This window comes from Lactuca virosa, chromosome 1 (genome assembly GCF_052849685.1).
Source record: "Lactuca virosa cultivar CGN04683 chromosome 1, Lactuca_virosa_CGN04683_v6, whole genome shotgun sequence".
NCBI classification, from domain to species: Eukaryota; Viridiplantae; Streptophyta; class Magnoliopsida; order Asterales; family Asteraceae; genus Lactuca; species Lactuca virosa.
This window is the reverse complement of record NC_136426.1, coordinates 101,492,190-101,564,278: the sequence shown is the minus strand read 5'-3', so window position 1 is coordinate 101,564,278 and position 72,089 is coordinate 101,492,190. Positions and strand designations below refer to the sequence as shown.

The 72,089-nt window shown below is 36.2% G+C and overlaps 1 protein-coding gene, 2 long non-coding RNA genes and 2 pseudogenes across 4 annotated transcripts; 2 read left to right on the top strand and 3 right to left on the bottom strand.

The window, feature by feature from the left end:
• Positions 1-16,007: 16,007 nt before the first annotated feature.
• Positions 16,008-37,093, top strand: LOC145118379 (UDP-glucose 4-epimerase-like; annotated as a pseudogene).
• Positions 37,094-38,449: 1,356 nt separating this feature from the next.
• Positions 38,450-38,992, bottom strand: LOC145105913 (uncharacterized). The gene is made up of 2 exons (XR_013707438.1): positions 38,807-38,992; positions 38,450-38,728 (listed from the first exon to the last, which is right to left on the bottom strand). It is a non-coding gene; the product is annotated as an uncharacterized LOC145105913 (long non-coding RNA).
• A 102-nt stretch (positions 38,993-39,094) lies between these two features.
• Positions 39,095-41,562, bottom strand: LOC145118363 (UDP-glucose 4-epimerase-like; annotated as a pseudogene). Its single transcript, XR_013713313.1, has 10 exons — positions 41,378-41,562; positions 40,814-40,949; positions 40,518-40,740; positions 40,354-40,435; positions 40,208-40,290; positions 40,028-40,119; positions 39,854-39,920; positions 39,581-39,769; positions 39,426-39,509; positions 39,095-39,232 (listed from the first exon to the last, which is right to left on the bottom strand). The product of XR_013713313.1 is annotated as a UDP-glucose 4-epimerase-like (transcript).
• A 1,559-nt stretch (positions 41,563-43,121) lies between these two features.
• On the bottom strand, positions 43,122-47,700 carry LOC145153682 (putative pectate lyase 4). Its single transcript, XM_079075489.1, has 6 exons — positions 47,507-47,700; positions 46,782-47,133; positions 46,470-46,680; positions 46,301-46,372; positions 45,994-46,230; positions 43,122-43,371 (listed from the first exon to the last, which is right to left on the bottom strand). Exons 1-5 carry the CDS (start codon positions 47,637-47,639, stop codon positions 46,015-46,017), a joined length of 984 nt encoding a protein of 327 aa, XP_078931615.1. The 5' UTR covers positions 47,640-47,700; the 3' UTR covers positions 43,122-43,371; positions 45,994-46,014.
• Positions 47,701-58,223: 10,523 nt separating this feature from the next.
• LOC145105910 (uncharacterized) lies at positions 58,224-58,888 on the top strand. Its single transcript, XR_013707434.1, has 3 exons — positions 58,224-58,291; positions 58,475-58,659; positions 58,738-58,888. It is a non-coding gene; the product is annotated as an uncharacterized LOC145105910 (long non-coding RNA).
• The last annotated feature ends 13,201 nt before the right edge of the window (positions 58,889-72,089 follow it).

Below are 72,089 nucleotides of genomic sequence, written 5' to 3'. Positions count from 1 at the left end.
TTCAGACACACCCGAGAGTGTGCCCGAATCCCTCAAACCAAGGCTCTGATACCAACTTGAAACACCCCAAAAATACGGTCCAAAATTTTCGTTTTTAAAACAGTAATAATACCATAAGTATCATCAACGTCATATAAAATCATAAATCATGTATCTCAAAATATAGTAATATATGTCAACACATCAAAATCCCATATCAAATATCAGAGTAAATCTCCCAAGCTAGAAAACTATGGTGTGTGCCATGCGATCATCCCGAGCCCTTCCCCTTGCTAGTGGAAGTACCTGAAACCAAAACTGAAAATTGTAAGCACGAAGCTTAGTGAGTCTCCCCAAACTACTACATACCATACACATAACATGCAACTAGGAGATACGGGCTCCACGGTCTAGGAGATTCGGGCCCTGCCCACACTCTGCTGTCTAGGAGATTCGGGCCCCTCCCACACTCCGCTGTCTAGGAGATTCGGGCCCCGCCCACACTCCGCTGTCCGACATGCATACAAGTATCACACAAACAACAAGTATATCTACTCCTATAAATCAATCACATAACTATACTCAAATAATACTATGAGTTTTGGGCCTCGCCCACACTCGGCTGATATGAGATTCGGGCCCCGCCCACACTCAGCTACTATCATATCATATATACGGACCGGCCTTGATGTCGTAGACCCGTTCCTACTGAAGGAAACTCACCTCGTAAGACTGACTGCTGAAAACTCGAGTGAGGAATCTCTGACTGATACTCCGGCGACTCCTCGACTATCAAATTCATAATAACACTTAATCAAAAACTGATAATCCTTCCTAGGGTAAAATGACCATTTTACCCCTGGTCAAAGTCAACATCCTGGTCAAAGTCAAAGTCAAAGTCAAGGTCAACTCCCAGTCGACCCCAACTCATCGAGTTATCTCCCAACTCGGCGAGTTCATGCACTACTCAGCCTCGTGGTCAACTAAGTCAACTCATCGAGTCCATTCCCAGACTCGTTGAGTTCTTCCTGTCATAACATCGAGACATTTTGACTTTAACTCGTCGAGTCCCTCCTTGTACTCGTCGAGTTCTTTAACTTCTGAGTCCTAATCCTATCCAACTCACTGAGTCATATCCTAGACTCAATGCTTGCACTCACAACCAGAAAAGGGGGTTAGGGTTCACGACCCAACTCGCTGAGTCCAAGAACAACTCGTCGAGTTCTCCATGTGACATATCCATTCAGTCGATTCTAATCCATTCCAATGCTTCTAACTCATAGATTTGGACTCCTTAGACTAGCATTACACGTAAAGTTGCTAACTTTACGTGCATGCATGGTGTTATGAAGCTAAAACACCCAATACAAACCAAAATGAAGGTCTAAGTCATAGGATAGGACCATGGCTGAATAAAGGTGGCAACTTTGAGCTTCTAAAGCTCAAGAGTGCCCAGATCTGAAGTCCTTTCATCCCGAAGAGTTAAAATCTCGGAATGACCTTGGAAGTGGCCCAAAAATGACAACATACAAGCTAAGAAGGAGATCTAAGTGAATAGCAGCCAAGGTGTGACAACCCGATATTTCGAATCAATGTAATGACCTGAAAAGTCAAGAATTGTAATCTCTTTTGATATAATGAAATTAGCATCAAAAATAAAATGTTCAAAAGTCTCTATTGGGTTGCCTAAAATGATAGTTATCATGTCAAGGTTTTCAGAAATATAAAGAACACTAGAATCCGAGTTATAACGAAGAAGTTATGACCAACCTAAGATTCACAACAAAACGTTACATGCGAAGTTTTAATAAAATACTTTTTAACCTTAAGTATCTAAACGAAAGTCGTAGATATCATTAAACCGTGAACATACATAAAAAGAACGCCCAAATCTGACTTTGTATGAGGAAGTTATGAGTTTTCGAAGTTTCGGATATAGCAGTAGACAGCTAAAAACTCGAAATAGAGATCGAGGGATTTTTGGCCGAAACAATCTAAATGAGAATCGAAGATCTCAACAATAGTAGCGCAACGGTAAAAAGTCTGACGAAAACGGGCATCGGACGAAGAAGTTATGGATTTATGACGGAGTTTTCGTGTCCCGGCCTGTTAAAAATAATTAATTAAAAATAAAGACAAAATTAGCCGACGAAATCTAAACGAGAGTTGTAGAGAATATTCTCACCTACGTGTGCATTTATAGAACGTCGAAAACGGAGCTCGTATGCAGAAGTTACGGATTTTACAAGTTCGAGACACAAAATCCGAGGCTGTCAGGCTGGCCACGACGTGGCACATATGGCCACGACGTGGGGCCCCTGATTGATGGGTTTTCAGGCTTGGCAGCAGACGTCTCGTCCATGGAAGATGATAGGATCGACTCCACGATGTGGCAACCTTATGGCCACGACGTGGGACCCAAAAATTGAGCTATAAATAGAGCTCAAGGGGTTCCGGGTTTCATTGCTCAATTCCCTTCTTTCTCGTGCCGAAGCTCTGCAATTTAACCCCCGAAGCCATCCCAAAGCCCCGGTCTACGCATCCAAGTTCCGAAGGAAGGTCTTACACTCTCTAGAATTCCCGAGAATCCCGAGAAAAACCGCTTTCTCCTGTCGAAGTTCTGCTCGGTTTTCATCTCACCATCTTCACTCTATCAGGTGAGTTCATACCCCTATAACTACGTTTTCAAATTCTTTGTAAATGCTTTTATACAATTTTAAGGGGGGGGGGGGGGGAATACAAGTAAACACACGATTATCCTCGTGTGAAAAACATCAATCTTTTGCTATGCTTTTTGTTATGAAATCAATCATATGTGATTTATAACTATCGTACGAAAACGTTCTCATACAACATATCACGATAACACTTGTCTTTTTTGGAATGAAACATGTTGTTATGTAAATATCAAACACTTTATTTATATTTTGAGTATAAATATTCAATAATGTTATTACAAATGTTATACTTTACATACAAAGTCGACAGTACACTAGGGTTTATCATACAAACGAATTACACTTTTAGAAAAACTATAATAGGTATAGCTTACTAGATATTCATGAGATTTTGCATACTATAAATACTATATCAAGGAAATACTTTCTTATACAAGAACAAATGGACTTTTCATACGTAAATCTATTTGATACTAAGTTTTGTGAGACATTCAACTTCACGTACTTTCAAGTATGCAGTTAAAGTCCTGTATTATATACCACAATCTCTTATAGGGAGAGCGTGATACTTGTGTATAGATCTATACGGGATTGACAATCCCGCACCTAAACTGTTAGCTACAATTAGACCGGCAAGTCTGGGGTGACAAATGTCATAACATTTCCAACGCCTGAAGAACGTTGTTACAGGCAGTCTGGGTCAATAGAATGGTTATAAAACTCACATGGAGTATTAAAAACACGTTGATTTACGGGGTTATCAAATGCCTTAGTGATTTTATACATACATAAATCTACTATTCTAGGCATGAAAAACACTACTGCATTACAGTTTTGGAACTTTTAAACTACCACACACTTATGGAAAAACATTGGATTTCTAGCAGCAAACATTCAAAACAGTCGGATCTTGGTAGAAAACTACTTTTATACTAGTAGGAAATATGGGATTTTCTAGGAGTTTTCAAACATCTACAAATAATTTCTTTCAGATTTATAAAAACTTTAACATTAAATACTTATGAACTCACCAGCTTAAATGCTGATCTACTCTTTCAAATCTACTTGTATTTCTCAGGGATTCAGTAATACAGGTAAACTTCAGCTTTTGGAGAAGTGACGCTAAGGCGTCAGTTTAAAACTCATTTTGTCATCATATTGTAATTTGTTTTGAAACAAGTATCATTCAACAATGTAACTTTTAAATTATATATATGATGGTTAGTTTACTTTCTTTACTATGTATTCAACTGTTACGATACTACATGAAGTCATCCGCCCTCGAACGATTCCGCCGTTCTGGTTTGGGGGTGTGACAGATTGTTATCAGAGCATTGTTTATAGTAAACTAAGTATATCGAACCACATAGGATATACAAACTATAAATGCATAGGGACTAAAACCCTCTGACAAAACGTTTTTACACCTAAACCACGTTTCATTCAACTTAAAATATTTTGAGTAGTAAAAGCACAAATACATGTCATTTCATAGTTAGAACTATACAAGAAGTATTAAGACAAGTTGGACACTACGACTAGGCCTCGGAATATGTAATCGGATTTGGGACGAATATAGCCTGATCAACTATATTTATCCGAGATCGGACTAATGTATGTCGAGGAATGGTCGTAGTGAGCAACAAGTCAAAACTTACCAAAATGACACTAGTATCAAACATACAAACTTAAGTACTATAGGAGTATTTGGTAAGTACAATAGTTTAACTTACATGTTTAGAGTCACATGTTTTTAATTTCTAGACAATTCTCATACCTCTATTCTCGTACAGACACAATGGCTGGATTCTATCTATACGGGGATCCCTACTACCCGAATCAGGGCAATGGAGGATGGATAGAGGAGGACCCCGAAGAGGATGAGGAACCTATAGAGTTGGAGGAAGGGAATGACTCTGGGACAGACTCAGAACCAGAAGTAATCAACCCACCAGTCGCTCAACCTCCCACATTTAAGGGAAACTTTCAGGGACCAACTCCCATTTGGGGAAGCCACATTCACCATTGGAGCCGACAGCAAGGATTACGTCCTCCCTACGGTATGTGTCGGGACTTCTACGACGTCAGGGGTGGAGGTTCAGCCGACCGAGCACTCCCAGTCATGGTGGGAAAACTAACCAACCAGTCCTATCAATCCGGGGTTCAAGCAAACCAGATTCGTGAAGTCAACCTGGAAGTACAAGTTCACACTTCCGACATCCGTCGACTGGACAGGTTGCAGGAAAATGCCCAACTCCGCACCGACACATTCCAAGATCAACTGATTGCAGCCCTCTCTGAAATAAGGGAAATGAGGGAACAGCAAGCCGCTTTTGATAGGCGTCTTATGGGATGTGACAACCCGAAATTTCTATTCTGTACAACCATTCACTTCAATAGAAGTCAGGACAGTTTCTACAAACTTTCAAACTTTTTGGAATAAGTTTGAGTGTTTTAAGATTAGTACTTCGGGAGATATTAGGAGAGAGGATGCCCTAGGGTTTATTGTACAACAATAAAGTCCCAAAACTCCAAGAGTTTGGAATTTACAGCCTAAACTTGGTGTTTATGGCCGTAAACCCCAAGAGTATATATATGGCACTTAGCCATTTTAATCACTTTTTCACTTTTCAAGAGCAAAACTCAAATCCTCTCAAGTAGCATCCGAATTTTCCTTCTTGATCTTCAACTTGTAAGTGTTTCTAGCCCTAATAAGTTGATATATTACTTAATCTAGTGATCTAACATGATTCCATCCGTGAAATCATTCCAAAAGTGTAGATCTTCAAGTTTCACCAAGAACACACACTAGTGTTCTTGGACTTTTAGCACCTTTTCAAGCTTCTATCTAGTAAGTACTCCTACCCTAATGTATTGTAAGCCTAGTTACACTTCTAAACATCAAGAAAACACCCAAGAAACAAAGGATCAAGGGTGTTTACGGTCCAAGGTGTTCTTGGACCGTAAACCCTAAAAAGGGTGCCAAAGTGTGCCCTAGTCCCTTCTAAGCCTTGGAAACTAGCCTAGATCCCTTCCTTGATGATCTTAGTACTTGAAAACATCAAAAGACCATAAACCATAGGGGTTTACGGCCGTAAACACATGGAGAAGTGGTCCATGGGCCGTAAACTCCATTTAGGAGTGAAATGATGCCACAAACACTTCCTAAGGCTTATACTTGAAGTTAGATGCTTCCTTATGACTTGAAAAGCTTCAAAACACAAAATGGTCAAGGGACCATGAGTTTACGGCCATAAACTCATGGGTTTACGACCGTAAACTCATTGAGTGATGGTCACAAAACCGTAAACTCAAAAGGAGTTTACCCTTGAACCCTAAACTCAATAGCAATGTCCTACAACACTTAGATGCAATCCTTAGCACTTATAACACTTATAGAAGGTGTTTAACATGTCCTAGGATGTCTTAACTTTGTTAATTAGTTGTTTCAAGACTAATTGGATACATATATGTGTTATTATATGTTAACTAGGATCATTGTGTGTGTACAAGTCTTCACTTGACACCTAGCAATTCGATATCATCAGTTCATCCAAACCACTCACTACAGGTGAGTTCATACCCCTTAATTAACCTTTTAAATGTTTTTAAATGCTTTTATGGGGGGAATACAAGTTGAACAATTATAGTTATTATATCAATCACATGTGATTAATAACTACCAAACAAGTGGATTTTTTTACTTCAAACTGTCTTACAAACTCTTTTACCTACCAAATGCTTTTATCAAACTCTTTTACATGTTAAATACTTTTACTTAAACTCTTTTAACTTATATTCTGTGTATCTATATAGATATAGTTATATAAGTAGGATTGAAAGGACTTAGGACTGATAGCTCACCTTACTTCCTGTTCCTTGTTTGGTTGTGGACTTAGGGTATTCGGGTTGTTTGTCCGAAGGTCGTTTGAATCCTAGTTATATATCATGTATATGTGTATAGATATAAAAGGTTACTTCTTTCATTCAGTTCAATGCCTTTGGGTAGCAAAGGTATACAAACATGTTCATATACACAAACAACATTACTAGTAAACTATAATAGGTATGGTTTAGGAAGATACTATTACTAGAACAATGAAACATTTAATGAGTCAGTTCATTCATGAGTAATACATAGTGATGAGAAACAAACATAATACATAGTAATGAGAAACAAACATAATACATAGTGATGAGAAACCAACATGATACATAGTAATGAGAAACAAACATAATACATAGTGATGAGAAACAAACATAATACATAGTGATGAGAAACAAACATAATACATAGTGATAAGAAACAAACATAATACATAGTGATGAGAAACAAACATAATACACAGTGATGAGAAACAAAACATACAGGCTAGACAGAGAGAGAACACACAACACAGCTAGCACATACATATACATATACATATACATTACTTACAGTTATGTGAGCCACTTAACGGGGGACATGGCACTACCTGTCATGACTCGTTTTGTATCCAGAATCTCCTTAATTGGAGAGCGTATGAGTTTGTGTATAGATCTATACTGGATTGACTATCCTACACCTTGCTGCTCGCTACAGTGGGACTTGCAAGTCTACGGGTGCCAAACGTCATTTCTTACGACGTCTTACATCGTCGTTTTTCTATAGATTCGGTAGCAGGATACAGGCCGATCACATGGTACTTTAAATAACAATTAGTTTAAAGTATTTAGTACAGCAGTAGTTACTTAATACAATACTACAATACTATTTTATTTTCCCTTTACATTTACTTTGTGATATTCACACAATAAACAATAATGTAAGAACTATATTTTTGGTTAATGATAGTCAGATTTGGGAAAATACACACTCTTACAAGAGACACACACACAGACACTGGATGCCTTGGTAGAAGGCTACTTTTAGTAGGAAACATAGGGTTTTCTAGGAGAGTTCAAACAATTACAAACCTTTACAAAACTTTTACATTACCGACTTACAAATACTTTCATACAAACACAGACACTAATATACTTATGATCTCACCAGCTTTAAAGCTGATAAACTCTTTCAAAATAACTTGTATTCTCAGGTCACCAGTAGACAGGTACCGGTGCCAGGTTCTGAGAAGATGGAGCTCGTTCAAGACTCATCTTTTATTTTTGATGTATATTTTTGGTGTCTATATAACTTGACAGAACACACTTGTATGAAATTATATTATTAATGCAATGGATGATGTTGTTGCTTGTTTACTACTTTGCATTGTTGTGATACTGAACATGACGTCCTCCACCCCCGAACGTTTCCGCCGTTCCGGTTTTGGGGTGTGACAGACTGGTATCAGAGCATTGTTTATAGTGAATCGAGTGTATCAACCCATAAAAGATATACGAACTATAAACACAGCAGGATTAAAATACTCTGATAAAGAGTTTATACTTTTAAATAATAAAATATTTAACCAAGTATACATACCTGCATTCATACTAAAATCAGTGTCACTAGGACAGAACAAAAGTATTACGATTGTTGGACAGCACAAGTAGACTTAGAGACATATGGTCAATCCTGGGAAGATGTAGCCTGATCAACTACATTATCCGAGGAGTGATTAGCATGTGCCTAAGTATGGTTGTGAGGTTGCAACAAGTCTAAAAACTTACCAACACTACTACAACGAGAACAGTAGAACAGAACATAAACTTAAAATACTATAGGAGTATTTTGTGTGACTATTAATTTCTTATCTGAGAACTAAAAAGGTCTTTATTAGTATGTTAATAGTTGCGGGGTGGATACATTAAGGTTATAGGTAACTAGGATGGCGTAGACTTAGAATCTGTGATCTTTGCTCTACTTCCTGTTCCTTGTTTGGTTGTAGGCTTAGAGTTAGGGTCACTTATTCGAAGGTCTATCCTGTCTAGGTTACATATGACTGGTATGCACTACGTAAATGTTGGAGTAACTGATAAAGATCATCTTATAATTATCTAGTTAGTTCGTCTATTAATTATTTCCTTATCCTTTTTCTCGCGTAGATATAATGGCTGGATTCCATTTTCGCGGAGACCCGTACTATCCCAACAACGGCAATGCAGGAGGGCTGGGAGAAGAGCCAGAAGATGATCACCCAATCCCTTTGGATGATCACGAAGTTGAAGGCTTTTCTGATGGTTCTGACTCCGAGCCAGAAGTTGAGAACCTACCCCCGATGGCTCTTGTTCCAAATCCTAACCCTCGTCCGGCTTTTCAAGGCCCGACGCCTCCGTGGGTGGAAAGCTTGGAAACATGAAGCCAAGGACAGGATCAGCCCATGTCATTCAATAGAGACCGAAACTTTTATGACCTGAGCGAAGGGGGCTCAGCAGACAGAGTCTTGCCAATCCTGGTCCGCAGAGTGACCCGAAATGAGATTCAAGGCAGGACAACTCTCCATCAAATCACGGAAGTTGTCACCAATGCAAGAATGCATACCCTCCGCACCATTCGTCTGGAAGATGCTCGTGACAGGTCCAGAGTAGACCATGAGACCCTGCAGGAAGAGCTAGCCGAAACTCGAGCTGAAGTCATAGAGCTCCGAGTACGCCAAAGGGTGTACGAAAGGCACCTAATTGATATGGAGCGCCAACTGGCTGAACTAAGGGTTCACCCAAGGGATAACCGTCCCCAGTAGGAGACATTCTACCTTTCTTTCCCTAGTTGAAAGAATAGTCTTCTTAGCTATGCTCTAAGTACTACCTTTCTAAGTAACTAACTTTGTACTGTAAGTACCTTCTAGTTAGGCCAGTATGCCGTCAAAACTTTTGTTACCTCGTATAAGATGTAAGACCTACTCCAAGGTCATTTTTCCCAAGCGTATTACATCTTAAATATCAATGATTTTGACAGTCGGCTAATTTCCGTGTCACGCTTTGTTCAAAAACTTTCATCATACTATAGTTGCAGTCTATCTAAAACCCACTCTAGTCAAGTTATTGGACTAGGGTAATTTAACTCGGGGATCATTCCCAATTCTCTTTCGAAGGTTGGATCATATTATCCACCAACCAATGGAACCCCGGTTTGAACGACAAACGTCTTGTACCCATTCTATGAACTTACTCCTACCCTGTACTATGACTACATCATAGGGGTGTAGGTCAAACCCTCGAGAACATACTTCTACTCTTTTCATGAGCGATCGAAATACATCTAGGTTCAACCATAATCGCTCACGAACTCATTTTCTTTTCATGTAACAGAATCATGTCGCCAAAGAAAAGTAATCAACCCATCAGCCAAACACCAACCCTTCAGATTGATGCAGCCACCTTTCAAGCTGCAGTCACAGCTGTCGTGACAGCTGTCATGACTCACCTAAACGCTAACAATGCAAATGTTAGCGGGATGGGTATCAATAATTCCAATCAAAGTAACAACCAAATACATCAGCGAGTATCAAACTACCACGACACTCCAAATCCCAAACCCAAGAGTAATAAACGAAAATTTCGGGATGGATTTAAAGGCAAATCACCCCAAGGGACGAACAAGAGACAACAACCTGTGGCAGCCTTCGTGGCCACGACGTCGGTAACTCCTACTACCATCCCTACTAGTATCCCGGTTATTCCTAACCCCGCCAGACAGTATGCTGGAAACCTACCGAAGTGCAATAAGTGCAGCTTCCATCATTTACGTAGTTGTCGTATGTTGCACTGCAATAACTGCAACAAAGATGGACACGCTACCCGCTTCTGCAGGACATGGATCCAACACCTTACTTCAACCACCAATGTCGAAATTTCTCGGATATGCCATCTATGTGGCGTAATGGGACATTTCAAAAGGGATTGCCCAACAGAGAGGGGTGATGGGGGAAAAGGAGAAATTTGACCCCAGAACAACAGAAGACAGCTAAGGACCCTACTATAGTGTAGGAACGCTTCCAATCGGCAGTATTTTGTATGCTTTCAAACTGTTTAAAACTAGTGCAACTCGAGTCGTATCTTTTGTGAGATCTCGTCAGTAAAGGGATCCTCGTGCTGCGTATAATTGTCTTTTGTAGTATACCTTGTTCGCAGCAGTAGTCTAGTAGTTAATCTAAAGTACTGTAACTCTGTTAAAAATTGCACTTTCGTGTTTTGTCTGTAACGCCGTTATGATCAAATCTAGTGCCTTTATTTCCGAGTGATTCCTATATTATCATACAACTTGAGTCAATTCGATCCACACAATACCAGTTTCGTGCGCACATCTCTTTCTCGAAATCGCCTTTCTAGCGAAGCAGTCATTCTAGAACTCCGCAGTACTCATGCATAGAGTGCCTCATATTTTGTAACTTTCCGAATAAACCTCAGAAAAACCTCCTAGGAGTACCACTCGTACAGTACGTCAAGTTCAGTACAAGGACCCTTACGGTTGATCTATCCCTGAAGAATGTATACGCAAGGGTAGTATATAATCAAGGTTCTACAGGTTTAGAATTGATGATTCCACTTTAACTTCTTTTCCTTGTTTGGATGTGAGCTTAAAGGAGAATCATTTATTCGACTACCTTTTCAATCTTAATTATATACGACTCGTATACACGAGACTGTGATTGATGAACCATGTATGACTTCTAATATGAACTTCAGGACGGAGACTACTCAAGACAATGAGTGATCGTGCCGTTATGCGAACAAACCTAGAACCCAACACGACTCCTGTAACCAGATCTCCCTACAGTCTAACACCTACGGAGATACAAGAACCGTCCGGACAACTTAACGACTACTCAGCAATAGAATTGGAAGACCAAGCTCCTCACCATGGAGAACTCCGGTCTTATTCTTCAAGAAGGTAGACATATTGTATCGTAAGTACATCGACTATCGGAGACCTCACCAAGATTTCCATTAGAAATCATTATCTCTGCCTCGCATAGATGAGTTGGTTGACCAACCGCAAGGAACGATGTACCTTTCAAAAATGGACCTGAGATCCGAATATCACCAGTTGCGAGTATTAGAGAAGGATGCCCCGAGGACAATCTTTCGAACTCGATGCGGACGCTACAAGTCCGTAGTGATACCCCTCGGATAGGACCAATACGCTCGTAGTATTCATGAACTTAATGAATAGGGTACGCCATTCTTACTTGGATCAGTTCATCATTGTCCTTGTAAATGACTTACTTATCTACTCTCGAAGTAAGAAGGAAATCATAAAGAGCATCTACAACAAACCATGGAAACAATACGATCAGAGAAGCTTGACGCGAAGTTCTCTATATACGAGTTTTGGAATTTAAGAGTCAAATTCCTAAGACACACCATTAGTGATGTGGGAATTCTTGAGGACCCTTTCAATTAATCAAAACCGTTGAGAATTTGTCAGCACCGACGACGCCGACGGGAATTTGCCAAATTCTAGGTCTCGCTGACCTACTGTCGTAGTTCATTTAGAACTCCTCGCAAATTACGGAACCTCTTACGACTTTGACCCAGAAGGGAGCGGCCCTTGACTGGGAAAAGAATCAAGAGGAAGAAACCTTTGGAACTCCAGGTGAGAGACCAAATTCTTTTGGAAGTCTCACTCTGGGAAGGCTTGATACGCTTCGGAAAGCGTGGAAGGCTAAAATCCAAGATAGTTAGGACCTCCGAGATTCTTGCCAGAATCGGCCCTGTAACTCACAAATTCAACCTACTCGCGAACTCAGTAACGTACATTTTACCCTCCACGTCTCGAACTTGAAAAAGTACCTTTCCGTCAGGACTCTTGTAATCCCACTCGACGAGATCAAGATCAACGAGAGCCTCACCTTCGTGGAAGAACCGTAGTGACCATAGACCGAGAGGTCAGACGAACGATTCAGAGCCGCTTCCCATTTGCGAAGGTTTGCTGGAATGCCAACCGAGGACCTGAATTCACTTGGGAGCACGAGAAGAAATCAATTAGCAAGTATCCCCACTTCTTGTCTCGATTATTCATGCCTACTCCTTTACCTAAATTCTAATTTCGGGACGAAATTCCTTCTAACGGGGGGCTGATGTGACAACCCAAAATTTCTATTTTGTACAACCATTCACTTCAATAGAAGTCAGAACAGTTTCTGCAAACTTTCAAACTTTTTGGAATAAGTTTGAGTGTTTTAACTCGGGAGATATTAGGAGAGAGGATGCCCTAGGGTTTATTGTACAACAATAAAGTCCCAAAACTCCAAGAGTTTGGAATTTACGGCCTAAACTTGGTGTTTACGGCCGCAAACCCCAAGAGTATATATATGGCACTTAGCCATTTTAATCACTTTTTCACTTTTCAAGAGCAAAACTCAAATCCTCTCAAGTAGCATCCGAATTTTCCTTCTTGATCTTCAACTTGTAAGTGTTTCTAGCCCTAATAAGTTGATATATTACTTAATCTAGTGATCTAACATGATTCCATCCGTGAAATCATTCCAAAAGTGTAGATCTTCAAGTTTCACCAAGAACACCAAGAACACACACTAGTGTTCTTGGACTTTTAGCACCTTTTCAAGCTTCTATCTAGTAAGTACTCCTACCCTAATGTATTGTAAGCCTAGTTACACTTCTAAACATCAAGAAAACACCCAAGAAACAAAGGATCAAGGGTGTTTACGGTCCAAGGTGTTCTTGGACCGTAAACCCTAAAAAGGGTGCCAAAGTGTGCCCTAGTCCCTTCTAAGCCTTGGAAACTAGCCTAGATCCCTTCCTTGATGAGCTTAGTACTTGAAAACATCAAAAGACCATAAACCATAGGGGTTTACGGCCGTAAACAAATGGAGAAGTGGTCCATGGGCCGTAAACTCCATTTAGGAGTGAAATGATGCCACAAACACTTCCTAAGGCTTATACTTGAAGTTAGATGCTTCCTTATGACTTGAAAAGCTTCAAAACACAAAATGGTCAAGGGACCATGAGTTTACGGTCGTAAACTCATGGGTTTACGACCGTAAACTCATTGAGTGATGGTCACAAAACCGTAAACTCAAAAGGAGTTTACCCTTGAACCCTAAACTCAATAGCAATGTCCTACAACACTTAGATGCAATCCTTAGCACTTATAACACTTATAGAAGGTGTTTAACATGTCCTAGGATGTCTTAACTTTGTTAATTAGTTGTTTCAAGACTAATTGGATACATATATGTGTTATTATATGTTAACTAGGATCATTATGTGTGTACAAGTCTTCACTTGACACCTAGCAATCCGATATCATCAGTTCATCCAAACCACTCACTACAGGTGGGTTCATACCCCTTAATTAACCTTTTAAATGTTTTTAAATGCTTTTATGGGGGGGGGGGGGGAATACAAGTTGAACAATTATAGTTATTATATCAATCACATGTGATTAATAACTACCAAACAAGTGGATTTTTTTACTTCAAACTGTCTTACAAACTCTTTTACCTACCAAATGCTTTTATCAAACTCTTTTACATGTTAAATACTTTTACTTAAACTCTTTTAACTTATATTCTGTGTATCTATATAGATATAGTTATATAAGTAGGATTGAAAGGACTTAGGACTGATAGCTCACCTTACTTCCTGTTCCTTGTTTGGTTGTGGACTTAGGGTATTCGGGTTGTTTGTCCGAAGGTCGTTTGAATCCTAGTTATATATCATGTATATGTGTATAGATATAAAAGGTTACTTCTTTCATTCAGTTCAATGCCTTTGGGTAGCAAAGGTATACAAACATGTTCATATACACAAACAACATTACTAGTAAACTATAATAGGTATGGTTTAGGAAGATACTATTACTAGAACAATGAAACATTTAATGAGTCAGTTCATTCATGAGTAATACATAGTGATGAGAAACAAACATAATACATAGTAATGAGAAACAAACATAATACCTAGTGATGTGAAACCAACATGATACATAGTAATGAGAAACAAACATAATACATAGTGATGAGAAACAAACATAATACATAGTGATGAGAAACAAACATAATACATAGTGATGAGAAACAAACATAATACACAGTGATGAGAAACAAAACATACAGGCTAGACAGAGAGAGAACACACAACACAGCTAGCACATACATATACATTACTTACAGTTATGTGAGCCACTTAACGGGGGACATGGCACTACCTGTCATGACCCGTTTTGTATCCAGAATCTCCTTAATTGGGGAGCGTATGAGTTTGTGTATAGATCTATACTGGATTGACTATCCTACACCTTGCTGCTCGCTACAGTGGAACTTGCAAGTCTACGGGTGCCAAACGTCATTTCTTACGACGTCTTACATCGTCGTTTTTCTATAGAGTCGGTAGCAGGATACAGGCCGATCACATGGTACTTTAAATAACAATTAGTTTAAAGTATTTAGTACAGCAGTAGTTACTTAATACAACACTACAATACTATTTTATTTTCCCTTTACATTTACTTTGTGATATTCACACAATAAACAATAATGTAAGAACTATATTTTTGGTTAATGATAGTCAGATTTGGGAAAATACACACTCTTACAAGAGACACACACACAGACACTAGATGCCTTGGTAGAAGGCTACTTTTAGTAGGAAACATAGGGTTTTCCAGGAGAGTTCAAACAATTACAAACTTTTACAAAACTTTTACATTACCGACTTACAAATACTTTCATACAAACACAGACACTAATATACTTATGATCTCACCAGCTTTAAAGCTGATAAACTCTTTCAAAATAACTTGTATTCTCAGGTCACCAGTAGACAGGTACCGGTGCCAGGTTCTGAGAAGATGGAGCTCGTTCAAGACTCATCTTTTATTTTTGATGTATATTTTTGGTGTCTATATAACTTGACAGAACACACTTGTATGAAATTATATTATTAATGCAATGGATGATGTTGTTGCTTGTTTACTACTTTGCATTGTTGTGATACTGAACATGACGTCCTCCACCCCCGAACGTTTCCGCCGTTCTGGTTTTGGGGTGTGACAGGAGCCAAGCAATCAGACACGGAGTCGAGCTCCAGGCGCAACCTACGTCGCAAGTAGTACTTGCTCGGATCTCAAAGATTTTGTTATAGAATAGGAACTCGGCTAAAAGTCTTACTTTTCTTTAACTTCTGTATCGGAGACCCATAGAAGGGTCGAAATTTTCTTAACTTCAAAATGTAACTCAACGTATGTTAAATATATATGAAGAAATTTCTTTATGTGTTAATTCCTTGAATACCACTCAGATTCATAAGTCTATCTATCATTATACAAACTTATATTATGAATCAAACTCTAAACCTTGGGTAGGTCAGTCAAATTCATAAATTGATGAAAATAACAAATTTATTAACACACGACTTCCAATCATTAAAGACTTAAGATCTTCATTCTATTTCTTTAGCAGTACGATGCCGCCCCGCAGATCTACACGCCGTGTCAACAACGCACCACCACCACCTCCACCAACGGATACCGCCGCCTTGATAGCTGCTGTAACAACTGCAGTGACAGCAGCAATGGCACAGATGAGTAATAATGGGTCCGGAGGGGGAGTAAATAGCTCTACGAATGGCCAACGTCAGGGTCGTTAAGGGGATTTCACCTTCAAGGACTTCACCAATAGCAAGCCCATATCTTTTAATGGATCCGGAGGTATAATGGCTCTATCACAATGGATAGAGAAAACAAAAGCGGTTTTCGAGATCTGTACATGTCTGGAAGTGAGCAAGGTAAAATTTGCTGCTTGTACATTCTCCGAGAGAGCTCTGACATGGTGGAATGGCCATGTCAAGTCACTAACTCTGGTAGTGGCTAACTCTATGGACTGGGAGAATCTAAAGCAAATGTTAATGCAAGAGTACTGTCCAAGGGGCGAAGTACAAAAGCTAGAGCAGGAACTTTGGGGCCTTACTATGGCAGGCTCGGACATCACAACCTATACCAATAGGTTTAGTGATTTGGCAATCCTTTGCCCAGGGATGGTTGCTCTAGAGAGCAAGAAGATCGAAAGATACATCTGGGGACTGTCACCCCAGATTCGAGGAAGTGTACTAGCTTCCAAACCAGTCACTTTCGATAGCGCCAAACAGTTGGCACAAGCTCTCGTTGACCATGGAATCTGTCAAGGCTTCGCAACTGCTGTCCCTGAGAAAACCATAGGAAACAACAACAACAACATCAGTACCAACAACAACAACATGAAGAAGTTTTGGAACAAGAGGAAGAGTCAGTATTCACAGGAACCTTCCAAGAAGCAACAAATAGTGGCAGTCCATGTCGCTACTACCCCCACTGCTGCTCCTGTTACCTCTGGACCAGGAAAGCAATATGCTGGGAACCTACCGAAGTGCAGCAAATGCAATTTCCATCACAACGGAAATTGTCGGGAGATGCACTGCAACAAGAAAGGGCACACTGCCCGTTTCTGTAAGGCACCGGCACGAACAATCACCCAAGTCCCTGGAGTCGGTGTGGGCCAGGCGTGTTATGGGTGTGGTAAGGCTGGACACTACAAGAGAGACTGCCCTAAGGCAAGGAATGCTGGCGGCATAGGAAGAGTGCTGGCAATAGGGCAGAACGAAGCAATACTGATCCCACGGTGGTTACGGGTACGTTTCTCCTCAATAGCGTTTATGCATGCATACTTTTTTATTGTGGTGCGGAGAGGAGTTTCGTGAGTCATAAATTCAAACACATACTAAAACAGAACCCTAAATCACTCAATAAGATATTTACAGTAGAAATGGCAAACGGTAGAACAGAAAGCACAAACGATATGTACATAGGCTGCACACTAACTCTAAACGAACATTCATTTCCAATCGATCTAATGCCGATCACTATAAAGAGCTTTGATGTCATCATCGGTATGGATTGGTTAAGCCTGCACCATGCCGATATACTTTGTCACGAAAGGGCCGTTCGCCTAAATCTACCAAACGGCGAAACTCTTGTCATTTATGGTGACAAACCCGGTACCAATTTACAAATCATCTCTTGCATCAAAGCCCAAAAATACCTGCGTAAGGAGTAACATGCCTTCTTAGCCCACGTAGTAGATAAGGAAAAAGAAGCGCAAGACCTCAAGGATATTCCAGAAGTCTGCGATTTTCCCGATATCTTCCCTGAAGATCTTCCAGGAGTCCCACCAAAACGACAAGTCGAGTTCAGAATCGATTTAATCCCCGGAGCTACCCCAGTAGCTAAGTCGCCATATCGTCTAGCGCCAGCTGAGATGCAAGAATTATCCAGCCAATTAAACGAACTACTCAACAAAGGATTCATCAGAACGAGCTTCTCACCTTGGAGAGCACCAGTCATGTTTGTAAAGAAGAAGGATGGATCTTTCCGCATGTGCATCGATTACCGGGAACTCAACAAGCTCACTATAAAGAACCGATATCCCCTACCACGCATTGACGACTTGTTTGACCAACTCCAAGGAGCGAGTTATTTCTCAAAGATCGATTTGAGATCCGGGTATCATCAGCTACGAGTCTTGGAAGGAGATGTTCCCAAAACAGCCTTTCGAACTCGTTATGGTCACTACGAGTTTGTAGTGATGCCCTTTGGATTAACAAATGCACCGACGGTGTTCATGGACTTAATGAACCGAGTGTGTCATTCATTCCTAGACAAATTTGTGATCGTGTTCATAGACGATATACTCATTTATTCAAAGAGTAAAGAGGAACATGGTCAACACCTCCGACAAATCTTGGAAACTCTAAGAAAAGAGAAACTATACGCAAAATTCTCAAAGTGCGAATTTTGGATTCGGAAAGTAGATTTCCTAGGTCACGTGGTTAGCAAAGACGGGATACACATGGACCCTTCGAAAATCAAGGCAATAGAAAACTGGTCAGCACCAAGAACCCCAACGGAAATCCGACAATTCTTGGGCCTTGCTGGCTATTACCGAAGATTTATACAAAACTTCTCGAAGATTGCTAAACCACTTACCACCTTGACCTAGAAGGGTGTAACTTTCGATTGGGAAGAAAGACAAGACGCTGCATTCCAAACACTAAAGAAAGCACTATGCAGTGCACCTATATTGTCCTTGCCAGAAGGAACAGAAGACTTCGTGGTCTACTGTGATGCATCTAATCAAGGTCTTGGATGTTTTCTAATGCAACGAGGAAAGGTCATCGCCTACGCCTCGAGACAACTCAAGACGAACGAGGTCAACTACACTACACACGACCTCGAACTGGGAGCAGTCGTTTTTGCCTTAAAGATTTGGAGACACTGTCTCTACGGCACAAAATGCACAATCTTTACCGATCACAAGAGCCTTCAACACATCCTCAATCAAAAGGAACTCAACATGAGGCAAAGACGATGGGTTGAACTGTTGAATGACTACGAATGTGAAATTCGTTATCATCCAGGAAAAGTGAATGTTGTAGCTGATGCTCTTAGTCGAAAGGAATACTCGGGCCGCCGAGTGAAATCCTTACCCATGACGATCCATTCACACCTGTCCACACAAATCAAGGAAGCTCAGAGGGAAGCCTTGAAAACAGAGAATGTGACGGGTGAAGCCTTAAGGGGAATGGATAAGAATCTTGAGCTCAAGGGCGACGGAGTTCGCTACTTCATGGATCGGATCTGGACACCGAGGTTTGGTGGATTCAGAGACGTGGTCATGAATGAGGCTCATAAGACTCGATACTCCGTGCATCCAGGTTCGGACAAGATGTATCAGGACCTCAATAAACTGTATTGGTGGCCGAACATGAAAGCAGAGATCGCTACCTATGTGGGCAAGTGTCTGACTTGCGCCAAAGTCAAGGTAGAATACCAAAAGCCATCAGGATTACTACAACAACCCGAAATACCCGAGTGGAAGTGGGAACGGATAACCATGGATTTCATAACCAAATTACCCAAGATAGCAGGTGAGCTAGACACCATCTGGGTAACCGTCGATAGATTAACAAAATCCGCACACTTCCTACCCATAAAGGAAACCGACAAGATGGAGAAGCTAGCTCGAACATACATCCGAGAGATTGTATGACTGCATGGTGTACCAATATCCATTATCTCTGACAGAGATAGTAGGTTCACCTCGCGATTCTGGCAGTCGCTGCAAAAGTCTCTAAGAATGAGGCTAGACATGAGTACCGCTTACCATCCACAAACTGACGGTCAAAGTGAGAGAACCATACAAACCTTGGAAGATATGCTAAGAGCTTGTATAATCGGTTTTGGTAAAGCATGGGATACCCGTTTACCACTAGTCGAATTCTCATACAACAATAGTTATCACTCCAGCATTAAAGTTGCTCCATTCGAAGCCCTCTATGGCCGGAAGTGCAGATCACCACTGTGCTGGGCTGAAGTGGGTGACACGCAACTAGCCAAGGGACAAGTACCCGACAGCGCTCTCACAGGCCCGGAAATCATAAGAGAAACAACTGAGAAGATTGTTCAGATTCGGGAACGACTAAAGGCTTCAAGAGACAGGCAAAAGAGTTATGCGGACAAAAGACGGAAGCCCTTGGAATTTCAGGTCGGGGACCGAGTACTATTAAAGGTCTCGCCCTGGAAAGGATTAATACGTTTCGGAAAACATGGTAAACTAAACCCAAGGTATATCGGACCATTCGAGATCCTTGCAAGGATCGGTCTGGTAGCATACAAACTTCGACTACCGCAGGAACTCAATAACGTACATCCTACCTTTCATGTGTCAAACTTGAAGAAATGTTTGTCCGATGAGACCCTCGTCGTCCCTCTAGACGAAATCGAAACCAACGAGAGTCTCCACTTTATAGAGGAACCAATTGAGGTCATGGATAGGGAAATTAAACGAACAAAATAAAGTCGCATACCCATTGTGAAGGTCCGCTGGAATGCAAAACGGGGACCTGAATACACTTGGGAGCGCGAAGATCAAATGAAACAAAAGTATCTGCATCTCTTTCCCTAATCCATAAATATTTATCTTACATTAAATTTCGGGACGAAATTCCCTCTAACGGGGGGATCATGTGACGACCCGATATTTCGAATCAATGTAATGACATGAAAGTCAAGAATTGTAATCTCTTTTGATATAATGAAATTATCGTCAAAAATAAAATGTTCAAAAGTCTCTATTGGGTTGCCTAAAATGATAGTTATCATGTCAAGGTTTTCAGAAATATAAAGAACACTAGAATCCGAGTTATAACGAAGAAGTTATGACCAACCTAAGATTCACAACAAAACCGTCAATACGATTAAACGTTAAACGCGAAGTTTTAATAAAATACTTTTTAACCTTAAGCATCTAAGCAAAAGTTGTAGATATCATTAAACCGTGAACATACATAAAAAGAACGCCCAAATCTGACTTTGTATGAGGAAGTTATGATTTTTCGAAGTTTCGGATATAGCAGTAGACAGCTAAAAACTCGAAATAGATATCGAGGGATTTTTGGCCAAAACAATCTAAATGAGAATCGAAGATCTCAACAATAGTAGCGCAACGGTAAAAAGTCTGACGAAAACGGGCATCAGACGAAGAAGTTATGGATTTATGACGGAGTTTTCGTGTCCCGGCCTGTTAAAAATAATTAATTAAAAATAAATTCAAAATTAGCCAACGAAATCTAAACGAGAGTTGTAGAGCATATTCTCACCTACGCGTGCATATATAGAACGTCAAAAACGAAGCTCGTATGCAGAAGTTACGGATTTTACAAGTTCGAGACACAAAATCCGAAGCTGTCAGGCTGGCCACGACGTGGCACAGATAGCCACGACGTGGGGCCCCTGATTGATGGGTTTTCAGGCTTTGCAGCAGACGTCTCGTCCATGGAAGATGATAGGATCGACTCCACGACGTGGCAACCTTATGGCCACGACGTGGGACCCAAAAAATTGAGCTATAAATAGAGCTCAAGGGGTTCCGGGTTTCATTGCTCAATTCCCTTCTTTCTCGTGTCGAAGCTCTGCAATTTAACCCCCGAAGCCATCCCAAAGCCCCGGTCTTCGCATCCAAGTTCCGAAGGAAGGTCTTACACTCTCTAGAATTCCCGAGAATCCCGAGAAAAACCGCTTTCTCCTGTCGAAGTTCTGCTCGGTTTTCATCTCACCATCTTCACTCTATCAGGTGAGTTCATACCCCTATAACTACGTTTTCAAATTCTTTGTAAATGCTTTTATACACTTTTAAGGGGGGGGGGGGAATACAAGTAAACACACGATTATCCTCGTGTGAAAAACATCAATCTTTTGCTATGCTTTTTGTTATGAAATCAATCATATGTGATTTATAACTATCGTACGAAAACGTTCTCATACAACATATCACGATAACACTTGTCTTTTTGGAATGAAACATGTTGTTATGTAAATATCAAACACTTTATTTATATTTTGAGTATAAATATTCAATAATGTTATTACAAATGTTATACTTTACATACAAAGTCGACACTACACTAGGGTTTATCATACAAACGAATTACACTTTTAGAAAAACTATAATAGGTATAGCTTACTAGATATTCATGAGATTTTGCATACTATAAATACTATATCAAGGAAATACTTTCTTATACAAGAACAAATGGACTTTTCATACGTAAATCTATTTGATACTAAGTTTTGTGAGACATTCAACTTCACGTACTTTCAAGTATGCAGTTAAAGTCTTGTATTATATACCATAATCTATGGTAAGGAGAGCGTGATACTTGTGTATAGATCTATACGGGATTGACAATCCCACACCTAAACTGTTAGCTACAATTAGACCGGCAAGTCTGGGGTGACAAATGTCATAACATATCCAACGCCTGAAGAACGTTGTTACAGGCAGTCTGGGTCAATAGAATGGTTATAAAACTCACATGGAGTATTAAAAACACGTTGATTTACGGGGTTATCAAATGCCTTAGTGATTTTATACATACATAAATCTACTATTCTAGGCATGAAAAACACTACTGCATTACAGTTTTGGAACTTTTAAACTACCACACACTTATGGAAAAACATTGGATTTCTAGAAGCAAACATTCAAAACAGTCGAGTCTTGGTAGAAAACTACTTTTATACTAGTAGGAAATATGGGATTTTCTAGGAGTTTTCAAACATCTACAAATAATTTCTTTCAGATTTATAAAAACTTTAACATTAAATACTTATGAACTCACCAGCTTAAATGCTGATCTACTCTTTCAAATCTACTTGTATTTCTCAGGGATTCAGTAATACAGGTAAACTTCAGCTTTTGGAGAAGTGACGCTAAGGCGTCAGTTTAAAACTCATTTTGTCATCATATTGTAATTTGTTTTGAAACAAGTATCATTCAACAATGTAACTTTTAAATTATATATATGATGGTTGGTTTACTTTCTTTACTATGTATTCAACTGTTACGATACTACATGAAGTCATCCGCCCTCGAACGATTCCGCCGTTCTGGTTTGGGGGTGTGACACAAGGTATAAGCTTTATACCTCTATGAAGACAGAAGTGAGTCCTTAGCTCTGGATCTTCGACCTTCCTTCTGCAACTCCAAGCCTTTGCTTCCTTCTTCTAGCTTTAAATCATAAAAATGGCAAGAAATAGCTCAAGATCACTCAAGGTTGATTAGGGTTTCGAGATTAGGGTTTGGAGGTGATGGAGGCTGGGGTGGAGGCCAGATATGATGCTTAAATAGGGTGCAAGCCATAAAGATTAGGGTTTCATCCAGACTGTCCTACTCGTCGAGTCAGGACTTCGACTCGTCGAGTAGCTCACTTAAAACCCGCGCATATTCTGCCTTCTACTCGACGAGTTAGGGCCACCAAATCGTCGAGTAGCCCTTCCAAAATGAATAAAATAATAAAGTTAAATGCATACTAGGAACCAGGCATTACAACAAGGCTCTTAATACTTGTCTTAGCATACTAAGAGCTTGATGACTCCCTTTGTCAAAATACTACTTAATGGATCAATATTCTGTCTTTTCATTTTCTGCTTCTAAATCCAACCAAACCAATTAATTAAGCATCTCATACTACCTAATTCATTATAATATAATATGATGCATCAATTCACCTATCATTATTTAGGGTTTCAAATCCTATCTTCACATATATGGATTTCACCATGGAATCACATACAAAGCTTGTTCAAAGCTTCTAGACACTCTCAATAACATCTTAGACAAGCTATAGGTTGATCAATTTAACTAATTCATCCAAACTAAAAATTTCACCAAAATGGATAAATCTTACCTTATTGTGGAGATGATGAAAATCCTTACAATCCACCATCTCTAGCTTGTCTTAGCACCATTTGGGCAGCAAAATCGCCACCTATAGCTCTCCAATTGATTCCCCTATGAGAATGATTGAAACGAGCTCTTAGCAGGTTATAACCCGTGTTTTGAGTGCATGACCATGTCGTGGTGAAGTCTCCACTACGTCGTGCTATCCACCACGACGTGGTGGATAAGCAACGAGCTATATTTTTGATTCTATTCTAGCTTTGGGGACAACTTTTCCTCCAACTTCTAACACGCATAACTTCTTCATTTCTAACTCGTTTTCTATGAATTTTATATTCACGCGAAGGTGGAAATACACTCTAAAACTCTATCAAGTCATTTATAACTAACTTACTATCGGTCTTAATCTATTAAGTTACAAAGTTGGCCCAGAAAAAATAAAATTTCTCATTTTACCCTTTTGAACAAAATACATCTTCTCATGCATTCCTTCTCTTGAACCCACTCATCTAATTTCATCTTAGTGACTTAAACTCATCTTGGCCATTTTCATGAAGTCACAACTTCATAAACTTACTAAATTCTCATTAATGAACATTTTGCCCTTTTGGTCAATATTTGACTAAAAACGAGATCTCTCTAATTTCAGGTTCTTACAACAAGTGTTTACATGGATGCGAAATTTACGCAACTTCATCAACATGCACATGATGGTGCATTATTGATTTTGGAGCCTAGGCTTAATCCAAACATTTTGGGCCCGTTATAAAGTGCGTGATACATCATATAAATTTAAGGAATATAACTTTACAAGGCTAAGATTCCAAATTCACATCATGTAGACAGACACAAAATAGAAAGAAAATAAGACAAACTCTTATTCTGACTCTTGTCCGATGTTAAAGTTATAACATTTAAACCACAACTCCAATTCACATGATTCGTTATAACATGCCTGATACGTCATATAAATCCTACCAATATTGTCTCTGACTGTTTTCCCTAATTTGGCTTTAATTTTCCTTTATAACCCACACAAGTTAGGGGAAATTCGTGACCTCGATTTGTAAGAGTTCCAGGACACTTTCACGTATCTAAAGGGCTATCGGAGTTTCATGTTATTTCTACAAGGTTCCTACTATTTCTAGGAAGGTTAGGAGAAGAAAATCATACTTCAAATTCGAGCTAAAACGTAACAAATAGTCAACTCTCAGCCTCTCATTCCTTTATCTCTCGTTTACTCTCTCTCTTGTTTTTTTCCTCCTCTTTAGCCGTTGAACATAATAATGGTTAGGAGAACGGATTAGAGTTTGATTGGGGTTGCACGGATATAAGGAAAAAGACGGGTATGGATGAAGAATTAAAGAAGTGTAAGTGTGGTTCTTCTTTCCATTATGACACCTTTTATCCCTAGGGTTTAGTCCTTTATCAAAATCTACCACAACCCAACTTTTCTTGATAAAAAGGTTTCTTGATATACAACTTTAGTCCTTTAACTAGCCTTACATCCATGTAAAACAATAATTTAATTTATTCTCTCTTTCTACTCTTTCTAATTTATTTATTTATTTATCTATTAGATGGAAATTAACTCTTATAAATTCCCTTTCATTTTTACTATTGTATTATTATTATGACTTTAATCGGGAAAATAAAAATGAGGCAATACAGACAAGTCAACATGGAATTTTCAGAAACCAAAAGCGGTTAAGCTTACTTATCATAACTACTATCTTTAGAACTTACAACAACATTTAGGCAATAGGTTTGATCCAAGAAACCTGAGCTTATGAAGAAATTCAAGGACGTGTGTGTGTATACTATATATATATATATATATATATATATATATATATATATATATATATACATATAGGGCTAGGTTATTTTGTTTCTTACATTTATTGTGTGCTAGAATGCACCAATAGGAATTTAGTAAATTAAATAATTATTTAATTAAATAAATATAGATATTAAATGATTTCCATAATTATATGTATATTAAATGATATCCATAATTATAATTCTCTTTTTATGGAAACTAATTAAATCCGTCATTAATGTCAGCAATAACATTCTTTCAGAATGAATTCGCATCTAGGTTTTTATATATGAATTCGTATTTTGTTTCAGGACTCACACACTTAAAAGACAATAAAGTTGCATGGAATATGAAGAATGAGAGTGTATTCTACTAGAATACACTCTCATTCCGCTGTAATACACTCTCATTCTTCTAGATATGAATTCATTCTGAAAGATTATTATTGTTGACATTAATGACGAATTTAATTAGTTTCCATAAAAATGAGTTATAAGTATGGATAGCATTTAATATACATATAATTAATACTAAATTCCTATTGGTGCATTCTAGCACACAATAGATGTGAGAAATATTTGAACCTACCTATATATATATATATATATATATATATATATATATATATATATATATATATATATATATATTACAAACCTACAAACCATTTTTCATCCTTTGAAAACCAAACCTAAGGAAGAGTCGTATAGAATTCTTCTTTAATAGTTTTATATAAAAATTCATTATTAACCTCTATTCCATATAACTTCTAATTATAATTCCTATATGTAGCAATGATAGACCTCAAAGGACCAACTTTGCAAGTGGTGAGAAGGTATCCTCGAAATCAAGACCCTCTTTTTGATTAAAATCAATTGCAACAAGCCATGCTTTAAAATATTTCAATTTCAACATATTTACAAATCCTTTTATGCTAAGTGGGTTTTCTACCTAAGTCTCAAATCAATTTAAATCTTTATTTCTTTATACACCTCTCTAACCTAGTAACTCACATTTATATATTCATAGAAATTAAATAGGTTTAACTTATTTATAAAGATTCAAGACCATCTATTTGATTAAAATCCTTTGCAACAAGCATTGCTTTAAATATTTTAGTTTCACCATATTTATATATTATCGTATAAACTCCTTTATACTCAGTGGGTTTTCTACCATTGAGTAACTCAATTACAATACAAGTCTCATTCTTATTTAAACCTTCCATTTCTTCATACATATCATTAACCTAGTTATGAGCATTTATATATTCATAGAAATTAAATAGGTTTAACTTATTTATAAATATTGGAGACAGAACACAGTTGGAGTGTTTAAGTTTTCATAACCTACAACTTTTTGAATTTCGAATTTATGTTTACCTTTTATTACTAAGACACTAAAGTTGGTTCATAATTACTTCTCATAATATGACCTTCTAAGTCCATCATCAGGGATACCTCTAAGACTATCACTATCGAAAGAGTCAAAATTAACTGGCTGTTGATTGCCCTTAGTAAATTTTTATGTAACAAGTACAATTCACTAGCCTACAGTCTTTGTCATGGGTTGACATATTTATTATAAAAATGTAGGTTGTCATCATTAGGACCAGTCTTAACTTAGCTATTTTGATAAGGGTTATAATATATATATATATATATATATATATATATATATATATATATATATAAAGAGAGAGAGAGAGAGAGAGAGAGAGAGAGAGAGTGAGATGAATGATCATTTGAGAACTCATAGTTTCCCGAGAACCCGAGAACTAAAAGTGAAACGTTGGATCAATTGTTTGGATGGCTGAGATGATCAATTGCATAATTTGTAAATATTACTCAATTCAGTGGCATAACAGGTTTCTTTAAAATGATCATGGGGGTATATTTGGTAGAAAAAAAAATTATGCTAAAGATCAATCAAACAATATATTTCCCCTCAAACCCTTCGTCTTTTTCACCACCGAACCTTTTCTCTCATGCTTTTCTTGATCGATTGTTTCCCCAAAATCTAGCATTTTCGTTTAGAATCAACGATTTGACCTCGGAATCCATGGCTTCCTCCGCCATTGTCGATTATGAAGCTATTGCTTCTGATTCCCGGTGATTTTTTTATATGAGAAAAAATAAATTATATGTCAACAATCGGTAATCTGATTTAAAAGAGGTTGGTAATTGTTGATTATGAAGCTATTGCTCTCGTGTTCTTCAACGACTCTCTCCTCTATGCTCGTCTCCATCCGCCCGTCAACAATCTGAAAAAAAAATTATATTGATTTTGTACCGGTCTCCACAATATGAAATTGATCCTAAATCATGTTTTGTTGTCTTTTAGCGGATTTCTTGCACTCAATTTTGAACACAATTAGTTGTAATCGATTGGATTTTCCTGATTTTGCTTATATTGAATTTCATGGAAAGTTTAATGATCTGCTCCAGAAAGGTTGTAATTTTCTTGGTATGGCTGTTAATTTTATTTGAAGAATTAACAATAATTTCATTATGCATGTTATCTTATTCTGAACTACTTGAATTTTTGTATCCTTGTTGATATATACTGCAAGTACTTATAAGAATCCCCCTAATTTGAGTTGACAATGATTGATTAAATTTTTGTAAGTTTTGATATCTAAGAACTATTATGGAAAACTATATCATAAGAGTATAATAATGTCTTCCATATATAAAGTATTCACTTAAAATCATTATGATGAACAATTTCTATATTGTTTTACTTTAAATAGATATATAGTTGAAGCTACATTCATCATTTCACCTGTATGTTAAATTACATAACTATCAATTTGAACTGATCAATACAATACCTTTTAAACATTCCATTATGGTGTTTCATTCTACAAGAAATGATGCATTTGAACTTTAAAGTATTATTTTTTTTCCTTTTCCGAGTCCTAATTGTGTTTTTTCGTGTGCAAAAGAGCATAGAGTGCTGCCAAAACAAGGATTCACGTGTTGCCTTGCAATGAATGGAGTAAATATACTGGCATCTGGCTTTCAAATAAAGCGAAAGGTTCTATTCATGTGGTTATTACTAATCTTTACAAGTATTGTTGATGTTTCATTTGTGTATATATAGTTTCTTGACTAATCCTATTTTAACTTTTTTTTATGTAAATACATCTTTTTAAAAACTTCTATTCTTACCCAGCTAACTATAATTTTTTTTCTTCCTAAAATGTCTTGTAAGATGAGATTAACAAGTTAGTGACTTCTATGGGAGGTTCGTTACAAACTAAAGCATCATCAGGCATTAACTTTGTCTTTGTGAAGAACATACTTTTACCATCCATATTTAAACACCCATGTTCAAAATAATATGGTCAATATTTTGTACACAGTTAGTAAAACCTTTGTCTACTCACTGTTAAAATGGTCAACAAAGTTAACCATCATAGGGTAACTTTAATAATATAAATGAATAGATAGGTCATCGAGTTCCATTATAATACTTTTACCATCCATATTTAAACATCCAATACGTTAAACTTGACAAGTTCTTTACCGAGGGTAATTTCTTTGATTCAAAAGTTGCTTCAAATGCAAACCTCCAAAAGTACTAAAAAAAATAAAAAGCAGATCAAAAAGTATGTTACCATTCTATATCAATATATAGTCATCTTGATGAATTCAATTATGCATATCTCATTATAGCCTGAACAACACAGGTGGCCTCTTATGCTTGGTTTTAAAAAGCGCCGCTTTAGACCATTGCTTAGGTGAAAAGGTAACCTTTTATTTGTGCAACAGAAGCTATTGAGTTTTAGTACATCTATTCCTTTGGTGATAAGTTTAGTACATCATAAATCTCTCTCATTCACATGATATTCTGTGGACACATGGATGGCCGAGAAGAGCACGACGTTCATAAGTGAATCACATGTGAATTATATGTGATTCACATGTATTTCACATATGAATCACATGTAATTAACATATGAATCACATGTAATTCACATGTAAATCACAAGTAAATCACATATGAATTAAATATGATTCACTTGTAATTCACATATGAATCACATGTAAATCACAAGTGATTCACATATGAATTACATGTGATTAATATGTAAATCACAAGTGAATCACATATGAATTACGTCTATATGCACACATGCATTTTTGTGATTGTTCTTACATTAATCAATTTATTTTATATTTTTTTATAGATTTGGAAGAATTTGTGGAAAATATTGAAGATATGAAAAGTGATAAATTGAAGAAAATATAGAAATCTTGACACGAAGACATGCAAACGCTTTAAATTTTTGTAGCATTTTTTGTTTTCTATATTTTATGTTATAGCGAATAAAATAATTGTACTATTGTGTTTATAGATTATTAATATAAATGAGTTTTTTTAATGATTTACTTACAAATATTATAGTATAAAAAATATGTGTATATTCATTTAAAAAATATACATATATGCACGTAAAACATTGATTTTTTTTTGTTTAAAATAATTATATATATTTTAAATATTTCAGTTTTTTTTAATTTTACTAATATTTAAAAATTTATTATTTTTACAAAAAACTTGCAATTTAAAAAAAAATATTTTATTTTCATTTTTTTTTAAAATTCATCTTTTTTTTAAAAATTTAAAAAATCTGCATTTTTTTAAAATAAAAATTTATTATTTAAAAAAAATTCGAAATTTTGATTTATTATGTTAATTTTAGATATTTTTCTTAATATTTCCAATAACACAAAAAACTAAACATTAAATGAGATTGGTAAGATGACGATAATGCCCTTAATGAGTTTATTTTGATCTAACGTTCCACCTTTAGTTTTTGAGTTTTCGGAAAACTGTAAGTTCTTAACGGATCTCACCTATATATATATATATATATATATATATATATATATATATATATATATATATATATATATATATATATATATATATATATAGGCTTAGGTTATTTTGTTTTTACTAAGTATTGTGTGCCAGAATGTACAGATCTGGACCAACGGATAAAATTAATCAATGGACATGATTTGAGAGTGTATGATATTACAATGGGGTAACATGTACCATATAATCACACAACTTTTAGCAAAAGGGTATTTTCGACAATTAACTACATTTATAAAAGGAAATTTTCAGATTTTTAGGGATGATTAATTCTCCTAATTTAAAAAAATCTGAATTTTTTAATTAATTCTATTTCAATTTTTATCGATTATATTCTGTCAGAATATTTTTTGTTAGAATGATGCTCTTTCAGAATTTTATTCTAATAGAATATTATTTTGTTAGAATGATGCTCTTTCAGAATTTTATTCTAATAGAATATCATTGAAGAAAACCAAAATTCTTGCATCAGATGTTGAAAAATAACAAACATTCTAATATATTCTTATACATCCGAACTTAAATACAAATTCATATATATTCTTACAGACTAAAATCCTTATACATTTTAATATAATTATACATATTCTAAAAGAATGTCAAGGTCTTCAACGCCTTCTTCCAGCCATTCCTATCACAAATACAACAAAAACTAATAATTGTTAAAAACATGTTACTTGCAATTAACTATCACTTAATATATTCTGGTAGAATACATAGAATATGACAGAATACATATAATACATTCTGGCAGAATACATCGATTTTATTCTGGTAGAATACATTCTGATAGAATACATAGAATACATTCAAAAGTATTGTATTTACTGCTAATATAATTTTAGATTTCAAATATACAATAACGAGGGACAATAGAAATTGTAATTCAAAATCACAAATTGAACCAAAATAATACACAGACAAATTAATTATCTTTTTAAACAACTACATAAAACATGTGTTGCTAGTAATTCTGACAGAATGCATACCACAAGGTTAAATTCTTTAAATTCTCTTTCAGGCATTTCAACAAACACTTGTTAGACATTATCATCAAACAAGCCAAAAACCATATTTGATTTACTTGCAATAGTTTACCTATAAACATAATTTCCAGCAACATATTTGATTTAGAATGCATACCACAAGGTTCAAAGAGTAAATTAATTTGTGTTGATGAAAAATAAAAAGGCACAAACAACCTAGAATTGTATTCCATAACCGAAAGAAAAAAAATATATGTCAGACCCAATAAAGCATTGAAACGTGGTTTTCATATAAGATTTGAAAACATTATTTTGTAAGAAAGAAGAGCATCCACATAAGAGAAATTGAAACTCATCAACTTGAACAAATGAATAAAGAATGTTACTTACATTATAAGGCCCTGATACAAGAGCTGGAACCATACGAACTTACAACTTTTTCTATGCTTCCTTCTAACTGAAAGTGACTCATTAAGCAAGACAGAACCAATTTTGGAATAAGTAACTGAAGTTCACTGAGACATATTAACAAACAGTTGGTGTGCAAATCGGAATATATTTTCAATTCCACCAACAGGGATGCCATTGTTTATGATATTCTTCTATATCTTCGAACCTAAAATCAAGAACTGGGAATTTAGAGGAAAATCGAACCATATAAAAATCTCAGCTGATTGGAATCGAGAATTGACAATTTATGGGGCTATCCTTGTCACTCTACTTTCTTCCAAATACCCACAATAAACATGATACCTGAATAAAGAAGATAACATGATACCTGAGATGCCGTTTACGGTTCGTGGAGGGAAAACGAAGCAGAAGAGCTGTTACAAAAAAGGAGTGGACCTCTCTTCTCGTTGGTTGTCTTCTAGAACTCCGACAGGTAGAAGACAGAATAAGAAACAGGGACATACTAGACTTACCAAAGGAGTAATCTTCCTTAGACCTTCCAGCCTTTCTTCTCTCCGGTTGTCTTCTAGAACTCCAACAGGTAGCTCCGGCGAGTTTCCCGATCTCGCCCTCTCTTCTCGCTGGTTGCTAAAGAAGGCCGCAAAAAAGAAATAGATGTGCTAGGGTTGGAACGGAACAATATGAACGCCTATAAACGAGAACACAAATGACTAGGTCAAATATATTACTTTATTTCCTTAATTGCAAGATTTAAATTAAATGATTTCCTTAATTAAAAGTACAAAATGTCCAAAATACCCTTTAATGATTTATTTAATGATTTATTATTTCTTGAATTCTCATTGGTGCATTTAGGCACACAATACTTGCTAAAAACATTTGAACCTAGCTCTATATATATATATATATATATATATATATATATATATATATATATATATATATATATATATATATATATAAGTTCTCGAGTTCTCGGAAAACTATAAGTTTTTAACGGATCTCACCCATATATATATATATATATATATATATATATATATATATATATATATATATATATATATATATATATATATATATTACAAACCTACAAACCATTTTTCATCCTTTGAAAACCAACCCTACGGAAGAGTCGTATAGACTTCTTCTTCAATAGTTTCATATAAAAATTCATTATTAACTTCTATTCCCTATAACTTCTAATTATAATTCATATCTATAGCAACGATAGACCTAAGAGGACCAACTTTGCAAGTGGTGAGAAGGTATCCCCGAAATCAAGACCCTCTTTTTTATTAAAATCAATTGCAACAAGCCATGCTTTAAAATATTTTAATTTCAACATATTTATAAATCCTTTTACGCTAAGTGGGTTTTCTACCATTGAGTAACTCGGTTACAATCGAAGTCTCAAATCTATTTAAATCTTCATTTATTTGTATACCTCTCTAACCTAGTAACTCACAGTTATATATTCATAGAAATTAAATAGGTTTAACTTATTTATAAAGATTCTAGATCATCTATTTGATTAAAACCCTTTGCAACAAGCATTGCTTTAAATATTTCAGTTTCACCATATTTATATTTTATCGTATAAACTCCTTTATACTTAGTGGGTGTTCTACCATTAAGTAATTCAATCACATAAGTTTAATTCTTATTTAAACCTTCCATTTCTTCATACATATCTCTAACCAAGTGATGAGCATTTATATATTCATAGAAATTAAATAGGTTTAACTTATTTATAAATATTGGAGACAAAACACAGTTGGAGTGTTTGAGTATTCATAACCAAAAACTTTTTGAATTTCGAATTTATGAATTTCGAATTTATGTTTACCTTTTATTACTAATACACTAAAGTTGGTTCATAATTACTTCTCATAGCTTGACCTTCTAAGTCCATCATCAGAGGTACGTCTAAGACTAGCGTTAACGAAAGAGTCAAAATTAACTAACCGTTGATTGCCCTTATTAATTTTTTATGTAACAAGTACAATTCACTAGCCTATAGTCTTTGTCATGGGTCGACATATTCATTGTAAAAATGTAGGTTGTCATCATTAGGACCAGTCTTAACTTAGCAATTTTGATAAGGGTTAATATATATATATATATATATATATATATATATATATATATATATATATATGGGAAAAGTGAATATACCCTTAAGGGTATATAAGCTTAGGTACCCAAATTCACCATACTACATCATTTTGTATCATATATATATATATATATATATATATATATATATATATATATATATATATATATATATATATATATATACACATTGCAATTGTCCAATATTCTTATAATTCAACTTCTAACTTGATTTAATTCCAAGATTTTTATAAATTTCATATTTATCTTCCTCTTACATAATTTTAACTTTCAACTATAATATTTATAGCCTAATAGGTGTTCGGCGAAAAGATGTGATGTAAGAGTAAGATAATAGTGAAAATTTTAAAATATTGAAACTAAATCAAGTTAGAGATTGAAGTTTAAGAACATTATAATGAATATATTAAACAAAACGACTTATTATGGTGGGTTTGGGTACCTAAGCTTATATACCCTTAAGGGTATATTCACTTTTCCCTATATATATATATATATATATATATATATATATATATATATATATATATATCACTACTAAAAAACAGCCCTTTAATGACGCGCAAACAATGACGCGGTGATTTACGATACGCAAAAGCGTGTGCCCTAAAAATAATGTCATCTCTTCTAAAATTTGAAGGATAGAGGACACGTTTTTGTGTGTGCCCTAAAATTAATGTCCAACAAAAAAAATTAAAAACACGGAGGGCACTTATTTAAAAATGGGTGTCGTCTAGAAATGTCGCTTTATATTTTTTTAATGAAAGGCGCGTTCTCTTCTTTTGGAGCTGGGGGGAAACGAAAATCCCAAAAGTTTGAAAGGCTGCCATTGTTATTCTCTACCTTATTTCCATCGTTCTTTTCTATCTCTCTCTCTCTCTCTCTCTCTCTCTCTCTCTAATACCCAAAAAAACCCTAATATCATCACCAATCCTATAATTTCTGTTGATTTTATTTAGTTCTGCTATTGATGGGTTGTACATTCGCCGAAAGCGGGCCGCCGCTATCTTGTCTAATGGTTTCAAACACCTACCTGAGATACTATTGTGTAATTAACGTAATTTTGTTCGGATTAAGAGGTTTCACAGCTACTCAAGTGTTACAAATCAATTGAGGAGTTTCTTTTTCCTTATAAGCCCCCAATTTCTGCTTGATTTATAGAATGTAATTATTGTAATCTACTCGGATGTTGATAAAACCCTAATTCTAGTTTTTTGGGTTGTTTAGCTTTAATTATTAACCGACGTTTTTAGCTGCGAAGTAGCCGCCATACGTTTTGTGAAAAAGAAAAAAGATAAAAGAAAATTTGATTGCGGCCCTGATCTACTTTCCTTGGATTTGAAGATCCAAATCAGCTGCCATTTTCTTCCGTGCTGGAGTGATGGCCTGCCTTCATGTTAAATTCAGAGTTCCCCAATATGATCGTGTTTATGCCCCAATCGATCAAAGCTTTTTGGTTTACAGTGCTCCCCTTCAATTATTTCGGTGTTAGCCAGTCTCCCAGTGGAACACGATATTCGGCTTCGAGGTATGCTTATCGGTTGCAATTACATCGATTACCCAGTGTAAGGTTTTTCTGTTTTTGTCTATGTGTGAAGATTTCTTACCTGATTTCTCCTTCTGGGGTACAATTACACTGGGGGGGTCCTGATGATCTTATGATTATAAGCCTTAATCTTTAGCTTACATATGCATACTTTACGACCTTAAAATTACACAATTCTTGGGGGTTTTTTGTTCCTTTGGTCAAATTTTACAGTATAATTGATGTTCTTGATTGGTGTATATAATAATTTTGTGATAGATTTCTATGTATATTTTATCTATAATTTAAAAAGCATCATTTACAATGCTTTGATAGTACATTCATGAATATAAACAACAAACACGTCAAAACCCCTAACTAATTACATCAAATATGTTTTCAGGGAGTTGTGTTGGCCACTTAAGATATTTGCAAATATAAAGTAGTAAATGGATGGTGTTGTAATTATAGGTTTGATGCTGTGGTACACTTTGTTGGGCTGAAAGCTGTGGGTGAAAGCGTGTCCCATCCATTCCGTTACTTTGATAATAATTTGATCGGGTCCATCACTATGTACAAAGTCATGGCCAAATACAATTGTAAGAAGGTATGTACCCTGTCTTGTCTTTCACACTGATCTTGGATTCAAGATATATTCACCTAATTTTAAATGTTGGCAGTTGGTATTCTCTTCATCTGCAACTGTTTATGGACAGCCGAAGAAAATTCCATGTGTTGAGAACTTTGAACTCAAGGCAATGAACCCATGAGAGTGGGAAACTTGGTGAAGATCCGATTGGGATCCCAAATAATCTGATGCCTTACATACAACAAGTAGCTGTTGGAAGATTACCAGAGTTGAATGTTTATGGTCATGATTATCCCACAAAGGATGGCAGTGTTGTATGTATCTATTTATCGTTGTTAATTGTTAATTGCTATAGCTTACTACTTCCATTCCATTGATTTTTCTTAATCTTTACAGATCCGGGATTACATCCATGTGATGGATTTGGCTGATGGCCATGTTGCAACACTTAAAAAGCTTTTCACAAAACAGGATATATGTGAGAGAAAACAGTCACTAGTTATATTTCATTTATTGTTTTGCTGACGTGGATTGTTGTTTAGGTTGTTTTGCCTGCAACCTGGGGACCGGTAGGGGGACCTCTGTGCTTGAAATGGTGACTGCGTTTGAGAAAGCATCTGGAAAGGTTGTTCCGGTTTTTATATATAAATACATTTGTACATGTCTAGGAAGGAATATTAATTTGTACAATTATTATGAAATCACATTTTTAGAAAATCCCCATTAAACCGTGTCCAAGAAGGGCTGGAGATGTTACAGAAGTTTATGCGTCGACTGATAAAGCTGCAAAAGAGCTTAATTGGAAGTAATTTCTTTTCTCTAAATTGTGCCACATTGCATACATGAAAGTGATAGAATCAGATAATTGCTTAAGAGATTGAGAATGTGTTTGTTTTTTTTATACTATTACAGGTGACACACGGTACTTCTAGGACCGAACAACCAGTATCTCCCTAAAATTGTTTCTGTATTTGCTGAGGTTAGTTGTTTTGTTTTTTTTTGGAAAGTTAATAGAGGGCAAAGTTGTCATTTCAGATGCTTACTAATGTTGATTTTTTTTGGAAGGAATGAAATCTATGATTGGAGTTGAACTCCAGGGGAATTGGAATCTGAAGAAATTGTATTTTGTCATGTCTTTGGTTTGGCAAGAAATGGAATAGAATTCATAAAAGTCTCAATTGACTTTAAATGGAATGGAATTCAATAATTAAAAACTGAATAATTTTCAGGAAATGGAATAGAATCCATCAAAGGTACTTAGACACTCAGCTCTTTTTTTTCTAGGGACAAAGTCGTCTTATTTATACTTTTCCTTTCCATGTAGGCTGTTGCAAGAGTCTGGAGAGATGGGCAGAAGAAAAGAGTATACATCTATAGGTTTTTTAGCACTGGAACTATTGAAGAAAAGGTAACAGATAAATTACAAATATTTCTACTGTTTTTGCTTTTTATATTATCAGTTTAGTTAAGCAAAGGGAAAAATTTATTCAACAAACACCAGCTAAGTAACATTCAGGTATTTCAGTATTTGTTACTTCTTTTTGAACATATGCAAATGCTTCTTGATGAATAATAATAAATATCACACCTCATGAATTCAGTGGACAAATCTCTCTACTGGGGATCTACGGGATCTATTTACATTTCATGAGAATGCAAGGCAAGTTTACTTTTTATAAACTGTATTCTTCATGCATTGGAGGTGTGTGTGGCATTTGATTCAGGTAAAGATATATAAAAAATATATAGTCGGCTTATATTTTAACAAGACATTAACAATAATGGTAATATTGGTTTTATAATGTTGTCATAGAATGATTTGGTGCACGGACGGGGTTTGGATTTTGCACTTCGACGATGTGTAAAGGTCAGTCAATCAATTATATTTTCTTCTGACTTCTAAAATTAACTTCAAATTAAAATCTCAAAAAAAAATTGTTTTAATGTGACTGCCTACACACGAGAAAATCGGGGTAGTTGATTCACAGTCGATCATTCATCAAGTGGTCCCCTCACTCGGGAGCCAGGTGAGACCAACCCCACCCCATGTTATATTAAAATGAAAATAGAATGGTATAATTAAGAGTAGAATGTTGTTGATTCAGGGTAAGTCTGAGAATGGTGAGGCTCCATGGAAGGGGGTAAGAGATAGATGCAGAAGTGAGTGGGCATTGTTCCAAGATTGACTTACAAATGCAGATAAAGCTTACTTCAAACAGATTTAATGTCTCATAATAGAAATAAAATACCATATACTTTACGGGCTAACACATAAAGGCAATGCACTTTGCATCAAAATTCCAACGACAACACTACAGATACAGCTAAAGTGATAACTACAACAATTTAAATTGAATAAAAAAAATAGCAACATTGAGTTTCAAGAAAAAAAACCAATGACGTACGTATGTGTGTGTGTATTTTAGTCCCTTCCAATCTGTTTGAAGTAAGCTTTATCTGCATTTGCAAGTCGATCTTGGAACAATGCCCACTCACTTCTGCATCTATCTCTTACCCCCTTCCATGGAGCTTCACCATTCTCAGACTTACCCTGAATCAACAACATTCTACTTTTAATTATACCATTCTATTTTCATTTTAATATAACATGGGGTGGGGTTGGTCTCACCTGGCTCCCGAGTGAGGGGACCACTTGATGAATGATCGACTGTGAATCAACTACCCCGATTTTCTCGTGTGTAGGCAGTCACATCAAAACAAATTTTTTTTGAGATTTTAATTTGAAGTTAATTTTAGAAGTCAAAAGAAAATATAATTGATTGACTAACCTTTACACATCGTCGAAGTGCAAAATCCAAACCCCGTCCGTGCACCAAATCATTCTATAACAACATTATAAAACCAATATTACCATTATTGTTAATGTCTTGTTAAAATATAAGCCGGATATATATTTTTTATATATCTTTACCTGAATCAAATGCCACACACACCTCCAATGCATGAAGAATACAGTTTATAAAAAGTAAACTTGCCTTGCATTCTCATGAAATGTAAATAGATCCCGTAGATCCCCAGTAGAGAGATTTGTCCACTGAATTCATGAGGTGTGATATTTATTATTATTCATCAAGAAGCATTTGTATATGTTCAAAAAGAAGTAACAAATACTGAAATACCTGAATGTTACTTAGCTGGTGTTTTTTGAATAAATTTTTCCCTTTGCTTAACTAAACTGATAATATAAAAAGCAAAAACAGTAGAAATATTTGTAATTTATCCGTTACCTTTTCTTCAATAGTTCCAGTGCTAAAAAACCTATAGATGTATACTCTCTTCTTCTGCCCATCTCTCCAGACTCTTGCAACAGCCTACATGGAAAGGAAAAGTATAAAAAATACGACTTTGTCCCTAGAAAAAAAAGAGTTGAGTGTCTAAGTACCTTTGATGGATTCTATTCCATTTCCTGAAAAATTATTCAGTTTTTAATTATTGAATTCCATTCCATTTAAAGTCAATTGAGACTTTTATGAATTCTATTCCATTTCTTGCCAAACCAAAGACATGACAAAATACAATTTCTTCAGATTCCAATTCCCCTGGAGTTCAACTCCAATCATAGATTTCATTCCTTCCAAAAAAATCAACATTAGTAAGCATCTGAAATGACAACTTTGCCCTCTATTAACTTTCCAAAAAAAACAAAACAACTAACCTCAGCAAATACAGAAACAATTTTAGGGAGATACTGGTTGTTCGGTCCTAGAAGTACCCTGTGTCACCTGTAATAGTATAAAAAAAACAAACACATTCTCAATCTCTTAAGCAATTATCTGATTCTATCACTTTCATTTATGCAATGTGGCACAATTTAGAGAAAAGAAATTACTTCCAATTAAGCTCTTTTGCAACTTTATCAGTCGACGCATAAACTTCTGTAGCATCTCCAGCCCTTCTTGGACACGGTTTAATGGGGATTTTCTAAAAATGTGATTTCATAATAATTGTACAAATTAATATTCCTTCCTAGTCATGTACAAATGTATTTATATATAAAAACCGGAACAACCTTTCCAGATGCTTTCTCAAACGCAGTCACCATTTCAAGCACAGAGGTCCCCCTACCGGTCCCCAGGTTGCAGGCAAAACAACCTAAACAACAATCCACGTCAGCAAAACAATAAATGAAATATAACTAGTGACTTTTTCTCTCACCTATATCCTGTTTTGTGAAAAGCTTTTTAAGTGCTGCAACATGGCCATCAGCCAAATCCATCACATGGATGTAATCCCAGATCTGTAAAGATTAAGAAAAATCAATGGAATGGAAGTAGTAAGCTATAGCAATTAACAATTACCAACGATAAATAGATACATACAGCACTGCCATCCTTTGTGGGGTAATCATGACCATAAACATTCAACTCTGGTAATCTTCCAATAGCTACTTGTTGTATGTAAGGCATCAGATTATTTGGGATCCCAATCGGATCTTCACCAAGTTTCCCACTCTCATGGGTTCATTGCCTTGAGTTCAAAGTCCTCAACACATGGAATTTTCTTCGGCTGTCCATAAACAGTTGCAGATGAAGAGAATACCAACTGCCAACATTTAAAATTAGGTAAATATATCTTGAATCCAAGATCAGTGTGAAAGACAAGACAGGGTACATACCTTCTTACAATTGTATTTGGCCATGACTTTGTACATAGTGATGGACCCGATCAAATTATTATCAAAGTAACGGAATGGATGGGACACGCTTTCACCCACAGCTTTCAGCCCAACAAAGTGTACCACAACATCAAACCTATAATTACAACACAATCCGTTTACTACTCTATATTTGCAAATATCTTAAGTGGCCAACACAACTCCCTGAAAACATATTTGATGTAATTAGTTAGGGGTTTTGACGTGTTTGTTGTTTATATTCATGAATGTACTATCAAAGCATTGTAAATGATGCTTTTTAAATTATAGATAAAATATGCATAGAATCTATCACAAAATTATTATATACACCAATCAAGAACATCAATTATACTGTAAAATTTGACCAAAGGAACAAAAAACCCCAAGAATTGTGTAATTTAAAGGTCGTAAAGTATGCATATGTAAGCTAAAGATTAAGGCTTATAATCATAAGATCATCAGGACCCCCCAGTGTAATTGTACCCCAGAAGGAGAAATCATGTAAGAAATCTTCACACATAGACAAAAACAGAAAAACCTTACACTGGGTAATCGATGTAATTGCAACCGATAAGCATACCTCGAAGTCGAATATCGTGTTCCACTGGGAGACTGGCTAACACCGAAATAATTGAAGAGGAGCACTGTAAAACCAAAAAGCTTTGATCGATTGGGGCATAAACACGATCATATTGGGGAACTCTGAATTTAACATGAAGGCAGGCCATCACTCCAGCACGGAAGAAAATGGCAGCTGATTTGGATCTTCAAATCCAAGGAAAGTAGATCAGGGCCGCAATCAATTTTTCTTTTATCTTTTTTCTTTTTCACAAAACGTATGGCAGCTACTTCGCAGCTAAAAACGTCGGTTAATAATTAAAGCTAACCAACCCAAAAAAAAAGTAGAAGTAGGGTTTTATCAACATCCGAGTAGATTACAATAATTACATTCTATAAATCAAGCAGAAATTGGGGGCTTATAAGGAAAAAGAAACTCCTCAATTGAGTTGTAACACTCGAGTAGCTGTGAAACCTCTTAATCCGAACAAAATTACGTTAATTACACAATAGTATCTCAGGTAGGTGTTTGAAACCATTAGACAAGATATCGTCGGCCCGCTTTCGGTGACTGTACAACCCATCAATAGCAGAACTAAATAAAATCAACAGAAATTATAGGATTGGTGATGATATTAGGGTTTTTTTGGGTATTAGAGAGAGAGAGAGAGAGAGAGAGAGAGAGAGAGAGAGAGAGATAGAGATAGAAAAGAACGATGGAAATAAGGTAGAGGATAACAATGGCGGCCTTTCAAACTTTTGGGATTTTCGTTTCCCCCCAGCTCCAAAAGAAGAGAACGTGCCTTTCATTAAAAAAATATAAAGCGACATTTCTAGACGACACCCATTTTTAAATAAGTGTCCTCCGTGTTTTTAATTTTTTTTGTTGGACATTAATTTTAGGGCACACACAAAAACGTGTCCTCTATCCTTCAAATTTTAGAAGAGATGACATTACTTTTAGGGCACACGCTTTTGCGTATCGTAAATCATCGTGTGTCATTGTTTGCGCGTCATTAAAGGGCTGTTTTCTAGTAGTGATTGAAGGCCCTATCTTGAGTTAGGTATGAGCTTGGATTTTTCGAAGACCACAAAATGTAGTTTATGCTTGAATCTTGTTTTGATATGTTGATTGTTAACAACCTCACTGGTATTCACAATTAATTAAAGTTTACTATTTCGTGACCAGTAGATTTTATGCACAAATAAACTATGGAACTTTTGGGAAACTTAAATTTTTGTTTTAAGTATGATTTCTCACAGGCTCTAGCGAGAAGTGTTACATTATGAAAGTTTGAAAAAAGACAACATCTATTTATAATGGAAAACCCTCCACCACTTTCTTCTTGGAGTCGATGTGGGACTCCTTCTTGCCATAAATATGTTACACCTTCTATTGCCTATAGTCTATACTTCTTTTTTCCTTCCTTCTTTTTTCCGACACTATATGATAGGTTTTTCAAAAATTTTAAAGTGGGTCGAAAAATTTTTGAGTATATAATTCGTAGTAAATTTTAAAGTTTTAGGTGGGTAAAGGACCTACCTTGCCATACATTAAACTCGTTCATGGACATAAACTCTTGTAATATGAACATTTTTTAAATCGATTCAACTTAGATAGTTTGATAAGATTTCGATGTGTTTGAACTCTAGTTTTATGTTTTCTTACAAGATGGGTTCACATACACAAACTAACATACAAATGCATGCAAATTAACAAGCAAAACTCTAGCTCAAAGAGCTTCAAAAGAAGCTTTATTCCCATTCATCATGCCATTATTAAATTACATACACGCAAAATAACATACAGATTATACATACTTAATACTTATGGGATACTATATCATGTATAATATTGAATCTGGAAAGGTTCATAGTATGTTTTATTCTAAGTTTCGTGACATACAATATATGTTTTGTCTAATGCATGGCCACAAGGAGACAAGTACCAACGACAACATGTATCACGATCCATGCTCCTGCTCATATGCCATAAATAGTAACAGGCGTCAGTAAAAGCTTAAACTGTGATTTGAAAAGAAAGAATATAGCACTAAGTAAAATTTATAGAACCATAGAACCACATAAAAATAACTATATCCATTTATGAAATTTTTTGTGTTCATAACTGAACATATATATGTTTATGAACATTGGACATAAATTATGTCGTTTTATTGTTTTATGAGTTATTTTGGTTTTATGTTAAACCTACTTCCTGTGAATTTAAATTCATTAGAATGTGTAGATATATGCATAAATTCTCTTATATAATTAAAATTACTTATAGGATTTTTTTCAATATCCATGATAAAAGAAAATAAATGCATGATATTCGTATATTGTGGTTACAAGCATTTAAGGTTATATCTTGAAATAAAAGATTGCAAAAAAAATATCAATACATAGGGCCCAATATATGTGGAACTAGCGGGATGGCTCGCGCATTGCAGTAGATTTATTAATCTCCGACACTATTTTTATAATGACCTCTTATATAAGGCCTATATTTTGTAATTTTTGTGAAACATGGAGACCATGGCCATAAATTCTCTATTAGCCATGAACTATTTGAATAGTTTTGTAAAACATAAGGACAAGTTCTTTATTGTTATGAAATAGAAAGGAAATTTATGTAAATGCACTATTATATAGGACTGTTTCTATAACTTCGTGAAAGACAGGGACCCTTTCTGCAAATTGTTGATTAGGCAGGCACTATTTCTGTAAATTTATGAAAGAGATGACCATTAATTTTTTTTATTAAACACTAGGTGTGAAACCCATATATTACATGAGTTTATTTAAAAAAAATTAAATATAAAATTTTAACAATTTGAAAAGTTTGAATTTATAAGAAAAATGAGAAATCTTTTGAATTATTAAAATTAATGAGCCTTTAATGTATTGAATACATTACATATATAAACTCTTTCTCATAAATAACTTACATATATATTACCTTACATATTAAATGTGGAATTTTAATTTAATAAAATAAAAAATACAATAAAATAACAAATGGAAAATAAAAAATTTAAAAATGTTAGAAAATGTCATGTGTCCAAATAAAGGAGAAGAGGACATCTGGAAAAAAAAAAACTTCCATTTATTATAGTAGATGGACATTTTGCGCTCTCTCTCTCTGCATGTAAAATAGTGATATTTGATAGATAATGCGCATAACAATGTGGGCGACTTTTCTGTTGATTTTTTTGTCAGGTCTCTTGTTAAAAAAAAACAAAAATATAATAAATCTATCAGTTAACTATTTTCATGTTTTAGATTGGTAATGAAAGTTTTTTCATATACAATATATAGATATATGTGTCCCTAAACAATAATTTGGCGTCACTGAAGTCGGGTTTTTGTGTTCCAATATGACAAAGATACCTTTTTTTACTCATAAGGTCTCTTAATAAATAAATAAATAAATAAATAAATTTATGTTTTTTATTTATTTCATCACAATGTATTTCTATCCCTTATCTAGATGTACAAATTAAATGGTGTAAAAATAATTACTTTTATGTATTCCAATATATATTAGCAACAACTAAAAAGTCATTACTGAATAGTGGCATACCAATTATAATATGGTTACCAGTAAAATCGTGTAAAAATAACTTTTTTCACAAAGTATTTCAGTACATTTACATATTTTTAATTACATCATTTTATGTCACCATTTTATTTGTAACTCTAGTTCAGCATTAATAAATTGAAATACATTATGATACAACATTTTAATTTTATGTGTTAGTCATAATGTACAGGTTACATGTTTAATACTCGTTTTTTGAATTTTTAATTCTTTAATAAATTATATAAATGTGAAACTTGGTTAATTAACAAAATATATAATTTCAAATAAGAATAAAATTACAAAATGTATTTTAACCCACTACCAAATATAGTAAACATATTGTTGTGTTAATTATCTCTATATTATAAACTGTAATACAGATATTATAGAATTTGAAATATAGATCATAAAATACTATAATTTAATTACTATTGATAATAAATAAAAATATATTAGTAACTATGCCCAAAAATTGTATAAAAGCATAAGAAAATAATATTTTCTTTTCCAGAGTCATAATGTGTAAAAAACAAAATTAATTAGTAACCAGAGAAAAAAAAATCTACTTAATTCCTTACTCCTTAATAATAACGATGTACCAAAAGAATGGAAAAACAAAATTTTAGGAACCCAAAATGTACAACAAAAACTTTCATGACCAATCTAGATAAATTAGAATAACTAGTAGGTAGATTTCAATATTTTCCCTTCTTTTCAATTTTGCACCACATACAAAACATAGATGCATTGGTTCAATCAACTTGTTAGTTAGATAATTACAATTTTCTTTAGTTTATTAAGGGTTTTTTTTTTTCTAATTTGCATTATCTGTGGAATTTGATGATTGCAAGAAGGACATGACAGACATTATACAAAGAAATCTTGCTATTTGGATATGATGTACAATTTGTATATTATATAGCCCACTAAAATATAAATTGTTATCTGTATTTGTGTGTTGATCTAAACCCTAACTAATTGCACCCATTAAGATAATCAAAAGCATATCATATACCTGGTTTTCAAGATTGGAAAACTACCAATCCCCGGGACGTGGAACACGTTGCCATCCTGCAAACCACTCGAGAGCCTTTTTAAGCTCCATTGTTGCAGGTTCAACTGTGCATGTTTGGTAGTATTGGCTTGGGCGGAATGAGCAATTCCCAGGTTTCAAGCCAGACTGAGTTCCACCTAAAAATAGGTCTCCCTCAGATACAATGGTGCCAGCAGTTGGCGCATTTTTGTCACCAGCCTACATAATTTACAACATAAGTCCCTATGGATATGCATGGTTAATTATGGTTTTTACTTCTATTTATTACCTTTTCAGGGATATATTTAAAAGCCACATTGCAATCGCGACCGGCTTCATAAATATTACACTGTGAGTATATCTGCATGAAGAAGAATAAAAAGTTATTATATATATTATTTCCAATCTAATTAACACAAACAAGGATCTCTAAAAGTTGTGTTAGCAATTTAATTAACCTCTGAATCAACACTGGCACCCACAGCATAGATCGCCCAATATCTGGTGTAATTGTTGTACAGATGTACTTTGGCAAACCTAACACGTGGAAGCCTCTGACGACTTCCATCAAAGAGACAGTGGTGAATAGTAACACGGATATTTCTGTCATCACAATGAGCAGCGTTTGCTCCAATAAGAATCGTCTTGTCATGGTACCCAAATTTACAACTGCATGCATGCATGAACAAAATTAACAAAATTACAACGTACGTTGGTGAAATACAAACAAATATACTAAAGAGTAATTAATTAAGTAGCTGATTAATTACCGTGAAATAGTAACGTCTGTGCTTCCTCGAGTAACATCAACAAGCCCATCTGAATAATCCTTAAGACTACAGCGATCAATCCATATATGCTTTGAGTTTGGTTTGATTTGAATGGCGTCGACATCATGTCCTCTGCCTTCTTGAAACTCTAAATTGCATATAATCACATGTTCACATTGGGCCAGTCTAAGGCCCATGCCAGTGATCCTAATCCATTGTCCTCGACCATCGATTGTTTTATATGAAGACACGGGTAGAAAAGATTTCAGCTTGATTTCACCCGAAATTTCGAAAACAATCCACAGAGGTTCTTTCTTGCTACATGCTTCACGAAGTGATCCAGGACCATCATCTACAACAAATCAGAAGCCTTTATATATACATTTATTTCATCAATACATGATCTAAACTGTGTTAGTTGTATGCTCAATTTGGTTAAGCTACTTAATTTTCATCGCAAGAAAATATTTCACGTACATAAGCACATAAAAGGCAACTTATGATCTCCTTCCAAAACTTTCAGGAATCATCCAAAATAACCACATATTCACAATTCCATAACTTAAATTATGTCAAAGCGAACCAATAAGGACAATAACAGTAGTAAATATGGGTTAATTTCCATGTCAAATCAATGGTCATCATCAATATGAAAAGAGAATGATACTGATTATGCATGTGTACGTCTGATGAGTAATCAAGAAAGTAAATATATTTATATACACCTGCCAGAGTAGTAACACAGTAGAGTGCTCCATGAAGACCACCGGTAGCAAGGCGGCCGAATCCCTCAGCCTGGCCGGCGAGAGCTCGTAACTTACTCTCGCAGTGAGCGTAGGGGAGTGAGACTGGAGCCATTTCTCTAGGCGCCTCGATCGTTGACTTTGGTTGGATATGAGGCACGTTTCTATGGTGAAAGGCCGTACCTGTAGTCGCTATTTATACGGTTTCGCTTGTGGTGGAGGACGGGGGACACTGGGAAAATGCTTCCCCATTAATGGCCGTATGTTTTAACACTAAAAACGTTTAATTTTTACGCACCGGGATTCGCACACTTAAAACGGTAATTTCGATAGATACTATTTCCACATTGGTGTCACAAAAATAAAATAAAGAAAAAATGATAATCAAATTGTTCTAGTTTATAATTTTTCATCAAAATTTCAAAAATTCATGAAAAATCTCAATTTTGTAAGTTTCTTTTATCTTAATACATAGTTGGTTGTACCAAAGGGCTTCTGCCCTGCGGTATCCGGTGTTGCCCTCCCTCCTTGAGGTTGAGGGTTCAAGTCTCGTCGTGGACATATGTGGATTTAAGGTGTAGTTTAGGAGTAGATTAGATTTGCCGTTTCAAAAAAAAAACATAGTTGGTTGTTCTTTTCATTTGATTATAAAAAAAAAAGAAATCAATTTTTGTCTAAATTACTTGTAGAAAAAAAAATTCATGGTGAAGTTTTTATTGGTGGCTTTTAAATTTTGTACGTTGGCAAAATTGAAAATTAGGATAAAGTGTAAGCAAAGTACGTGTCACGCAAGAAAGTAAAACAAATTGATAAAACGACATTGAGATTTAGCATAGTCCTATCGATGTGACATACATCCACGGAAAAAGAACCAGAGAACCGAAGAACTAATCCTCGATTGTTACAAAGCAATTACAATGGAATCTTTAACTAGGAATACCTATAATCATAAAACCTAGCAACAACACGGTCGAACCTCTATACAAGTAAATCCAGAAAAACTAAACGACTTCGGGCATATCGTCCATCAACCTACTCCAAAAACTTATATCTTCGAAAGTCATTTAGGTTTTCTTATTTTGTTCGAGTCGGGTTATTTATTTAGTTCACCAAAATTTCAAATCATATATTAACAATCTCCACTTTGACTTAAATTGTCCTCAACCATTAATGCTTGAACTTCTTTGTGGCACGAATTTATCAACACTCAGTCAGGTTCTCCCTAGTATCTATCTTTTGAATAGAGAACATTCATTCTTCCAAAATATCATAGATGAAATCCAGGCTTACGTCAATATATTTTGTCTTTTCATGATAGACTGAATTCTTTGCAAGACAAAGCACTCTAGTTGTCACAAAATAAGATGGATTTATCCACCTTCAACCCAAGACTGTGAACGAGACCATGTAACCATATGTATTCCTTTATTCCTTTTTCATTAACATGTATTTTGTTTCAGTTGTAGACAAGGCAAATGTAGGTTGTAATGTTGACTTCCAACTTATAGCATATGTAACATCCTGTTTCGGATCGTCTGTGATTTAGGGTTCGTGGGCTGCAACCCGGGCATGAGGAAGCCTTGAGGCTGAGACGAGTTACTAGAAGCGTAGGGCTTCTCGCCACCTTTCCGGAGATATGAGGTTCGTTGGAAACAGACTTATAACGAAGAAGCTATGATAGTTTCATGTTCTGGCAAGTTTAGTCCTTATTGAGAAATGGGTGGAAAGTGAGTACGCAGGGCGTAAGTATGTGTACGCTCAGCGTACTTATGTGCGTAGCATGGATGCAGAGACCACCTAGTACGCTGGGTGTACTAGGCAGAGAATGTAAACCTTAATATTTTGAGGTGACCCTATTTAAGGAACATGATGGCCTCATTTTCAGCCACCATTTCCAGTCTCCAACTCCTCTCAAAACCCTAATCTCGTTTCCATGGCTTGTGTGAGTGTGGTGGCTCATTTGATTGTTTTTGGTGAAGCTAATGGTGAAGAAAGAGTCTTGAAAGAGGATAGCTTCTGCTTCTAGCTTGTGGATCTGATTTCTACCCTTGTTAGTGCATCTTCCAGAGGTATAAAGTTCGAAACTTGCTCATTGTTGTGCTAGTTCTTATTTTGGGTCCATTTTTAGGGTTTTATGTCCCAAGATTGGAACTTTGTGAGTTTGGTGAACTCCAGAGCAAATCTCCTGTCCTTTTTAGTGTATTGGGTTGCCTTGATTCATACAAAAAGAGAACTTGGTCGTCTAGACTTCTTCATGCATGTGTTAAGAGGATTTAAGAGAGTCTTAATGGTTATTTTGGAAATTGGGTCCCATTAAGACATGCAAACTGATAAAGTCGCCAACTTTATCAGTTAGGAGCTTGTAATGAAGCTTCCCTGAGGTTTGGATGCTTTGGGCTGAAGTGATTAAGTCGAAAATGGAGTTTCTAGACCTGAGCATTACGCCTCGCGTAAGTCTTAGCACGCCCCGCGTACTGGTCTAGTTTCCCCGATCAGGCTTTGTACGTACGTTGAGCGTACCAAGGGAGGTACGCCCTGCGTAACCTCGCTATGGGCTTTTTGGGCTAAATCTCATATTGGGTCTTAAGTGTTGGACCTGGATTTTGGGCTTGCTGTATTGGAGATTTTGGATTAGAGGAATATATACATATATATATATATATATATATATATATATATATATTCCTCTAATCCAAAATCTCCAATACAGCAAGCCCAAAATCTATATATATATATATATATATATATATATATATATATATATATATATATATATATATATATATATATATATATTTCTTGGGCCCTTGTGTTGGGCTTTCCATTTGGACTTAAGGTTAAGGACTGGTGTAACATACACGTTCAGTTATCATGTTTTGTAATTTAAAAGTGAATAATATTAAGAAATATTATGTGATTTTGAGCGTTGAGTTCTAACAGATAGTTTTTACTAGAATTGAAGTAAAACTATGTTTAGAATCATTCAGAAAGTATTGGAAGTCTTATGAGATTTCAATCAAATGTCAGCTATTGAAATTAACGAAAATATAAAGTTGAAAATAAGTAAAGTTATATTATTGAAAGTTGTAAATAATCTCGTTAGAAACATTTAGGCGAAAACCTCATCGAAATCCGAGTTATAACATAGAGGTCATGACTATTTGAAGTTTCGCGACAGAACTGGCACGACGTCGTATGACGTAAAAAGTGAGTTTTTGATAAACTACTTTTTAGCCTTTATGATCTAAATGAAAGTCGTAGTATTCATTAAACCGAGAATTTTCATAAAAAGAACGTCCAAATCTGACTTCGTATGAGGAAGTTATGATTTTTCTAAGTTTCGGTGTAGCAGTATACAACTAAAAACTCGAAATAAAGATCGAGTGATTTTTAGCCAACACAACCTAAACGAGAATCGAAGATCTCATTAATAGTAGTACAAAGGTAAAAAGACAGACGAAATCGGATGTCAGATGAAGAAGTTATGAATTTTTAACGGACTTTTCCTGTCCCGACCCGTTAAAAATATAACTTTAAAAATAAAGTCAAAATTAGCCGACGGAGTCTAAACTAAAGTTGTAGAGTATCATCCCACCTACGTGTGGATATAAAGAACGTCAAAAATGGAGCTCGTATGCAAACGATATGGATTTTAGAAGTTTGATAAATAAAAGTACGCCCAACGTACTCGTGTAAGAGATTCGGAGTCCGTCACCCTCCCTACTCCTTCTCATGAGTGCCACGTGTCGTAGGCTTAACACGTCCGAGCTGATCTACTTCGTACGCCCAGCGTACGAAGTTACGCCCAGCGAAGAGATGCGCGAGGCAGTACGCCCCGCGTACCAAGGAATTACGCCCAGCGTAATCAGGTGCTTCGGTCCCCTATAAATAGGATGTGAGGCTGCCCGTATTTTGGTTGCCATTTTTCAATCTCTTTCACTCTAAAACCTCTCTCTAGCCTACTTTTAACCCCCGAATTCCTAGTATCATCCCCGACACCCGAAGCAGGTTCCGAAGCCCCAAAGTTCCCGAGAAAATCATCTTACTAGTCGAAACTATTCTCGAGTAAGATCCGGTGTTCAACTAAAATCCCCGGTTTCGTCACAAAAATTCATTTTTAGAGTCGAAGTACTGCCCAAATTATCATTTATTCCTTCGTTTATTTCACAGTGAGTTCAATATAGGGACAATTGTATGTTATGTGTTATATATTCAATGTGTTTTCCCGTGTTATTATGATAATGAGTTATACCTTAGACCACGAAGTGTATGACATAAGCATCACTTGGGTACAAGTATGTATCCTTTGGCCATGAAGTGTATGTCATAAGCATCACTTTGGCATTGGCAAAATGCTAAGATAGGGCTGAAAGCCTGTGTATTCTAGCAAAATGATATTCTGAAATTGTATTTTCTGCGCCACTTGGGCTGAAGTCTTATTGATGTATATCAAGTATTGAAATTGTCGTTTCTCATTGATTGTAAATCTTTGAATCAGATCATTTGTTGATATGGAAAGCCTGTCATATGATACACAAATACCTTTGTTGTTCTTTGTCCCTCTTTTCTTCTGTCATATTGATATGTATATGACATAATGTTATATTGTAACTGTTATTGAACTCACTAAGCGTCACCCGCTTATCCCTCTCAATGTTTAAACTATTGCAGGTGATAAGCATCCAGTATAGTTTTGTACTGGTAGAAGATGTAGAATAGATAATATTATAGCTTTTGTATTTAGTGTATAAATTCTTGGGAAATTATGTATTATATAAAACTTTGTAAAAATCTTAATAGTCGGTTTGTATCCAATCTTTTGTAATAAGACCATATATGTAAAATATGTTTATGAATATGCATGTAACATATTTTTGGAGTAATAATATTGTAAAGTTTAGAAAGGGGCTCTTTCAATTGGGCCTTGGGAGGGCCCATTTAGTATTGGGCCTTGGTGGGCCCAATGGGCTTGGGTTATTTATGGGTCGGTTAGTGGACTATCTTTAGACCTAATGAGTGAGGGTTTGGTCTTAGATCCTAATTGGGTTAATTGTGGTTTTGGCTCAGTGTTAGAGGCCGGTGTGCAGCAGCAGCATTTATAGGAGTTGTTCATCATTCAAGGTGAGTCTTCTCACTATACTTACCTGAGTGGTAATCATTATGTGACCGGAGGGTCTTATGTGCTTATACCGAGTTATGTGATATCATGCATTTTGTCTTTGTGATTATGTTGTATATTACTCTTGTGCCATATTGAGTTATTCTGTTATTGTTAGGACCTGAGGGTCCAAACCGAGTTGTGAGACCGGAGGGTCTTCACTAAGATACAAGACTGGAGGGTCCGACCCGAGCTGTGAGACCGGAGGGTCTTCACCGAGACACATGACCGAAGGGTCCTTATTGAGATATAGCCATGAGAGGCTAATTATTTGTGTGTGGTATTTTGGGGAACTCGCTAAGCTTCGTGCTTACCGTGTTGTGTGATATGTGTTTCAGGTACTTTTCAGGATCGCGGGAAGGCGCCGGCTTGATTGTACACACCAGTTAGAGATCATGAATTTGAGGATTCTGGGATTTTATCAAACATTGTTGATTTGTGTTTTGACAACTTATACGTTTTGTGGTTTTGGGAAAATGTGATATTGAGTTTATGTGATTTTAAAAATGAAAATTTTATTTGAAAATTACAGTGTTACAAGTTGGTATCAGAGCCTTGGTTTGAGGGATTCGGATGTACTCTCGGGTATGTTTGGACTCAAACTGAGGATTTGAGAAAATTTTCTAAAAAGAAATGATTTTTCTAAAACGAGTAAGAGCTTTTAAGAGAAAACGAGATGGAGCAGTGTGTACAATCAGTCAGAGCCCGAACGGTGATTTCCCAAAATACCATTACTTGTTTACATTATGAGATACTTATGAGATATTAGAGCTGCATGTTAGAGAATAGGCTAGGTATTTCAGGAATTTCGAGCTAGAGTTGCCTGATTCATGATGCCTTAGCCTAGGGGATGCTATTGATTGATATTATCTGCTATTTGCTCTATGTATGTGCTGAGTAGGAGTACCTAGCAGGACTCTTTTAGAGAGATCTTTGAGTAGAGGAGTAATCTAGGAGAGATACCTAGATGTGCATTTGAGGAATCTAGTGAGAGAGTAGTTAGATACCCACGAGAGGTAGGGTTGCCTGAGTTCGGTGATGCTTTTTTGAGTTATGGATAGAGCGAGTGGAGTTGTAAACTAGAGTGGCTTTATGTGATGGTAGAGGTTATTTGATGCCCGAATGCTGCTTGCTTTGTGCTTTGTGGAACTCTTGATGATGGGAGTCAGCTATTAAGTGAATATGACGATATTCAGGAGGTAGATAGCTAGTATCATGAGGAGTTCTTCAGCAGCAGATGGCAGAGAAGCGTGAGAACCTAGGAGAGCCTTGATGGATTTTATATACTACAACATCCTATGGTGCACATACAACCCTAAATACCTTGGATCTATGTTTTCACTAATTATACATGCAATGATGTTTCCAAGGTATCAAGCCTATAACTAGCATGCAATTGTTATATATCATACAAGATACTAGTTAGAGTAACATACCTTTTATGTAGCTTGAAGTCTTGATGTATTTGGCCTTAAAATCTTAGCCCCAATAGTGTGGAAGCCTCAAATGAAGTCACAACACATCATGAACAAAGGTGAAACTTGAGAGAGAATTCCTTCCACACCAAAAACACCTCCATGAACTCCAAGTACAAGTCTTGACGTTTTTGGCTATGAATGGACATATTTATATGTAGGATTTCAAGGGTCGTGGGTATAACCCAAATCCATACCCATGGGTGTTATGATTCATGGTTCATGTGTCCCAACTCTTTATGTATCCATACATAAACTTGGTCCAACATGGATCATAAGCCCAACACATATAAATATAACTAATTACCATAATTAGTCCCCATAGATTTAATTAGTCTCCTTTGATCACTAAATTAATTCCAAATTAATTATTGATCAATACTAATTAAAACATATGATTTCATATTAATATATTATAACTTACAATATATTAACAAATCATATATAACCTTCTCTCAAGAGTCCATCCTAACAAATTCTCCTGATGATATGCAACCCAAATGGACCATGCTACTCTCGGGTCGAGTACATACCAATAATAGTTATGGGCTTAGACATCTAATCCAACAGTCTCCGACTTGGATAAGTCTAAAACTATTATTGCAAGTATGACTCCAAAACCCGACTAGCAATCGTAGCTCTTAAAAGCCCCTGTCGAACTCTGACCTAGTCAATGACATGTCCATTAGATAAGTGATCATATATTCCTCCATTCTAGATATCAAATGAACTGAGACATGGATTATAATCATTCTCTCTGTCCATCTGTTGTTTCCCGATTTCCGATTTATGACGACTAGTTGAACAAATCAAATCAGTCCAGGCCCGATCGAGCACTTACGTTTGTCATCACTAAATCATCGAGGGGCCCACATATATCGCTTTTATCCACATGGGGTAAAAGGAACGGATAAACTTCGACTCATATGCTTGTACTAACTACTTGTTGAATCATACACAAAGGCACGTTTTATAACATCAAGTTACTGATGTGTTTTCATACAATCAATGTACAACCAACTCATAGTCAACAACTCATATCTCTAGGTTTGAAGACTTATATGATATTACCGTCTCACGATCACTCGAGATAAATTCCATAAAGTGATACAAGTGAGCGTGGGTTTAATCCAATACTCAGAACTTATGAGCAGTCATGAATGTTGCAGCAACTTTTGCTATGTCTAAACACCTTAGACATCTACAAGCCCAATTCATGACAGTCTTGATTCATACCTACTTCCAAAGTATGATTGACTGTGGAGAGTTTGAATAAAGTAATTATTCTGGAATTCAAAACATGCAAAGTGAAAAACAAGAATAATACTAATCCTATATGGCCCCAATACTTGTGAGAGTAAATAAAACACCTTTTATTTAATCACCATATTGATTACTCATTATTCATTGTATAATGTTTCGAATAATCAACTTTATACTTGAATCAAAACAATAGTTTTCCCATGCTCCAAGCATGCACACTATGTTTACCTATGGTCCTTTGTTTGTGGAATAGATTAATTGACAACATTTCAAATGATACTCATTTCACAATTCCAAATCCTTATCGCAAATGTAAGAATACAAGATTCTTTGCCATTTACTGAAATCTGTTAGATTCTAAACTTATATGCATTGATCCTTTTGTAATGACCATGCACAAAAGCCATAAAGACTCGGCAACAGACATTACAAAGTATTCCAATGGAGAGCAATTCCATGGAAACGAAGTCTCACATTCAAAGAACATTCCTTTGAACATCTTTCTTGCATTAAGTTTTCTAATCTTACACAGATTTAATGAATAACTTCCACCTACGGAAACAATTCCATATTCCCATTTTGACTATCACTTCTGAACAAGAGTTGCCTCTTTTTAGAATATGTCAATATGGTCCTTCCAAAACTTACATCATACTTCCAACTGTCCATGAGCAACCAATCTTTGGTAAACCTCAGATTGTCCTCGACAATTGCTTAATCATTTTAGTCGTATCCAGTTCTATTCCTTTGTCCCTCTTAATGCCCTAGGCATTTGGAAAAATTAGAACGGATGAATATTATAGCACACGTAATCGATCCTATATCCAAAGCATATGGGACACGATTCATGATGTCTCACATAAAGACATGATACTAGACCAGTCTTTTATTATAATATTTCTATTTCTATTTGCCATGTTCTCATAATTCAAATTATGAAAAGGGATGTCGTAATCATAATCGAATTTTAGAACGCAAATAATGTAATCATGACTAAATTTGATTAAAGACTCACAATCTAAGCTTTTAGAATTGGAATGAAGAATAATTTCCTCTCCCTTAATTATAGCAAAACAACTTTCCAAACCCTGCAACGTTGCAACTTGAAACTTTTGTTTTCTATAATTAACATTGCTAAGTTGCAACACTTACCATAATCATTATGCTCCCACTAGCATAATAACCATTGTTAGCATAACACTTATGCTCCCACTAGCTTTGACATTTATCCAGAAATCAGCTGGACTTCTAGAAATCAATACTTATTGACTTTCTTACCAAAGTTCAGATTTATGATACGAGATGCTTTGATAAAACTTATCTAAGCTTCCTGATTTCATACACCTTTCCTTAGACAGCTCACATGTGTGTCTAAACAATTACGAAGAGGGATGTCGTAATCATAATGTTTAGATAGCTCGCATGGTCTCACTAGTCCATGTTAGTGTTCCGGTTAACCACACATGCTCCACTAACGACTTTGAGAATGCAAATATCACAATTGCTATCTACTTAAAATCTACTTAGTGAAAGCGTTTCCTCGCCATCATTTTTCATGAATCGGAGAGAAACCTTATGACACTTATATTTTTATAGTGTATGTGTTCCTATCCATGTAAATTTGTCATAACCATAATCACAAGACAAGGTTAGTGACAAATCCAAACTCATATGAACTGAACTTGTTTAATCTTAGTTTTCTTGCCACCCGGCAGCACAAGGGCCTACCATTGCTTCCAGGTTGTTATGCAAACAATTGAGAACTCATATAACTCATATGCGTAGTCAACTTTAACTGGAATGAGCACAAAATCAAGAATATGTCAACACGATAGGTTACAAACCTCAAGTCGCGTGCTAGTGATAAACAACAGGTTTTATTATTGATTAGTTCTTGAAATTTTTTTCAAGATCTTTAAAACTCCCACTGACCTCTTGACATATATGTTTCTCATGTCAAGAACTAGAGATGAAAGTGGGTCCAAACACGGACCGGATGGACCCGGACCCGGAAAACCCGGAACCGTTTAACGAGATTTCTTAGAACCGGAAACCGGACCGGATTATAGGAACCGGTTCCGGGTTCGGTTCCGGGTACGGTACGGGTAAAGTGGGTCTAGAACCGAAAAACCCGGAAATAGAAAAGTGGGTAAGATGGAACCGGATAATTTGGGTTTAGAACCGGGAAACCCGGATTTTTTTTTGTAATTACCTCAATCACATAATCTTTCAACCGTTATAAAAAATTTAATAAACAAAAAATTACGTTGACATTATTGACCACATTGATTTTAAAAAAAAAAAAAAGTAACGTGAATATTACAAAAAAAAGCGACCGTTCTTTAACTCACCCAAGCTAGTTTCTTAATTGTAATATCAAACTTTGGTTATATCAACGTGAATTAATACCTAATGGTCATTCATCTTTACTTTGCCATAATTGTCTTCAACTTGAGAGTATGTAGTATGTACAGTACGTCAACTCCCTTCTCCAATTTATGTATTTGACTATTGGATAATTATTTTAAACACCTCCGATTTAATTTATTTTGGGTTGTGTGTTTTCATTTAAGATATGTGAAAATTCTAAATTGTTAATTATTTATTTATTGGCAACCACACTAAATTGTCTTTTTGCATCTTTGACCTTCAAGGCTTCAACTTTGAAAATAGGAACATAAAAGCAAGAGACAATTTTTTTGACATTAGCAATCTTTTAATTTTCATGTTTTGTCAACATCTCACAACTTCTCATTATAAATAGGTCTTTCCATCTCTACATTTTCACTTAACTTATTATTCTCTAAGTTGAAGGTTTGAAGTTGTTTTTTCTTTTCAAGAGCATTCATGGAAGCTAACCGCCCAATTCAAGTATGTTTCTTTTTAATTTTATGCAAATATGCATTTAAAGTAATTGACTAATTTACATCTTTATACTTCAATTAGGTTCCGTTTTGAATCTATTAGTTTTATGTCTTTGATACTTCATTTTTTTACAAGCTTTAAATCTACTTAGATTTTTTTACTTAATTTGTTTAGCGTTTGAATTTGAAGGAGAGGTCCACATGTTGGCTACATTTTGATATGTTGTGGGTAGTAGAAGATGATGAGGTTGAACGAAGGCAAGCAAAGTGTAATTATTGTTTCGCTACACTTAAAGTCGATCCATCGAGACACGGTACAAGTAGTCTTAATAGACATTGTCGTACGTGTGCCAAAAATCCGAATAATATAGCTAGGTAATAAGTTTTGTGCTTTTAATTTATTTGGTAACATTTCTTTAATACTAAATATGTTTATTTTTGTTTTATGTATAGAGATTGAAGATGCGTTAACTCGACAAGATGGTCAAGGAATAAGTGTTGTTTTGTTCTTAATTGGTTAAGAATTTTGATTTGAATTGTTTTGAATATTAGACTTTGATTTTGAATTGTTCAATAGGTACCATGAACTTGGACCCAACCATTGTCCCCCTCGCACCATTTGCACTTTCCATGCCGAACTCCATCAATAAAAATCTTCTCAAATGATTTCCAACAATCGGACCTTGTTTTCCCTACTCTTTTTCTCTTTTGTGTTGGTTCCTCATTGATTTCTTGTTGAGTGTTGTCAACAAACACTTCATCATCATCAAACTACAATAGATAACAATAAAAACACAATTAAAATACAATAACACAACTTAATAACAAAATAGTTGTTCTTATGCTAATATATATATATATATATATATATATATATATATATATATATATATATATATATATATATATATAACATAATAGTTGTTCTTATGCTAATATGTTTGTTTCAAAATTGATATTCACATAGCAAATGGAATACATGTCTTGTTTATATATAACTTCATATCCTAATCAAATGGAATACGAACATTAGACATTACATACTTGATAGAAGTTTTTATTGAAAAGTAATTAAAATAACACAAAAAGTAACAGTTAACACATAACACTCAACATACAATTGACAATACTTTAGAAGAGAAAAGGGCAATAATACACTACTAGTCTTGGAGAAAAAAGAAATAACTAAAAAATAGTTTAGGCACTACAATAACAGCCTAGCAACACATTTGTAGAAGAAATCCTCAAATTCTATTAAATAACAAATTAAAGCTATAGGCTAGCAACACATTTGACTGAAGCAAGCCCTGGTTTTTATACTCAATTATCGACTCCAGTTCAAACTTCAAACTACATGGCTTAAGCTTAAGAGTGAAAGTAATAGGCTAATAGCAAACTGTGATTCCCACAAGACAGTAAAAAAACACAAACTTCATAACACATGAAATCAAAATTCTTGACAACTTACTTGTGTAGATTCATTGTTATCTACCCAATTGTCCACCATTGGTCTTTAATTGATTTTAGGAGATTGATTTGAAGTTCAATTGGGAATGAATGGAAGTTGATGTTTTGATGATCGTCGACTTGAAGTTCAATTGAGATGGATTTGAAGCACGAAATGGGAATGTTTTTGTTGATTGCCCTCAATTGTCGTCGATCGTCCACAGAGAAAGCTAAAAAAAACGAGTCACCGATCACAGAGAAGTAGATCGTCGATTATAGTCACCCAAGTACATGAACACGGGAAAAGAAATCGGTCGTATTCCGGTTCTACAATAAGCACGTTTCCTATACCCGATTCCACATTAAACCTAATCCGGTTCTTCGGCCCACTAAACCCGGACCCGGTCCATTAAACCCGGTTCCGGTTTTTTAAACAAAACCGGTTCAAAAACCCGGATTAACCGGACCCGTTAGACCCATACCCGAAATACCCGGAACCCGGATAAGAGTAATTTTGAAACCCAATACCCGGACCGTTTAAGTATTTTCCGGTTATACCGGTTCTGGTTCCGGTCCGGTTTTCCGGTTTTATAACTCATCCCTATCAAGAACCATTCCTTGACAAAACAAATATTCAAGAGTTAGTGCTGATTCTTATCAAGAAAAACACTTCACACAATTGGTCTTAGTTGGTCCTTGTCTTATCCAAGACATCACAACTTACCAATTTCAAATGTACAATAGTAGAAAACATTTTACTCTACATTTGACAAGTGTTTTAAACCTTTCTTAAGATTATGTCACTCGAGTTACAATCTTGGAGTATTACTCTAAGACTCATTTTTGGAACGAAGTATGATTCATCTTTTGATTTAACCATTTCAACAATTCATGATTCCTCTTCTTAGTCAAACAAATGCACTAAGATGTCCTTAAAGGATCAATTGTGATATGGTTTTTCATAATCATTAGGATGATCATAAAACATGATATTGAAGTACTCTCCCATCTTTTCAGATTGGAGAAACTTTTATCTTTCTACCTAATTTGATTCTTCTCATTCGTCCTGCCATACATTGAAACTTTTCTAATGTTTCAGAATTATACTTAAACTTGTAAGCAGGACCATATTTACTAAACTTTAGTAAACCATGACGAATAGCCTTATTGTTCTTTTGTGGTGGATATTGATCAGCGCACACCCAGTGTACCCGATCCCCTAGTCCTTCACTTGACTCACATATACATGTGAACAAGGAATTAGTCTTAATGTACAAAGATGAAAATTCTCATTCATCATACAATACAAGTTGCACGATTCCAAGTTTCTATCCAACTAAAACTTTGGTGATGAAAATCTTTCCTTATTTGGTAAATTATGACACTACCACAAACGAAAGAATCAAATCCATTTTCCAATATTGTTATCAATGGAATCATATAAACAACAATTTTCACAAATCCCATTGTAAGGATACTTAAAATAAATAAAATCAAAAATTTTTCTTTTACTTTAAAAAATTGCGGAAAAACTTATCCTTACAATGCAAATACATATGAAAACTATGTTGTTATCTATTCCTAAGCAATCTATCATAACTCTTAAGCACCAGCTCAAAATTCTGATCATCGAATCATGCGATCGAAATCCATCTATTCACGATCAGAATCAGCTTACTCTTCTTTTAAGTTCCCTTTCATTTCTTCGATTCTACAAAACATCAAAATGCGACCTAGTCACATCATGTAATAAGAATCTCCAAATAGGAACTTAATAAAGTTAGATAGTGGACTTTACCTGAAGCATAGTCAAATTTTTGACTTTTACCATCCTAGTGAACTTTCAGGTAAATAAGGAAGCTTCGCAACCAATGCCCATTCCTTTGGCAATAGAAACATATGGACTCTTTAGTAATGGTACATGGGACTATCTCAGACTTAGCCTTTCTCTTTACCATTTGGTCAACCGGGTTGACTATGGCCGATCCCTTTCCATTGGGAAGAGAAGACTTTTCTAGACTTCCAACGTTTCCATTGTCAATGTCCATGTAAGTTTGGGAAGTAGGTCTTCCAATCAAATTTGCTTTACCAGTGCCCCAAATCATTGCTAATTCAGCAGCAACAAACAAATAGGTAAGATCGATAAGGGTCATGTCGTGGTCTGTCACATAGTAGTCCTTAACGAACTCACTATATGACTCGAAAGGTGATTGAATAACCCAGTATAAGTCAACTTCCTTGAGACTTCGACACCTAACTCTCCCAGCTTGTCAAAATGTGACTTCATCTCCAAGGTGTAAGTACATATAGACACTGCTTGCCAATAGGGATTGAGTGACCTTGAACTTTTCAAGAACTTGTGGGTCAGGGAGAACAATTAGAGGAGGTGGAGGAGGTGAAGTATGATTTCCAGTCTCATTAATGCACAACAAAGGGATTAATCTTTCACCTTGATTGCCATTTGGGATATCATCTTCATTAGGAAAGCTTTATCCAAAAGGATAAGGAATACCATAGTTGTCATACCTAGACATCTATGAGGGAGAAATTCAAGTTTAGTTGATTTAAGTCCTTAATATAACACCCAATATGAAATATTAAGGCTAGGATCCAACACAATATTTTATAACTTGGAAGAGGGATGCCGTAATCCAAGCGATAAAATATTTAAAGGTAGGTAAATGACGATTTACCAATTTCCACCATGAAAAATGAAATTTAACATTAGGTTTTAAATGAATTGAAACTCCTAGATCTTTTGAGATTCATTGAACTATTCAATGGCATGTTTAAATCTTGATTGTGCCCTTCAAGTTTGTGACTGGGATGCCGAGGATCACAAACAAGGAGTGAATAACCATGCAAATTAACTTGGTACACTTAATGTTACAACCACCTAATCAATGTGCCGGTTAACCACACACGCTCCATTGATCTATGATTAACATCAAGCTACCATTTGCCACGCACTGTCAGTCCCAGATTAGTGTGCCGGTTAACCACACACGCTCCACTAACGACTTAACAGGGTGCAAAGTGTAATTTCATGGGTTAGCACCAATTTCACATTTTCCTAAGTAACTAAGATTGGGAATTTATAAGTGTTTAGTTACTTAGTATTTATCATTATACTTTTAATGAAGGGAGAATTAATGTCCTGTCCTACCCGTTCAGCTAACGACCCTCCACCAGTCAAGGAAGCGGTGGGTGAGAGTGGACACCCATTAAACTGTCATTTTATAGGCAGTAACCTTATACCCCCCCCCCCCTTATAGACCGGCTTCGTGAATGAGGCCTACTAACGGTAAGACTGACTTACTCTTATACATATATATAAATATTAAACCTATAATATTATAATAGTATAAGGGTTGAATTTTAAACTATTAAAATTCTAAGGGTTGGAATTAAAGTATACATGGGGGGTAACTTTACAAATTCCAAAACTTGAGGGCAAGTTTTGAACAATTCAAAAACTTTTGGTTTCCATAACTTATGAGTTTAAAGTAGTTTAATGGAAAAACTCTTCAAGTTCCATAACTTGAGGACAAGTTATGGAAGACTTTAAAACATTTAAAAATGAGACTCTTTATTTTCATAACTTATGGAAATTTTATGAGTTTTAAAATTCATAAATGAGACTTTTCATATAACTTGAGGACAAGTTACAAAAACTCATATTATGAACAACTTTTAGATCAATTTGAATTGAAAACCAATTATCACATAATTTTTCTATTAATCTAAACTAACTCATAAGAACAAGATAATTCATATCATCAATCTTCAAGAAATTAGCATATACATATAAACTAATACAAATCTTGAAATTATGACAATTATGTTTTAATTGGATGAGAATCAACATTACCATAACATCAAAATCAAATTTTATGAACAAAAACACTTTGTGGTAATGATTCTAATCCAAAATAGGCCAAAAAAACTCGAATATATGCTTTCAGGGGCTCCAACTCGCCGAGTGAAAGAACCAACTCGACGAGTTGGATGAGTTTACACATGGACTCATTGAGTCCCTCAATGGACTCATCGAGTCCCCTGGCCAGACAGCAAAAAAATCGATTTTTTCAGCTTTTTTCAGCAAGTAGCATCAACTATAATTTGAAAACAACCCATGGCTCTGATACCAATGAGGGGTTTTGTATACTACAACATCCTATGGTGCACATACAACCATAAATACCTTGGATCTATGTTTCACTAATTATACATGCAATGATGTTTGTAAGGTATCAAGCCTATAACTAGCATGCAATTGTTATATACCATACAAGATACTAGTTAGAGTAACATACCTTTTATGTAGCTTGAAGTCTTGATGTATTTGGCCTTAAAATCTTAGCCCCAATAGTGTGGAAGCCTCAAATGAAGTCACAACACATCATGAACAAAGGTGGAACTTGAGAGAGAATTCCTTCCACACCAAAAACACCTCCATGAACTCCAAGTACAAGTCTTGACGTTTTTGGCTATGAATGGACATATTTACATGTAGGATTCCAAGGGTCATGGGTATAACCCAAATCCATACCCATGGGTGTTATGATCCATGGTTCATGTGGCCCAACTCTTTATGTATCCATATATAAACTTTGTCCAACATGGATCATAAGCCCAACACATATAAATATAACTAATTACCATAATTAGTCCTCATAGATTTAATTAGTCTCCTTTGATCACTAAGTTAATTCCAAATTAATTCTTGATCAATACTAATTAAAACATATGATTTCATATTAATATATTATAACTTACAATATATTAACAAATCATATATAACCTTCTCTCAAGAGTCCATCCTAACAAATTGTCCTGATGATATGCAACCCAAATGGACCATGCTACTCTCGGGTCGAGTACATACCAATAATAGTTATGGGCTTAGACATCTAATCCAACAAGCCTAGGGAGTAATTTTTAGCCGATGAGTATGTTGTTTAGAGGTGAGCATTCCCTGGGGAGCGAGCATGAGTAAGGGGATTGGTTGATCGAGAAGGCTGAGCAGCTACTTAAGAGATCTGGGACGATCCGTATGGAAAGTATGGGTAGATGTGGAAGGTAGTATGGGCCTGTACTACTGAAAGCAGAGGACCCATACTCGAAACAAGGAGAATTCGAGAGGTTCTAAGTAGCAGATTGAGGGGAGATAACATGGTTCGGGTACCATGATGCGTAGCAGAGTGTGCTTCCGTCCCGCTGTGATTGTTCACACTGAGAGTGGACATGGTAGATTGTGGGGCCAGAGGACCAGGTCGGTCGAGCTTCAACGGAGTATACCTTGCGAGGAGAATTGAGTTTAGATCCTGAGGGATTTAACTGTTGAGGTGCCAGTTGGATTTGTAGGACTCAAGGCAAAGGGGAGATGATGCCTTGTGGAAGATTGCGGTCTGGATTGAGTGATCGAGCAATGGTTGATATGACACTTTCTGTGACGAGAATTACACTACTTCCGCTTCCCGTGTGGAGCGAAGAGAGATAACGAGCTTCCGGTTTTAGAGTTTGGAGGTAAACCCCGTGGGATAGCATATAGTTGCAATATTTTTACCAGAGTATTTTGTGGTATGTCTGCTGCGAGGTATTTCTTATACCGAGAGGGAGTCATCAGAGGGGACTGAGATGGATGAGGACAAAGATATGCCTTAGTTGAGTATAGTAAGACATATTTTAGCAACAGTTCCAGGTAATAAAGAGGAGTATATCAGGGCGGTGGCCCTCGTTGACTACGTTGTGTATCGACGGTAAGGGTTGAGAGTCGTAACTAATTCGGGACAGTCGAGATGTCTGGTGGTGTTTCGGTACGAAATTTTGGGTGACTAGAGGCCGTCACATTGGGAGGACTCCGAGGTTTTCATATGAGATGCGGGATACTTGGAGTTATTTGGTCATTATCTGGAAGATCATTGAGTGTTGCGTGGTACGTTCCATGAGTCGGGAACGGTACATCTGGTGAGACAGTCTGTAGTATGGTCTGTTTGCTATGTCAATGGACGATGGTTCGAATCCTAAGTGGGGGAGAACTGGGTATTATGTGGCGAGGAGCCTCAATCTGATGTGGTACAGAAGTTTGGGTTATGGGGATCTGCGGCTCGAGGATACGAGACTGGGGGTCATGTGGTAGTCAAGGCAACGTACAGAGCGAGATGATGCATGTTGCACATGCTCAGTACAGAATGAGTGTTTTCACGGCAGGTGGCCGTTGGACAGGAATCAGATTAGGGTCCGTATTTCTTCGGGTGTGTCAATGTTGAGTTTTGAGACGGTTGGGTTGCTGAGGTCAAGATTCGACTGCTAAGAGATTGATAGTTTGATGTATAGAATGTTACCTGTACTTTGGGAAGGACAGCAATTGATTTGTCAATCAACTTCAGAGTCGGAATGAGTAGTTTTACGTGGGCGTGATCAGTAGAGGATGGGGCTTTAGATTGTCGTCAATGTATTCTCAGTCATGGATGTTTCCTCCGTGCTTCAAATTGTGAGTTGGAGTACTTCAAGGGTTCGAGTTGTGTGGGTAGAAGATCAGTGGACGTGGAAAGACATCGTGAGATCCTGTGATGGTGTATCGAGGTATCCGAGTATGATACCCTAAATTGTTGGATCACTATGATACTTGGGTTTGTCAGACAGCAAGTATAACATCAAGCGACCATATTCCAGATGTGATACCATCAGTTAATTGTCACAAAACGAGGATTATCCAAGGGTGTGACTAAACTGAGGAAAATGCCTTGTCTACGAGAACTTTCGTAAAGAGTAGTGATGCATAATCTGTGTAGGTGTGTGCACGTAACTATGTTGGACCGCGGAGCATGAGATAGTGAACTCAGTATGGTGACGACTTGATGATGAGATTATGGGGTGATAAGAGAGTGAGCAGATCTGGGTGGGAGTAATTGAATGGTTTTGAGCATTCTAACACTCCTATGGTGTACATGCAACCCTAGATGCCTTGGATCTATCTTTTCTCTATTATACATGCAAACTTTCAATTTTCCAAGGCATCATCCTAACTAGCATACTATGGAGTATATACACTACAAAAATCTAGTTAGATGACTTACCTTTGTTGTAGATTTGAAACCTTAAGCCTTTAAGAGCCTAGTACCCCAAGTGTGATGCCTCAAATGCTTCACACAACACCACCAACAATGGAGGACTTGAGAAGAGATTGTCTTGCACACACAAAAATCGGCTAGCCCTCTAGTATCTCACTTAAGTGCCGATTTTGGTAGCCATGAGGTTTCTTATATAGTGTGACACAACTAAGGTTACACCATGCAAATCCTAATGTGCATGACTTTCCACATTCCTTAGGCTCCATGGGTTTTAACCTCCATGGAGTATCCATGGGTCACCACATGGGTTTAGCCCAACATAAAGAAATATGGATCATAAGCCCACTTTATAAGAATGAATGATTTACACAATCAATCCCCATATATTTAATTAGTCTCTTTTGATCACAAAACTAATTCCAAATTAATTCTTGATCAATACTAATTAAATAATATGATTTCATATTAATATATTAGAACTTATAATATATTAATAAATCATAAATATCCTCTTCTCAAAAGTCCATCCTTACAAATTGTTCTGGTGCCATGCAACCCAAATGGACCATGCTACTCTCGGGTCAAGTACATACCAATTATAGTTATGGGCTTAGACACTAAATCCAACAGTCTCCCACTTGGATAAGTCTAATAACTATAACTGCAAGTACGACTTAAAACACCGACTAGCAATCGTAGCTCTTAAAAGCCTCTGTCGAACCGAGACACTCCATTTTAGATAAGTTATCATATAATCCTCTGGTCTCAAGATATCAGCCGGACAAATACATGGAACAACGTCATACTTATTGTCTAGCAGTTTGTTGCCCGATTTCCGATTTGTTTGACATAGAACTTAATCGAACACATCAATTTAGTTCTGTCCGGGCAAGCACATAAGTCAAAAAAAATCATTGAGGGGCCCAAGATATCGCTTTTAATCCTCCAAGGACTAAAAGGAACAGATAAACTTCGACTCATATGCTTGTACTAACTACTCATCAAATTGTACACAACAGCACGTTTTATAGCATCAAGTTACTAAAGCGGTTTCGTACTATCAATGCACAACCAACTCATAGTCAACAACTCATATCTCTTGGTTTGAAGACTTATATCATATTATCGTCTCACGATCACTCGAGATAAATTCCATGAAGTGATACAAGTGAGTGTGGGTTTAATCCAATACTCAGACCTTATGAGCACTCATGAATGTTGCAGCAAACTTTGCTATGTCTAACACAATTCAGACAAATCTAGAAGCCAAATTAATGACAGTCTTGATTCAATACCTACTTCCAACGTATGATCAACTGTGGATAGTTTGAATAATATAATTATTCTGGAAGTCAAAACATGCAAAGTGAAACAATAGTAAATGATTGACACAAGACAGTACCATACTAGTAAATAAAAAACACCTTTTATTTAAGCATCAAATGTCAATTACATTTCAACTATTACAAGTTTCGAAAGCTATCTAATCATTAAAACTAATATCGTCCTTCATCCCAATGCGCCTCGCATGCTGTAAATGCTTAACCCTACTTAGTCCCTTCGTGAGGGGATCTGCTGGGTTCTCATCCGATGATACCCTCTTTGCTACGAGGAGTCCTTCTTCTATTTGGTGTCTTATGAAGTGGTATTTTCTATCGATGTGCCTGGATCTGCCATGATCCCTTGGTTCCTTGGCTAAGGCAACTGCACTCTCGCTGTCACAGAAAATCTCCATAGGCTCCTTTATAGCTGGTACAACTCCAAGGTCTCCGATGAAGTTCTTCAGCCATATTGCCTCCTTCGCTGCCTCGCTTGCTGCTATGTACTCTGATTCGCAAGTTGAATCAGCTACAGTCTCCTGATTGGAACTTTTCCAAGTTATTTCTCTTTCAATAAGAGTAAAGACCCAGCCCGACTGAGGGCAGAAATTATCCATGTCGGTCTGAAAGCTGGCGTCGCTATACCCCACCACCCTCAAGTCATCACTCCCAACGAGGGTAAAGACCCAGTCCTTAGTCCTCCGCAGGTACTTGAGAATGTTCTTTATCGCAGTCCAGTGAGCCTTGCCCGGATTCCCTTGATATCTGCTGACCATGCTCAAAGCAAAGGCCACATCAGGGCGTGTACAAGCTACAGCATACATGATCGAGCCAACAGCGGAAGCATATGGTATTCGACTCATCTCAGCTGTCTCAGCCTCTGTACTCGGACTCTAAGTTTTACTCAGTTTGGCATTACTCTGGATCGGTAATTCACCTTTCTTGGAATCCTGCATGCCGAATCTTTTCAACACCTTATCCAAGTAGTAGATACGTTGACTAAGTCCAATTAGTCTCTTACTCTTGTCTCCTAATATCCTTATCCCAAGAATATAGGCGGCTTCTCCGAGGTCCTTCATAGCGAAACACTTCCCAAGCCAAGACTTAACCTCCTACAAGGTTGGGATGTCATTTCCTATGAGTAGTATGCCATCCACATACAATACCAGAAAGCTAACTATGCTCCCACTAGCTTTGACATATACACAAGACTCATCCTCGCTTCTCGAAAAGCCAAACTCTTTGACTTTCTCATCGAAACAAAGATTTAAACTGCGAGATGCTTGTTTCAATCCATAAATGGATTTCTCAAGCTTACACACTCTATTAGGGTACTTTGCATCGACAAAACCCTCTAGCTGACTCATGTAAACATCCTAAGCCAAATTTCCATTAAGGAAAGCGGTTTTGACATACATTTGCCATATTTCATAATCATGAAATGCAGCTATGGCTAGCATAACCCTAATAGACTTAATCTTCTCTACTGGTGAGAACGTCTCATCATAGTCAACTCCCAGAGTTTGAGTAAAGCCCTTCACAACCAGGCACGCCTTATAAGTGTGTACCTTCCCATCCATGTCGGTCTTCTTCTTGAAGATCCATTTGCACCCGACTGTCTTACGACTCGGTACATTGTCAACCAAGTTCCAAACTTGATTGTCATACATGGACTGAATCTCGCTATCCATAGCCTCTTTCCATTTAACAGACTCGGGGCCTGCCATGGCTTCCTTGTAATTGTTAGGTTCATCCATATTTACCCATGTGCTATCACTGATAAATGTATCACCTTCTGCAGTAATATGGAAACCATAAAAATCAGGTGGAACTCTAACTCTACTGGAACGTCTCAGAGGTACAGACTCGTCAATTGGCTCAACAGGAGTTTCCTCCTCAGGTTGATCGCTAGTTTTTGAGGTTCCTTAACCACTTGACTCTTGAAGTTCTTCAAGATCAATTTGCCTCCCATTGTCTCCTTGGCCTATGAGCTCTCTCTCGCGAAAGACTCTTCTCCTTGCAACGAAGACAACATTGTTACTCGGTCTGTAGAAGAGATAACCAAAGGATTTCTGTGGGTAGCCGATGAAAATACACCGCTCACTCCAAGGTTCGAGCTTGTCGTGAGTCTCGCATCTCACGAAAGCCTCGCAACCCCAAACCTTGATGTGGTCTAATGTGGGAACCTTCCCGGTCCGCATCTCGTGAGGTGTTTTGGCAACTTTCTTGGTAGGGACTAGATTAAGGATATGAGTGGCAGTCTCCAAGGCAAACCCCCAAAATGAGATCGGTAACGAAGCTTGACTCATCATGGAACAAACCATGTCCAACAAGGTTCGGTTGCGCCTCTCAGCTACACCATTAAGCCGCGGTGTCCTAGGTGGCGTCAACTGTGAAACGATTCCACACTCCTTAAGATAGTCTAGGAACTCGATACTAAGATACTCACCACCCCAATCAGATCAGAGCATCTTTATCTTCCTGCCCAGCTGATTCTCCACTTCTTGTTTAAACTCTTTGAATTTCTCAAAGGTTTCTGACTTATGCTTGATTAAGTAGACATAGCCATATCTACTGTAATCATCAGTAAAACTCACATAGAAGCGGTTAGCATCCCTTGTGGCGGTTCTGAAGGGCTCACACACATCGGTGTGTATGAGATCCAACAAACCTTCACCCCTTTCACAAGTACCAGTGAAGGGTGATTTAGTCATCTTTCCAAGTAAACAAGATTCGCAAGTGTCATCCGAATTTAATTCGAATGACTCCAAAATTCCAGCCTTTTGGAGTTGGCCTATGCGCTTCTTGTTGACATGTCCAAGACGACAGTGCCGCAAGCATGCTTTATCCAATTCATTAGAAGAATCGATATGCAACACATTATTTCCTAATTTGTCTACAACATTCATAGTTTCATATACACCATTACAAGGTAATGCTTTAAAATAAAAAACATTATTATAATAAGCATTTATAGCACCAATTTCATTATCAAATGAAAAACTATAGCCTTGTTTGTACACACCATGAAAGGAAATAATATTTCTCGCCATATCATACGAGTAGAAACAATTATTCAAATCTATTTCTAACCCACTTTTAAGCAATAAAGAGTAAACTCCAATCCTGGTGACAGGTGAAACCTTCCTATTCCCCATGATCAAGTTTATCTTCCATTGCTCCACATCCTTACTTCTTTTTTTGCACATCAGAACAAATGTGAAATCCACAACTTGTGCCAAGAACCCAAGAGTTAGAATGTGATGAGTTTTTAGACAGAATAGTATAAATACCTGCATGGGTAGGTTTAACCTTCCCATCTTTAACATCCTGCAAGTATTTGGGGCAGCTTTGCTTCCAGTGCCCTTTCTCATGACAATAGAAACACTCTGCTTCTTTAGGAATGGAAGAGGGAGCAGCAGAACCAGCCTTGGTCCCACTTGAAGAGGATCCATCAAGAGACTTTCCCTTGCGGCTCTTTGAGGGAGTCTTCCTCTTCTTCCCTTTGCCTTGTCCAATTGCCAGAATAGGGGCATTTGCGGTAGGAGTAGAAACAACATGTTTACCTTTGAGACCACTTTCAGCGGTCCTCAAAAGCCCTTGAAGTTTGCTAAGTGTGACCTCCTCCTTGTTCATATGATAGGTCATGCGGAACTGATCATAACATGGAGGTAAGGAGTGTAGAATGATATCTATAGCCAGCTACTTAGGAAAGTTCACATTCAACTTTAGCAACCGGTCCACAAACCTTTGTATTTTCTGCAAATGGCCCGTGATGGGTTCACCATCCTTCATCTTGGTTGTTATTGTAACATCCCAAAAATACAACCTAAAAATTTTCGTTTGAAAACTTTACTAAATCATCATATCAAATATTTAAAAGATAAATCCATGGATCATGTGTTCCAAAATGTCATAATAAGTTTATCAAATCAACTGATGTCAAAACATATCAAAATATCAT

Coding starts and splice junctions, on each gene's coding strand:
- LOC145153682 (XM_079075489.1), bottom strand. CDS start 47,639: ATGGCTCCAGTCTCACTCCCCTACGCTCACTGCGAGAGTAAGTTACGA. Junction 46,681..46,781: donor ACAGACGTTACTATTTCACG/GTAATTAATCAG, acceptor GCATGCATGCAG/TTGTAAATTTGGGTACCATG. Junction 46,231..46,300: donor TTAAATATATCCCTGAAAAG/GTAATAAATAGA, acceptor TAAATTATGTAG/GCTGGTGACAAAAATGCGCC.